The sequence below is a fragment of the Sinohyriopsis cumingii genome, chromosome 9 (genome assembly GCF_028554795.1).
Source record: "Sinohyriopsis cumingii isolate HCF-2022 chromosome 9, ASM2855479v2, whole genome shotgun sequence".
NCBI lineage: Eukaryota > Metazoa > Mollusca > Bivalvia > Unionida > Unionidae > Sinohyriopsis > Sinohyriopsis cumingii.
Genome location: NC_142969.1, coordinates 8401044 through 8473132, shown reverse-complemented (window position 1 = coordinate 8473132; position 72089 = coordinate 8401044). Strand labels below are relative to the sequence as shown.

The 72089-nt window shown below is 36.0% G+C and overlaps 1 protein-coding gene and 1 long non-coding RNA gene across 2 annotated transcripts; both read right to left on the bottom strand.

The window, feature by feature from the left end:
- Window positions 1-14798: 14798 nt before the first annotated feature.
- Window positions 14799-22887, bottom strand: LOC149791241 (uncharacterized). The gene is made up of 2 exons (XR_016423162.1): window positions 22800-22887; window positions 14799-17705 (listed from the first exon to the last, which is right to left on the bottom strand). It is a non-coding gene; the product is annotated as an uncharacterized LOC149791241 (long non-coding RNA).
- A 10691-nt stretch (window positions 22888-33578) lies between these two features.
- LOC149791240 (uncharacterized) lies at window positions 33579-70084 on the bottom strand. Its single transcript, XM_089969163.1, has 4 exons — window positions 70000-70084; window positions 36587-36655; window positions 36134-36218; window positions 33579-34028 (listed from the first exon to the last, which is right to left on the bottom strand). Exons 1-4 carry the CDS (start codon window positions 70043-70045, stop codon window positions 33728-33730), a joined length of 501 nt encoding a protein of 166 aa, XP_089825289.1. The 5' UTR covers window positions 70046-70084; the 3' UTR covers window positions 33579-33727.
- Window positions 70085-72089: the final 2005 nt, after the last annotated feature.

The following is a 72089-nucleotide window of genomic DNA, read 5'->3' as shown; positions in this document are numbered from 1 at the left end:
CATTCTAAGTACGCTTGTAGCTGTTGGACGCACTCTTTAGTAAAACATGCAACGGCTATCATATCTGAATCAGCTTGCTTCCGGGTCCTGGTAAGGCTCTGACCTCGACTTTTAGCATCCATAAAGTCCGGAAATGAGCTGAATTTCCATGGAAGCCTGAATTGAGGAGCAACCTGTACTATGTCTCCTTGTATAGCCCTGCCAAATGTTTCCCTGAGCCCAGTAAACAGCAGTACAGCCACTAGAACTGCCATGATTCGATCTAAAAGTACATAATACTCATTTAGCTTTTTTAAATATCGCAATTTAAGTTTAAAACATGGTGGATAGCTATTGACAAAAAATAAAGATAACGAAAGCATTAAAATATAATTGTTTTGTCTTCTTTTCAGACCATTATTATCGTTTCATTTCATAAAATACTTCGTAGTTCCTCTCTCTCTCTCTCTCTCTCTCTCTCTCGTTATTTATTGTTGATATACCATGTGCTCTAAAACTATTCTAACATTTTACGTTCAACAAGGTCATGTTAACTCTTGTACGAAAGTTGGTAAACGGAGACTATATTATTATGTTGTCATGTTTTGTTTCATGATGGAAAAGGGAGACCTTAATCAGACCTTTTAGTGGAAACTACTTTTGGCTGTCCCACAACGAAAGTGATTGGTGCATCGACCTTTGTCCAAAATTAAGTTCACTGTCTACCTGACTACCTACATTGTTTTTGTAAACAACATGATAAATAGCTAAAATTTCTCTATGAGTGTGGATTAAATATTCAGTTCATTATTAATTTGAACATGTTTATCTTGGTCTGTGTCAAGGACATTGGAATTCCCCCATGACAAAAGCCGGTCCTCCTGATGATTGCTATGTTCTTTGTTATAATTTTACTATTAGACTTATCGTGTTGGATTATATCATTGTGATACATCAAAATTCTGCTAGCACATCATCGCAATTATGGCTATTGACGCATGACAACGTTCGAGACTACAGGCACATAAAGTCATTCTGTATTGGAATATATTCGGAATATAACCTAAATTCAGTTGGAACTTATACATTGGGCTTGTGATAAACTATAAGGACTATTTCAGATTTAATTGACAATAATGTAACTTTTTTTTAAGTTCACTTATATTCTAGGGAATACAATTTTGTTTAATTTTACAAAAATGTTGGTTTTCGTTCTTTTCTGTTGCTTATTGTAAGACCATAGAGTCGTAAAAGAAACCAGGAATGTCTATGTATGTATGTATGTATGTATGTATGTTTAAACATTTGTTTATTTTGTCAGATATCTCAAGTTTTTAAAAGCAATTTTCGCAAATAATAGAGGTGCGCGGTATGACTGTTATAAAGTTTTACAGTGGCATGTTTCCGATGGTGCGTACCACAAATACATTCCACCGTACCAGCACGTTGGTAGTTTCCGACAGGAAGGATGTAACAAAATTCCCGAGGAATATTGTTACGACTTTAATAATCTTAACAGAGTGGTTTTTTTTATTTATAACATTATCAGAATAGTTAAACCAAACATTGGTTTATTTTACAAAATTGTATCTGTCACAAAATAATTTTGAATATTACACATATAAATATATTTATGATTCTTTAATCACATATTTGACACGTGTCATGTATAACAATGTGGTGACCACATGGAATGTTGTGAAACAAATGCGGGCTAAATCTAACTTTCAGACAAATTTCGGATTAAATGAAAACACCACCACCAGCACCACCAGCACCACCACCACCAACAGAAACAATAAGAAGAAACAAAACCAAAAAAACAAAAACAACGCATGCGATGTTTTATTTTTTTAGTTGCGTATGTATAAGACTTCGAATCATCCTATGATTATCAGGAGCGCACTGGCTCTCTTTAACAAATATCTTGCCCGGGTCTTGGAATCCACTCAAAATTTGCCCCACCAATTACATTAGTAGTGTAGCTAGAAAACTGTAGATTTCAGTGTGAATACTTATTATTTGTATAAACAGGCTCTCAGGTGTCCGCTGTAGTGTAAGCGTATTCATCCCATCTCTGCTATAGCTTTAAGATCGGAACTTATACAAACACTCAAGATAGTCAAAGCAAATTTATACACTAAAACTTACTGACTATTTAATCTTCGGGTGTGGGAGATGGGGTTGTCATTTTCGTTTGAGCAGAAATATGTTTTCTACAGCTATTGACATACAAAAATTAAGCAAAACGGTGTCAGGCCCTTGTTCCAGATCAATGAATTGTTGGTCCCTAATATCAATGCAGTATACCGTGGTACGTTCAGAAATACAAGTGTTCATGCCACCCAGCGCTACCAAATAATATGTATATATTATTTAAAATATACGGAACTACAAATAAAAATAAAAATAAAGAAACAGACACTCCCACCAAAAAAATACTCCACAAAAACAACAGCTTAAAGAAAGAAAACGGAAAAATACAAACATTTAAATATACTTACTTTTGACCCTCATTCCTCTAGTTTGATCAGTATATGCCGTGGCGTACGTTTGCCATGTCCGTAGTGCTTTTATAACATTGACGAAAAACTAGTACCGCAGTCTTTATGCATTGTGTCCCTGTTGTTACTAATGTGAAACAGATGATCATTAATCCTGGATACGGAAAATGGCACCCAAAGCTCTGAATACTATCAATTAATTATGGGATTTGTGAATCAAATGTCGGACGATGAATCCCGGAAATAAAATGTAAATAATTTACTAAGGTCAGATTTTCCATCTCGAGGTTGGAATAAAATGACAATATTAATAAAATCAGTACGAAAGAGTTATGCATGCCACCGAATCTTAGATCCAGTGGCCGATTTAAGGCAAATTTTTCATGTGTCAAAGAGGTTATTACTGGACCGCATATCTTCTACACTTAATATTTAGATTTGTATATTCATACACGGATTTAGATTCAGAATGAATGTATTTAAACGTGCGGAATGACATTCAATGACCAACATGTTACGAATACATCGTATACTACTATGATCATATTAATAGACCATGTATCACTGGAGAGAGAGAGAGAGAGAGAGAGAGAGAGAGAGAGATTTAAATATAAACTTTCATCCGTAGAAAGTGAATGCAAAAATTATCTTGTCAACTATTGATAGATTTTTATTTCAACAATAAATCATTATAAAATGATTTAAAAAACTACGAATAAAGATCGATTTATAAATCATTAAAGACATCACTAATATGTTAAATTTTGGGGTAGTTATAGACTAATTGCCCCATGCGAATTAGTACCAATAATCTTTCTGATGTTTTAAAAATAAGTGATCCGAACGAAAGCGTCTGTAAATTGAACAATTGTTTTAAATTAATTCTCCCAAAATCTCGTTCATTTACATAAACTTTCCACACGTTATTTACGTATCTCGTTCTACCCATCTGCTTGTCTGTTTGCATGTAATTTTAATTGGTACTTCCTCTGCTTCATGTCGAAACATATATCCAGGGATGAGATGTGTCTGATTAATGTGTGATAATCAAGGAGTGTACACCGGTCTTGATAAAAAGACTGAATGACTTCGCAGTTTATTGGGCCTACACTAATGGTTTATTAATTTGTTTGCCAGCGGTATATTTTGTTGAATTTTACACGCCCGCTCTTACCTAAAATGGAATAATAATTGATTTTAAAATCTAATGCAGGAAATAACAGTAGTTTGGAAGGTGTCTCTCTCTCTCTGGATTTTTTTCTGTTCACAAAAGCTGTAAAAGCAAAACGACACAGCTTCTGTTCAGGATTTGAATGGTTCCTTTATTTAACATAACCGAATCGGATATTGAAACATTTGTGTGTCTGACATATAGACAATAAAACAGTTCTAATCGAGCATTGAACACCAACGATATCTAGCAATGTCAGTTTTCAGACTACCTTGAGAAATCGCACGGCAACGCTAATATGCTTTATATGTTCGAAGGATGGTCAAAAGGGCAAAAGTTTACCTTGCACTAAGGGCGGAATTTTTAGCCTGAGTGGTTGTGGCTATACATTTAAGGGGCCAAGCACGGGTATCGGCACAGCCCAGCACAAAATTGCCCAGTGAGGCTCCTATTGAGAGGACAGTTCACATCCAAATTCAAGACGAAAATGACACTGCTGAGTTAATTTTCGTTATGGGCATTCGCCATGTTATTAAATCCGTCCCAGGCGCCCTTTACTTTCAATTTCTCACTTACGGTTATGGGGCTTTACTTACTGACCTACACGGTTCCCAAGGTACAAAGGGTTAATAAGGAATGGAGGTTGATGGTGCATGGCTCCCTAGGTACAAAGGGTGAATAAGGAATGGAGGTTGATGGTGCATGCCTCCCTAGGTACAAAGGGTGAATAAGGAATGGAGGTTGATGGTGCATGGCTCCCTAGGTACAAAGGGTGAATAAGGAATGGAGGTTGATGGTGCATGGCTCCCTAGGTACAAAGGGTGAATAAGGAATGGAGGTTGATGGTGCATGGAGGTGATGGAACTATGTCCACGAAATCAACAGTTGAATTATAAAAGCAATCTCTTTAAATAATTAGAATCTATATTCATACATTGAAACAATAGCCAAAAGTTTAATATTTTCAAATTACGTTGTACGCTTAGTAAGGGGTGGGTGGGTTGCGTGATGGTGTGTGAAAAGATATACTATATATGAAGAAAAATAAAACATCCCAAGGTTTGGTATGTAAAAGCTTTTCCAAAATACCTGACGCTACTCTAAAGACAGCTTTTCAAGTGCTCTTATATTTTCTCAAAATGAATATTCGTTTATGTTATTAGACTTTTAAATGATAAAATTATACATAAAAAAGTGTCAACTGCGATAAAGGAACGTATCAGTGTGTGGTTAACTTGTACTAACATAAATACAATCATAAACGAATGTAATTTTAATAAAATTGTTTCATATATCGCACAACGTCAGCAAAATGGCAATAATCGTGAGCATTAATGGATTAAATACAACAGTATTAATTCAAAAATTATGTCAGCTGATAAAAACGCTTCATTTATAAGATTGACACGGAATAATATCAACTAACTCCAATACAGCCATCGTTGTAATACAGCCCATAATCATTCCCTTCTTTAAAGTCTGCATTCTAATGTTTTAGGACATACGTATATGGTACTCCTGTACAAATAGAAAGTTAGAAACTGTTTAGTGATTCTGCGGAATTCAAATTATCTCATAAATAATTATTTTGAGACCAATACATACACCCAAATTAATTTATTGATAATGCTCATATGGCTGGCTTCACTAATGCCCCCTATCGCGTCACTTCCATTAGCATGTACCGCAAAGTCCTCCATCATGACTTGCATGTTATGAAATTGTCATTACATATCCTGTGTTCTGACAATTAAATGTTGAACCCAAGGCTTATGTTTACTTTAGAAAGCAATTTATTTATGTTGTACAAAGTGGAACTGCCTTTAGGTCACGATATCATGATCTATATATATTGTGAAGAGGGATTAAGTCCGTCGAAATTCAAACCAAGAAAGGATCCGGATAACTTGCACCAGAAGTCAAATGAAGGATATAATGAAAATGAATTCATCAAGAAGGTAGGCAGTTAATCGGTTCAACCTCCATGTAGTAACATCACCTAAACGTTATGTTGTTTCAGGATTAAATCTAACGATCTGTTGAAATCGGGACAAACATTGCTTTATTTTAACATTTTCATTTCAGTAACGAGCAGTTTTGTTTTAATTTTTTAATTTTTAATTTTTATATTTTCGTTTTGCTTTATTTGATATTTTAATTCAGGAATTTAAATATACGAGCCTTATTTTGAATTCTGAAACTTTACTTCCTTCGTCTTTTATTTAATAAATGACTGCTTTGTAAATCTAAGCTGTATTTAGAACGTAATCAACGTAAACATCATCTTTAAGAACTACTGCATCTGCTGTCAAATTTAAGAAATATGTTTATTATTTTTTTCTTCTGAAATTGTTCCTGGTTAATGAAGTTTTTGATGCTTTAATGTCCGTAAAACATGTATGCTTTATCAAGCTTTAATGTCCTTGCTATGATGGGAGTAATAAGAAAAAGCAAATTGAAATGGTCAGGTTTAATACTTTGTTCATCTTTTCATTATGATGTCACCAACCCTTTTACATTCCCGTATGAAATAAATATCTACTTCAATCTTATACAGCTCCAAGTAGAGTGCACGTAGATAAATAATTGTTGAGGCTGAGACATCAAGAAATTACGCTCATTCTCTGTCTTAGGTTTGTACATTTGCAAGTTATAATATGTTTCTCGCAGAAGAAACACATTGTCAGAAAAATAACTAAGACACGATCTATGAAACAGTTTATGTATCCGAAAAATAACCCCGCGATGATCTCTGACACATTTTAGTTGTCAGAAAAAAATTTAAAAGACGATCTCTGACACATTTTAATGGTCAGAAAAGTACATAATTGACGATATCTGACACATTTTAATTAGATAAGTACCTAAATGACGATATCTGACACATTTTAATTGTGAAAAGAATAGGTATGAGATGATATCTGACATGTTCTAACTCTGTGGATCTATAATTATATCTGAATGAATCTTAATTCACTCTTGATGGATGTGTGTTCTATTACTAAGTCTAGTACATACAAGAGTTTGGCATTGAACTGTGGAACCTTTCCAACATACTTGCTGATTAACTCTCATTTAGAAAACGTCAACTCTGATTCAGGACTCGAAGACAGTGTCTCAAATCGCCTGAACATCTCCAAAGCCACAAGGGCTTGATATTTATATGTAGCCATGAAAATGGTGTCTACAAAAAAGCAAAATCAAATCATAAGAAGGGTTTGAATTCAATTTTTCAAGATGGGAATACACTTCTTTTATTCCCCATATATGGCGTGTTCTCTTTTGGAAACCTTTATGCTTCATCCAAGAAAAAAATAGAAGAAAAAAAAAAAGAAAAAGAAAACAATACAAAATCCCCAACAAAAGCAGAACAAAACACCTAAATGTAGTATTTTCCATGTACGTTTTGTCGTCTTCAAAGGGTCAAAGGTGACGTAGTGTACAGATGTTCTATAACTTTGTATAGTAGTGCACTAGTGATTCGCGCCAAATTTATGCATCCGGAACATTCTCGTATTCATCAGGGAACGATTCTAAGACTGGAATATGCGTACCATTTGTGGAAAAATAATCTTTAAAGAATTTAGAAATGCTACTAAACTTTAGAATTATTTTAAAATATGAGTACCAGCACTATATAGACATAAGTTCGTTAAGAACATTATTAGCGCCAACATAGATGTAGACGGACATCTACAAAAGAAAAGTTGTAGGCTCATTTTCGATTTTTACCTTACGAAAATGCTCATCCGTGAGGGAGAATGGGTGGGCAGAGGGTCATGATTTGGTGGACAGACAATAAGACATACAGTACTTAATGTGCAACACGAAATATACCTTAGATTCGATAAATATGAACTTTTAACTGTCCATACAGGGAATTGTTTGGTTATTTTAGTGTCCTTTACAGACAGGTTTCAAAATAATTGATGAAACCAAGAATCAAAAGCGAACACCACATCACACTCCCCCATCCCCACCCGAAAAGACCACAAAAGACTGCAAAGCATCAAATGTTTCAAACATGAGTGGGGCCGCTTTTGCTAGTTGCGGATATTCAGAACATGCGAAAGGGAGATAACCAAAGTCAACGAAGGTGAACCCTATACTTTGCATACAACATGGGTTTACGAGGAAATATTCCACACATTTCGATATAAATTAGAGAGTGTATTGATCCCCTTTTTCACGCTATTAAACTTTCGAGCAATTAACTTATGTTTTACTCGCTTCTTTTCTGTGTTTCAGGTCTGTGACTCTTTGTATAACAGCGTTATTTCTTGCAATCTCATTCCTGGCTGTCGGCACCAGTCCTGTAGAGAATCCGACTACCGAGAAACAGGACATGACAAAACTGGCTGCCGTTTTCACAGAACTGTTATCCAACGGGGCATCGAGAGAAAACAACCGCTTGTTCGATGTATCCGAGGAAAAGGTTGAACGGCTATCAAACCAAGGGACGCTACTTCAATGGTACACTGAACCAAGCCTACCGAACATTCTTCGCTCCCTTAGGGTTAAACGGGAAACTGGTGCAACAATTCCAGTACTTTGCATGACACAAGAATGTATTCGGATATTACAAGATCTATTAGCCAAAGATTCTGGCATTTTAAGTGGAAGATGGGGATAGAAATTTGAGCGCTATATACGGGATTGTGCTAAAATCATTGTTTGTATATAAATGGGTATTTATTCAATATTAAGTGGTAATAACGAACACGCTTACAATCACATTCCTTGTGTTCTAGTGCACATACTTGTTGAGTAAATGTGAGTTCAAATTTATGTTCTAGTTTGTCTCTCTTATTGTGTGGATTTTGCAACTTTCTACTGGTTGACGAATACATTGCCTATCTATTCGTGCCGTCTTTTATCAGGCACCAGTTAATCTATCTCTCCTTTCATCCAAACTATGTATGTATGTATGTATGTATGTATGTATGTATGTATGTATGCATGCATGCATGCATGCACATACGTACGTATGTATGTATGTATGTATGTATGTATGTATGTATGTATGTATATATGGTATGTATGTATGTACGTATGTATGTATGTATGTATGTATGTATGTATGTATGTATGTATGTATGTATGTTGTAGTAGTTTCGGACTGTGATGACTATAAATTTGACCAGTTACTGAGTTCTATTCTAAACCATGATGGATTTTATAACTACAAGTTTTTGACAAAATTAAGTGAAGCGGAGGACTTCAAAATGTCTAAGTGGTGTGCGTATTCCTTACAAATATGAATATAACCTGGAGAGGCACAAATAATGCTAGAAATACAAAGAACAACCGTATATCTCGATTTGATGATACATTTGAAACATTCTGGCGGCGGTTATCTTACAAATGCAAAAATAAATAAATAAATAAATAAATAAATAAATAAATAAAATAAATAAATAAATAAATAAATAAATAAATAAATAAATAAATAAATAAATAAAATAAATAAATAAATAAATAAATAAATAAATAAATAAATAAATAAATAAATAATAAAAATAAATAAATAAATAAATAAATAAATAAATAAATAAATAAATAAAAATTAATGAGAAAAACAACTTCTCTTCGCAACGTCACCCCTTCATCAACCCCGAAATTAAACAAGTGAACAAACAGTCCTTAATTTCTTTGAGTTGTCTCAAAACAAGACAGAAAAATAAAGAAACTAAGGAAAACACATACCAGCAATGAAGATTTTATAAATCAGCAAACGTTAAATCCATCAACAGCTATTGTATGTGTATACTAATAGTGGTAGATGGGAATGGGCTGAATAATAATAATAATAATAATAATATGCTACTACTACGACTACAACTAATAATAATAATATTATCATTATTATTATTATTATTGGCGTTAATAATGTTCTTAACGAACTTATATCTCTATAGTGCTGGTACTCATATTTTAAAATAATTATAAAGTTTAGTAGCATTTCTAAATTGACATCAGATATACTTTATACTTATTGCCATCAGGTATACTTTATACTTATTGCCATCAGATATACTATGCAAAGTATGCCCGAAATTCAGCGAAACAATTGCAATCGGGTTATACCCGATACCGCAATAATAACAAACACACTTTGCTGGTTTAATTCAAGTGAAATAATGTATTTAAACATTTCTGAGATAAGTACAAACCATTTTTGGCGATGTTTAATCGGTATGTGTTATATGCATGATACAATATGTGTAAACTGTTTGATTTATAAATTTTACAAGCATGCAAAAGATGGTTACATTATTAACTTGAAATAGTATATATACATGGTTTAGACTGTAAATTTGATACATTATGGATGCAATGCTTGGTTTATAAATTTGATACATTATGGATGCAATGCTTGGTTTATAAATTTGATACATTATGGATGCAATGCTTGGTTTATAAATTTGATACATTATGGATGCAATGATTGGTTTATAAATTTGATACATTATGGATGCAATGCTTGGTTTTATAAATTTGATACATTATGGATGCAATGCTTGGTTTATAAATTTGATACATTATGGACGCAATGCTTGGTTTATAAATTTGATACATTATGGATGCAATGCTTGGTTTATAAATTTGATGCATTATGGACACAATGATTAGTGTATAAATTTATTACATTATGGATACATCATTTAGTTTGTAAACATGATATAGAATGGACAAAAATGTTTAATCTATGAGACTGACAGAGCATGGATAAATGATTGATTAACTAATTGGATATAACAAGCATGAAACGTTTGATTTCTGAACTTGAGAGATTACGGATTAAAGGTCTTGCTTTTTAGTAGGTATGGATAAAAGTCATGGATTATAATCTTGATAGAGAATCAATTGACAGAGTTTGGGGGAAATGTTTGGTTTATAAAGATGACAAGAATTCATAAAAGGTTTTATTTATTTATACATTTTGATGTATACGTTTACATTAAAGAATAAGAATAAAAGGTTTGGTTCATAAACTGGACAGCATGGATTATACAACGGACAGTGTACGGGCAAACAGTGTGTTTATAGATTGGACATAATATAACTAAACAGTATGGTATATAAACTGGACAGACTATGGGTTAACAGCATGGATTATACAACGGACAGTTTACGGGCAAACAGTGTGTTTAGAGATTGGACATAATGTAAGTAAACAGTATGGTATATAAACTGGACAGACTATGGGTTAACAGCATGGATTATACAACGGACAGTGTACGGGCAAACAGTGTGTTTATAGATTGGACATAATATAAGTAAACAGTATGGAATATAAACTGGACAGACTATGGGTTAACAGCATGGATTATACAATGGACAGTGTACGGGCAAACAGTGTGGTTATAGATTGGACATAATATAAGTAAACAGTATGGTATATAAACTGGACAGACTATGGGTTAACAGCATGGATTATACAACGGACAGTGTACGGGCCAACAGTGTGGTTATAGATTGGACATAATGTAAGTAAACAGTATGGTATATAAACTGGACAGACTATGGGTTAACAGCATGGATTATACAACGGACAGTGTACGGGCAAACAGTGTGTTTATAGATTGGGCATAATATAAGTAAACAGTATGGAATATAAACTGGACAGACTATGGGTTAACAGCATGGATTATACAACGGACAGTGTACGGGCAAACAGTGTGGTTATAGATTGGACATAATATAAGTAAACATTATGGTATATAAACTGGGAATAGTATAATGTTGAATAAACTGGCATATTATAGATATACAGTATGATTTATAAACTGGACAGTGTACGGGTAAACGGTTTGATTTATAAACTAATTTGTAAACAGCATAGTTTATAAACCGGACAGATTGTGGTTAAGCAGAATGTTTTATAAACTGGACAGAGTACGGTTAAACATGATACGGTTAAACAGGATGTTTTATAAACTGGATATACTACTGTTAAACTGGACGTTTTATAAACTGGAGAATTTGGATAAACGCTTTGATGTATAAACTTGATATAGTATTATTTACAAGTTCTCATTTTAAACATTATAGAGCACCAATGAAAGGTTTGGTTGATAAACTTGGAATACTATTGACATGTAAAATTGGCTGAATATTGATGCACGATTTGACTGAGTATTGATAATCGACTTGACTGATAAAACTGATAGGACATGGGTGAAATGTTTATCCTATAAACCTGATATAATATTAATAAAAGATTGGTTTTGTATATTTCATAGCACAGAGAGAAAATGTTTTGATTCATACACTCGATATAATAAAAGTTATAGTTTATTAAGTCAAAAGAATATGGATAACTTATGCGTGTTGATAAGCCTGCAATAATATAGGCAATGCTTTGATTTAGTAACTTGATACAGTAGGGATCAGATTTGGTACTGAGACTTGATAGAGTTTGGAGAAAGATTTGGGTCTGAAACTTGAAAGAGATCAAAGATTTGGTTTTAACACTCGATCGATCATGTAGGATATATGTTGTTTATAAATGTGATAGAAGATATGTATATATATATATATATATATATATATATATATATATATATATATATATATATATATAAGGTTGAAAATATGGAATTGCCGGAAAACTGTCATCGATAAAAATATGATAATATTATAGAGACTGCATTTAGTAATTGTTTCTTGTACATACATTTGACGACGTTCTTAGTTGAAAACAAAGCTACACTCTATATCATGGCCTCATGGGAGAATTAATATTGTCAAAGATTGACATTTTGGTGACTAATTTCATACGTATTTGTGTTGCTGTTGTTATGCCCTTATAGAACGAACCAAACTTAATCTTAGCAATTATTTTTACCAAGACGAACTTGGGAATTAAGAAACTCAGCACATAAAGCCATAAAACCAAACTGTCAATCAAGCATCTCATTACATATATATTACTCTTCTTCATTTTGTACCCATGTTTACAGGCTTTAATCCTCTGCATATCAACAAGGATTATCTTAATCCCAAAACACAAATTATTATATCTAATGTGCAGTACATTTACATGGCCGTTTTTGTCTATCGCGGCCAAAGGGGAGCAAGCCAGCTGTTTAGTAGGAATTTTTATCTGGTTATCACAGTTCTCTATCGACTTTCAAACCACAACAACACGATCTACGATCAGCATATTCACCCACAAGTCAGCAATGATAAAAATTTGAAGTGTGGGGGCCTACCATATTTCGCTACAAGTCAACACTGATAAAAAGTCGAAGTGTGGGGGATCGTAGTCAGATAAAGCTTTCCTATCATGTGCCACGCTAACTTAAGTACACTTATTCATTTATGTTATTAACGTACTACCGGTCGCCTTCATTGCTGATGTTAGTAATACTTGACGAAACAACCTAACCTATAGTGTTACTTCTCATGTAACAGTCCATATAATATGAAATAGGAAGTGAACACTTTATCCATTGTTTGTTAATCTCCTCCCCACTACAGGCAACTTGGAAAAAAAGTACGACCCATATGTCAAGTATTAGATATACATTCGTAAATTTGAAATTCTTCCGTTTCGCAGAAAAATCGTATCCTCAGTGCAATTTGAGACAAGATAGATCAACATTATCCATTTCTAAAGATTAATGTAAATCCTGCAAGTGATATTTTTTTCTTTTTTTTTCTTTTGGTGTATTTTTTGTGATTTTAAATTAGGAACACACAGAGAGAGAGAGAGAGAGAGAGAGAGAGAGAGAGAGTGTCTGTGTGTGTGTTTATGTTTGTGTGTTTGTGTGTGTGAGAGAGAGAGAGAGAGAGAGAGAGACAGCGAACATATTTCCCCACGCCTGCTCCGTAGTTCACATTCAAACTTTCCTCTCCATTCACATTTATTTTCATTTCATCCACCCAACACATACCCCATTGATTTCTAAGTCCGGTTGTAATATCCTGAAAAATATTTCCTGAATGTTAATATATAAAGATTTTTCCTCACTTAATGGATTTTTCGTCATGCATACTGATGCACAGACAAAAAGGAAAAAAAAAATTACGGATTTTTTTCAAGGTCGAGTTATTTTGCTAAACTAACCATTTCTTTCGAATCGTTTTACATAATCCTTAAAGCTTGGTTCCAAACAATCTGATGTATTTGAAAATAGTGCAAACTATAATGAATAATTACATACTATAATGAATAACTACACACTAGAATGAATAATTACACACTATAATGAATAATTACACACTAGAATGAATAATTACACACTATAATGAATAACTACACACTATAATGAATAATTACACACTATAATGAATAACTACACAATAGAATGAATAATTACACACTAGAATGAATAATTACACACTATAATCATACATACATACATAAATGTAGGTGTGTGCATGTGTGTGTGTGTGTGTGTGTATGTGTGTGTGTGTAATCAAACTATGTAGACCTGTAATGAAGTCAAAACCTTGTATCTAAAAAATATAGCCTAAGCCGTGAAAATGTGAAATGATGGTGTGAGACAACTTGCGTGTAATAATATGTAGCATAGACCTTTTGAGTGATGATGCGCTATATAATTATATCCACGCCTAGGTAAATAATTCTGCCGGTACGATTGCTCGATAAACATATATGAAGTCTCTCATATCTCAATACAAATTCTGAATGAATACTAAATTGATCACAGCGACCTAATTTTGAGGTAATCAATCCAGTATATGAGACCTGCACACAAGTCAAATGCTGTACACTCAAAGTTGTTCGGCACTCTGACTATATTCCCAAAGTAAAAATGGCGCTGAAGTGTGAAACTGCAGGTCACGGTGGCCTACTTTTAATATATGATATTCGTTTCTTCCAAGTTGAATCAGATTATTAAACAACAATTACTATACTCAAAGATTGAGATTGCTTGACACATTCGCCATGATTCATTGAAAATATTTTCTTTTTAAAACCGAGGAATGATAGGTGGTATGACAAATAGACAGACGGACAGACTTTAAGAATACGACGTTAGCACGAAATGTCCTTTCAACGTTTGTTGAGGGTCGTACAAAAACGGACGTGTCCTCTGAAAGCGAACCAAGCCTTAGCTATCGGGTTACATGATTTGAAAAGCTTGAACTGATATAAATAGCATGACACGTTGAATCTTTTACGTTTAATTATGAATTGTACAAAAATGAGTAAAGATTGTAGCGAAAACTGAAAAGAAATGGTGGCAAATTCCAATAAATTCACAAAAATAGAATGAATGTACAGTTTCTTAGCAAAGGCATTAAACAAAATCTTTAACATGCTGTCTGCCCATAACAAACTATAAAGACAAACTGTATCTTGTTGTCTGCCCATATCGAACCTTCAATGCCGACTGGAACCGGCTGTCCACCATTAAAAATCTTAAAGGCAAACTGTAGCAACTTAATTCCATAATTTTCCAGGAAAGCTCATTGAAATTCCATGCAACAACATTAAAGTGAGTGAAGTACAGTCTATTTAATACACTTTGGTAATTAAAAATTCTAGTCAATACAAAAAGCAATAAACAAACGTCGGTTTCAAGCGTTGGGTTAAAAGCTATTGAACAAAGTCAGGCCCACGCTCTTAAAGATACAGGGGTAAAATTCAAATTTTATCCGTCAAACAAAACGTTAAACACACACTCTGACCATGTCTCCACACCTTAAACTCAAGCTTTAGCCTAAAACGTTTCACTATAATGTGCAACACTAGCTTTAACATCTAGTAAAACAAGGATTTGATAAGTCCAGTCACGTGTTAAATAATAAACATAAGTGAAATTTTAAGTGAATTGTTTTTTTTTTCTACAAGCAATGGATAAAACCTTCAACACATCATTAAACTTATTCCCATCAATTTCAGATACAAAGATCCAAGTATGTATTAATAGGGCCAAACACAAGGTATATACACGTCAAATTTAAATTCCTTAATGTATGCCAAAACTCCTAAACACAAGCGTTTATACTGTTGTCGATACATAACAAACCTTAAATACAAACATTGACAACATAATTACCTCCATACATATCGCAAATGTCATTAAATTGTGGTAAACTTTATTAAACTAAACTCCATGCACACGATAATGAGCATATGGCAGTGAAATTCAAATAAATATTCCTTCATTAGATACATAATGAAAACCTTCAACATAAACATTCACATGTAGGCCCGACGACACATGGAACATGGTTTAAGTTACTTCGTGTACGCAGATTAAAACTTGTCACATATATATTTCGTATGCAGTTTAATGAAGTGCCTAAACAGTAGTAGGTGCAGGTTTTGTTTTTCAATACCTCATCACCTAAATTGTAACATTATGTTTATATACATATGTCCCTCTCCCAGGGACAGTGACCCGCGGATTGCAAAACCATATCTGTTACACATTATATCAATGCACAAAGTTTATTAAAATAATATTTAAAATGCAGCTATGATTCTAACTGTGTTATATATTTGCCATCAGTCTCCTCCAAAGAATATTAGGTCAGGGGTCCAACAGTTATACCTCTAATCACAGATGTCGACAAGACGTGGACCTTGTGTACCAATGTTCGTGCATTCTACCTAGTGGATTAGGAGGTGTGGTTATGACAGGTGGATATGCGAACAGACATACGAATCGACACACAGATCTGATTACATTATTCCCAGGCTAAAATGAAGATAATGATTCTGAAGGAAAACAATTCAACTTATAAATTCACAGTTATATAATAATGTTATAAAATATGACATATCTATCAATGTCACTTTAGAATTGCAGTTTGCCGTTAAAAAGTAAAAGAAGAGGATTTAAAACGTCCTGATAACATTAGATAACATCCAATCAAGTAATGTACAGGGATGTAATCTTAAATAAAACAAATGTATGTGTATGCATGATACAAATTTGAGATATATGCATTACATTGCCCATATTAACATGAAGACCTGACGAGATGGGTAATTACCTTTGACCCTTTACATTTTGCCTTAAACACGCTTTGAACCATTTGCTGGTTTATTTTTTTTTTAATATAAAATTAAGAGATTATGAAGGGCCATTTTTTTCCCTTGTAGAAGTTAAATGTATTCAGATGTGGGGCTCAAACATTAGATGTTGACATAACCAGCAACAAGTACTTTTATCAGTACATTTTTCACAAATATAATTCTTTTACATAAACGTTTTCATTAAGTATAAACAACATGTAGGCAAATGTTTTTATATGTGCAAAACCATGCCTGAAAAAAAACATCACAAATTGCAGTCACGAGACTAAATCAGCTAAACGAAATAACACACTGAGTAAACAACAATTACTTCAGCTATTAAGTACATTTGATGATATTTGTCTTTCATTTCTAAACATCCATTCTATGTCGATATTGACCTGAAACTAAAAGATGAGTTGGATATGCAAAGTCGCAGAGGAACTGACGTTTTTTGGGATTCTCAGGTAAACTCTTCTTCACCCATTGGCATACTAATTGTGCCGTTTGAGGAGCTTCGGATTACGAAAACACGAAGTCTAAAGTCTAAGGGTATTCCGATTGTAGTCAAGGCTTCATTTGAGACTCGATAAGAAGTATTTGTTTTTATTTACAGATATGTAAATAAAAGCCACATAAAGTTAAACGTCTCTGTATGATACCATTGTTATAATAATGATACCGATTTCTTTTTAGACTTTGTAGTAACTTTTTGTTCAACCTCGTACAGTCATTCTTTCATTGAGTCAAAGCCACCTGCCGCCATACACTCCCATTCCGTTCCGTTGAAGCTGTTGTTCGTATTGCTGAAGAAGTCTTAAGCATTCTTGCGTTTGGCAGTAGGCTGTAACCGATCGTTTGAGTGAATTAGGCCTAGGTTTTGACAAGAGGTGATCCCAAAAAGATGGTCTTCTTTCGTCACTAGACAGGACAAATATATTCTTCAGTCTCTGGTCCATTTCTCCTCGGCTTGTTAGCATGTTTGCTTGTGCATACACAATTGCAACTAATATAAATACTGAGATGAGATTCATGTTTGGTTTTTAATCTGAAAGAAAGAAAAATATTAAAATTGTAATGAATGTCCCGAATTTTACAATAATATAAATGATATTATATATGAATATGAAAATGAACCTACACTTATATTTAGGGATCTTTACTTTGTTTAAGATCTAGAATTAGATTCGTATAATTATACAAATGTTAATAACCCTAATGTTTGGAATCCATCATTAATTATAAAAGAAACATTTGGTCCCGTTGATCCATTTAGAACAGAAATGAAGAAATAAAGAGATATACATGGCGAAGAAAATGTCATTTAAATAAGCTAAATTAGATTTCTTTCCAATGTCTGAATCTCTTATGCCAAATGTTGGTAAAGTGTCCAATGAATCATATTATAGGCCTGACCATGCCATGATCATATTGCATTTGAATTAAAATAATTTCATAAGATGTAAATGGTTGTGAAGATTTAATAACAGTTGACTGCTTGATGAAAACATATTAATGATATCAAAAATGGCATGAAAAAATAAAATTATAATATGTTTCATCTGAGTATGGGGGCAATATTGCCAATAGGTCGAATTCAGATCTACGTATGCTTCATATAAAAGGAAGTATAACTTAAAACAGGAAAGCGAACTTGTACGGAAAATTCAGTCCTTGGAAAATGCTCCATTGGTACTTGCAATTTAAAAATATTGGAGTCTAAACAAAGCTTGAAAACATGAAAAAAGAAAAGCTTGATGGCAGTATTATAAGATCCAGAGTAAAGTGGGTAGAAGAGGCATAGAAATCAACAAAATACCTTTGCCGTGTAGAAAATGTAAATATGTGGATAAAGCAATTTCAAAAGTAATTCAAGATGAAAATGAAATTACCATATGCTAACTTTTTCTCCGTTAACTTTATAATGTCAGTCGTGCAATATGTTTCCATGTTGCAAACGCTTTAGCGTTTGCTTTATTAGATTTGTTTGTGGATGAATTAAACAATCTGTTTCGTCCATTTGAAAGTAGAGATGATAAAATTAACGATGTGGACGAGTTCACGCAGTCACAAATGAAACTTTCAAACATGCAAACGGATTAATGCTATTTTCCCAAGATCGTGCAGTATTGTTCAGAAGAAAAACTCGTTCATATTTTCCCATACAAATGCAGTAACCTATCATTATTACTAGTCTGTCGGACATCCCAGGTAAAGAGTATTATAATAGTCTATGCAATGGGGTAGACATCGAAGTCCATCTAAAAAAAATATGCAATTCCCATGCTAAAGCAAGAGCACTCTTTAAGGTTAAAAGGCATTGTTAGTACTTGATTTTTTAAAAGTATGAACAATAACAAAAGCCCATGATCAGATTACTAAGAGCTGAATGTTTTAAAAGTCTTTTAGATTGACATTGCAAAATTTGTAGTTAGAACAATTATCGAATCACATGAAACTGGATCATTCTTAACAGATTTAAACAAGGCATACTGTAAAGGAGGATAAACCAAACTGATTTAAACAAGGCATACAATAAAGGAGGGTAAGCCAAACTGATTTAAACAAGGCATACTATAAAGGAGGATAAGCCAAACTGATTTAAACAAGGCATACTATAAAGGAGGATAAGCCAAACTTACTTAAACAAGGCATACTATAAAGGAGGATGAGCCAAACCGATTTGAACAAGGCATACTATAAAGGAGGATACGCCAAACTGATTTAAACAAGGCATACTATAAAGGAGGATGAGCCAAACCGATTTGAACAAGGCATACTATAAAGGAGGATAAGCCAAACCGATTTAAACAAGGCATACTATAAACGAGATAAGCCAAACCGATTTAAACAAGGCATACTATAAAGGAGGATAAGCCAAACTGATTTAAACAAGGCATGCAATAAAGGAGGATACGACAATCTGATTTAAACAAGGCATGCTATAAGGGAGGATACGCCAAACTGATTTAAACAAGGCATACTATAAAGGAGGATGAGCCAAACCGATTTAAACAAGGCATACTATAAACGAGATAAGCCAAACCGATTTAAACAAGGTATACAGTAAAGGAGGATGAGCCAAACCGATTTGAACAAGGCATACTATAAAGGAGGATAAGCCAAACTGATTTAAACAAGGCATACTATAAAGGAGGATGAGCCAAACCGATTTAAACAAGGCATACTATAAAGGATGATGAGCCAAAGCGATTTAAACAAGGCATGCTATAAAGGAGGATAAGCCAAACTGATTTAAACTAGGCATACAATAAAGGAGGATACGACAATATGATTTAAACAAGGCATACTATAAAGGAGGATAAGCCAAACTGTAGTTGAGGATCTGGCGCCCAGTATTTCTATTTAATGTTGTATACAAATTGGCATCATGATGTATTGCCAAAAATTAAGTCAGTATTGAATACTGAATGGGTTTTGTTAAAAGGAAGATATATTGACGAAAATGCAAAGATCGTATAGTATATTATGAGTATTAAAGAAGAGTTACAAATTGTGGGAATACTATTATCAATCGATTTAAAAAAAACGCATTAGATTCTATTTCCTGGAAATTGTTTATTACGTTCTGACTTTCTTTGATGTTTGGGCCTAGTACTAGTATTAGGCACTGGGCTTAAACTTTTCTTGTAATATCGCATCGACAATTTTACAAATTGGCGTTCCTTATGAGTTTTTCAGGATTCCCAGGAGTTGTAGACTGGATGTTTCAATTTCCCCATATCTCTTATTATTATGTGGAGAAATATGGTCTGTGCTATTAAATAATAACAAAAATATAAAAGGTATCAAGTTAAAGGGAACACAATATTTACTGTCGCGGTTTGAAGATGATCCTACTTTAAGTTTTAAAGGCTCGTTGGAAACTTTGAATTCTCTATTGAAACATTAATCGTCTTCGCAAGGGTTTTAGGACAGAAACTTAACATTGAAGAAACAAGTGCGGTTTGGATATGAAACAAGAAGCACAATGTGTGACTGAATTTGCATCATTGGACACCAAGTTTTCGGTAGATTTGGATAGAAAGGGAAAGATGAATTATGAAAAAAAACCTAGAAATATTTCAATTTTTTTTTCAAACATTGGGAAACCAGACCCATAACACCATTTGGCATAATAACAGTTCTGTAAACTTTATTCATCTCATTACTAAATCCTCCGCAAAATTTTGTCGGGAATTAAATGAGTTACTTTTCAACTTGACAAGGATGCCAAAAGTAGACAAAGTTACAAGAGCGGTTATGCAGTTCACTTATAAGGGTGAACAATATAATAGTTTTCTATAAGAACTGTTTGAACATAATGCAATCTATATTGGTGATTTGCTTACAGATCAGGGAGCTATTATTGATTCTGATAGTTTGAAAGCTAAATATGGTCTTATCACGAAATTTCTTACATTTCAAGGTATAATTCGATGTGTCAAGTTCCTATGTAACACATCACGGTTAGATATAATGACACCGGATACACCGTTTATCCCTTTCCAGTGAAAATTGTATTTCATAATAATAACGTGTTTAAAGACCTTATTTTAAACCAATTAGGAAAAGAAAATGCAAAGAAACTTTCAATTTGAATATGGGTATGTTGCCTATCATATATACTTAAGCTTTAACAGTAGCAAGAAATTCAAAATTAGAATAGTTTCACAGAATGTTACCAAAAATTAATTTTTGAATATAATAAACTTGTCTGATACTGATAAAAATACATTTTATAAAACTTTACCGGAATCAAAACCGCATGCGTTTTGGAATGTAAAGCTATAAACAGACTGTGGAATGATGTGCCTCACTAGATTTGGAATTAAATAAACATAGATATTGCGCCAAGCGCAAAGACTATGATATTGGGTATTACACATGCAGAAGGGATATATGAATAACCTATGTATTTTTGTTTTCTATTAGCCAAATGTCACATCTATGTCAAATGAAAAGGTTGTGCCTGGATTAGACGGGCTCAAGGATTTTCATAAAGACCATTATAGTTTGGAAAATATACTACAATCAAATCTAATAAGAAAGAAACATTTATGTTTATTTTGGAACAGTGTGGCAACTAACAAAAACTGTGCTGTAATTCAAACGCACATTTTATAGCATGATTTATATTATGGTGTATAATGTGTTTACAATATATAACGTCATTTGATGTTTGATCAACTGATATCATCCAAAAAGTCAAAATAAATATTTTCTAGAGCATTAAAAATCAAACCAATTCTAGTCATGTAAAATATTGATTAAAAGAAGTCTCTTGTCACAACATTCCACGGATACTTTGTCATAAGAGGAACGGTGAAATGAAGTACCAATGACAGAATGACCTATATTATAAGTCCATATCTGCCATTGGAAGTGTATTGAAAAAATTTGTATTACATGTTTAATCCCACATGAGAGCGGTTTCAAAGTATTAGATACGAACTTCCCATTGCCGATGTTTTATGGTAATCAATGTCACTAGTTTACATCCAAGGTAGTACATTCTTTCCGACGATTCATAGACTCCATTATTATAATTTAATGTCATGTAGGTAGTTTAGTTTGGAAAAGGTTGTTACATATACTCAGTTATTATGACGTAATATCACGTACGTAATTTGACCTGGATGAAGTTGTTATTATACTCAATTTTTATAACTTAATAACATATGAGTAGTTAGGGCTGGGTAAAGTTGTTTGAGTTTTATTCCCATTGAAATTCTGATGACATATGGTGACGAACCGTACGTTGTAAGTATCCAGAGTTCGATCCTCAAAGTCGTTTGATATGGTATCAAGATGAAATATGTGTACAAAAAATGCTCTAGCGTGTACGTTCGTTTCTTTGAAATGTCGCACTAAAGTTATGTATTAAAGTAATTTAAGGCAGGAGTTGTGATTTTATATTAGACATTATATTTATTTCTTGAACAAGAAGGCAATGACATGCATGTCGAGGTCAAAAGACAAAGCATTGCTGAAAATATGTAAGCAAACCTTTAATAAGCTATCGCCGATGACGCATTCAGAAAAGTATTGGCTAAGTATGGCTCCCCACTAAAGTGGACTCGGCAAAAATAACATATTAACGTTAAGTATCCCGTTTTTCACTGTTTTCGTTGTTACTTACCTTTGTTTGTCAAATTTGCAGGAACCAGTCTATCTCTCTAAGGTTATCGGGCGTACTGAAACGGACCGTGTCAGAACGTGTCTTTATCTGTATGTAGTCAAAGATTACAGCTCCCATGTATTCGTGTTGCTGGGATCATGTGACGTTAGGTACCTCCCACGCTACCAGGTGATTTATTAAATAACATCAACAAGACAGTCTGTATAAAGCAGGTAGATTGAATTCAATATCAATCTATTCCACTTCAATAAAGGGCAAACCCACGTATAATAACTTTAATTTAAAACGTTTGTTCCTTTGATTCAGGCCTTTATGCGTGTCATCAACAAAGCTGTAAATTGCAAGAAGTATGGACAGAGGTATTATAAAGGACCTCACGTATATATATATATATCATTGTAACCTTTACAAGAGTGCATACTAATCTCAGATGTTCATTGGTTTACGTGAGGGAAAAGTACACACAAACTCAACGCTGTTATATAGTGATTTTCCATAGTGTCGCTTCTTTGTTTGCCACAGTGAAAAAGCAATATACCTTTTCCACTGTGGCTCTTCTTTGATTTCCATTGTAGAAAGGTGGTTTACGGATCTGTTGTTGATCGTACATTACTTCAGAGTTTATACTTTCTACGTTTTCATCAGCTCTGTTTCGTGGAATGATCTGTTGTTCTTAATTGATGTATTTTGCTAAAAGTCCTGATCGAATATTTTCGAATATTTTGTCCTGTTAATTTTCATTAATTTCGTACTGTTTTCTTTTTATAAATACGTTTTTTCTTACAACTATCATACTTATCGAATACTTTAAGTTTCCTTCACCCCGCAACTAACTCCAAACACGGCATGAGTAGACATGAGCTGTTGCCGTTGGAAATTATGTGTATATAAATCAATCAATCAATCAATCAATCAGTCAATCAAATAGCCAATCTATCTATCTATCTATCTATCTATCTATCTATCTATCGTTCTATCTACTTATAGAGAGAACACTAGCAAGCAGGTTTGAAGATGATTGCTGCCTGTGTTTGAATCTTATCGGGAAACGATTTAAAAATCTCTAACTTGTAAGATGATGTTCTTTCCAAATACAGTGGAGCCTCGTTAATCCGGACTCCGTTTATCCGGAAACCTCGCTATCCGGACATAATTCAACGGGAACGGAATTCCTAAACGTTAATTTGCTCCGTTAATCAAGAAATCCGCGTTCCGGATCCGGAAATCAAAATCGGGGACCAAAGTGTAAAATTACATTAAAACTTGTCTCGATAATCCGGAAATAATCTGTCCAAAAATAAGAAAATTCGAAAAATCGTATGTGAAAATACAATCAGAAGAATAATACATAAAACACAGTAGTGAAGCCCTTGAGAATCTATGGCCACTATCAATAACTAAGTAGCGTGACCATATTGTAACCAGCGATTGTATAAACAATGTCTGTTTTAGCTAGTCGCCGATGGGGGGGGGGGTTGTTAATAATTAAATAAACACACTGGGATCAGATAGATCCGCCAAAGAATCCAGGCAAACAAAGGTTACAGACTTCTTCACGAAACTGACATAATAAATGTATGTACAGTACATACTTGTACATGAACATAGAGTGATGTGTTCGATGTGTTAATTGTCTAAACTTCTATTTACTGTATATGTACGTACAAGCACATGTTATAATAATGTGAAATGAACACAAATTAATAAATGTATTCATTAATTTATTTCAACCATTATTGAATATGCAGTACATTACATTTAAAGCTTGCATACACATGTACATATATACGGTGTGATGATATCGTAAAATAAAAAATGTGCATGATTCAATTATCCGGAAAACTCGTTAATCCGGACATATTCGCTGGGAACGAATGTGTCCGGATTAACGAGGCTCCACTGTATATGATTTCACTCTATAGTACCATGATGTCATGATACTCCATTTTCGGCACATGGAAACCAGCTACATACCACAATGACTCGGAGATCATCTGCAATAAAGAATGGAACCTTGTAGAGTCATAATCCTCGTAGCGTAGCGGACAAACTCTGTGTAAGATAGTATTTTCCTCTCACTCTCTCTCTCTTATCAAATATAGTATTATAGCACAATATGCATATATTATGTTAGGAAATGGGAACGAGACTTGTTAGTTTCTATTTTTAGTTTCTCATATTGATCAAATGAAACAAGCAAACAATCGTTGTGAAAATTCAGTAATGTATGTCGACTTCAGTGACGAAAGTACAATTAACCCAATTCCAGCCTCTGAGCAGTTGAATGCTCTGCATTAATGACTATAAAAATAATGAACAAAACTAGGCTATTTGCATAAAGTTGCTCATTACTATTATTATTATTATTTTTCACGATTTATCCAGCTACTGCATGTTGGATTTGCTTTTTTGAATTATCTTTGCCGTTCAACCTCTCTCTCTCTCTGCTACTCCAGTGTCGCTACACGGAGACCGTTTTCCTATGTGGTTAATTGGGATGAAAAAGTTATTATGGCCCACTAGCTTGCATGTATACTACTACCTTTTCTTAATTGGTCTGTTCAGCGTAACAGAATACAGCGTCTTTCGAGGAAACTAAATCACAAACATGAGTGAAAGAGTAAAATCTTCCTTCCGTCGTGTCTTAAGTTTGAAATGTGTTTGCTTTTACGGAGAAAATCGCCATGCAAGGCATAATACATCCTTCTCAACTTGGAATCTATTTTCGGGATAAAATATTTGTTTTGACTACAATATTTTGTAAAATCTCCATGCATTGCATGACAGATAATTACTAACTTTTATGAATCTCAATGTATTGTATGATATATAGTGACATAGATTCTAGGAATCGGCTTTCTCCATACTAACGGCATTGATATAGGGATCCTATGTTTCCATGGACTGTTCCAGGAATAAGAGTCTGTCATTGCGAATGTCTTGTAAACACTTTGTATATACTACTTCTATCTACCATCAAAGTATTTCTTTCATGCTAAATTCAACCTAAAAGAAAAACCAAAATAAAATGTTTAACAAGGAGGATGTCTCACAAACTTGAAGGGAAGAATCAAACATGGCCATCGTGAAGAACCGAACTTTCTTTTTAACTAATATCTTTAGCAACGTGTTTGTTTTTTGAAGACAAATTGACAAGGTGTTGTATAGGTCACACTTCGCAGCTATTTACCTAATCCCGAATCTCTCTCTCTCTGTCTGTATATATATATATATATATATATATATATATATATATATATATATATATATATATATATATATATATATACTAATTGGGCATTTCAATATTTCTTAAAAAAAAAGGAAACTGTCAAATAGAGAATACATTTCCATCCTTTGAGGCAGTGATATTTTAAGATTAAAGAAACTCTTTAGCGACTTTCTTGCCAACGTTTTCGAAACATAAGTTTTTGTGTTTTTCTCTGTCTTTATTGTTTCACAATTCTGGAGAAAAGTGAAGTACACCGTTGTTGTGGGGAATCCACGTTGCTGTGGTGAATCCACGTTGTTGTGGGGAATCGACGTTCATTTTGACAAAGTGTACATGTATTAAAGATAAACGTGTCGTTATCAAGCTTGATGGTAATCTTAAGAAAATTAGTCTACTTGCCATGTTTGATCAAAATCTGTACTGAAATAAATACATCTATGGTGATCTCATACACAGGTGCCAGATAAATGCCATTGATACATACAAATGGCATTGATAGATACAAATGACATTGATACATACAAATGCCATTGGTACCTACTGACGGGGTTCTAATGAAGAGGGAATAGTCAGGGGTTCTAATGAAGAGGGAATAGTCAGGGGTTCTAATGAAGAGGGAATAGTCAGGGGTTCTAATGAAGAGGGAATAGTCAGGGGTTCTAATGAAGAGGGAATAGTCAGGGGTTCTAATGAAGAGGGAATAGCTACCAATGCTCAAACTCAGGACATATTAAGGTGATTAGTGTGTAAATTTACAAATTTTCACAATTTCTCATTATTTATTAGAATATTTTCTATTTCATTGTGCTGTTGCTAATCCATGGTCCATACATGGTGCTTAATTGATGTTAACCCTTTCTGCTTTAGATGCTTTCCATGTCCTTTGTTTGTCTAAATTGCACATCCATATATACCTTCTTTATTCTATAGTTTGCGTTGCCTCGAATTCCTTGTTTCCTTTTCTACGTGTTTGAAATGTGTGAAGTGCGAAAAGAAAGTTTGCATGCTGCCTTCTGGAAAAAGCAACAACACCGTGATGAAGCTTTGCAATAACAATATAATGCTCTGCTGTCATTTTCCAGAACAATCACACTGAATTTTATTTTCATAATAATTATTTGCCCAAGGGCGTACTATATGCGTATGTCAGCAAGAGACTCATCACTAAATCCTACTTTCAGTTTGAATGTGGAAGGTAAAAAAGTACTTCCATTTAGATATTTCACTATAGACATAGACTATTACACTTTTCTGTACTGTTGGACATTGCCCTAATAATGTTGTTTTCATGATTTTTCATTAGTTTCAGAGTTCCATTAATCTCTGTCTGGTACCTTCTATTCAGGTCTATGATTAATGTACCCTGCATTTTATTCATCTCTAACTTTGAATTTTCAGATTCCCAGGCAAGAGACTAGTGAACGTATACCAGGAAGGTTTTTACATTTACTATGATTGAGTTATAAATGTTGGGTACCAACTTGACAATCAGAGTATGTTTTAACATTTTCCGTCCCTTTGTAAAACTAAAGCTGCACGTTAACTTGAATTCTCAAAATCAACATTGATGGTTCTACATTACGAGTTTGATGGAGTTACTATTTCTTAAGCTCCATCACATTCTATCGTTTCTTTGCAATAGTTATATCAATTATGCATTAGAAAAGTATATTATTGGTCACGACTTGAATGACGTCACGTGAATAAGATTACAAATCTGTGTATGCACAGACTGACTTGAAGCTGAAAACTTTTTTGTTTATTTGTTTGGTTTTGAGTTTGCACCACCTAAATATAACGTATGTATCCATACACCTGTATTTCCAAAAAAATTGACTAATGCTCCAGCCATGGGCACAGTACCTATAATTTATCCCATCGTTTTGTCCTATGTCAGTTCGGGTAGCTCCTAAATTTCCTTGGAAAACAACTTGGAATGTCATACCCAGAAGGCGAGAGTGTTTAAAGTTTCTTGCCCCTATAGGGATCTGCGATAAGTCCAAATAAAGATCCTTACTAATTGTAACTGAGATCTTACCTTGGTCAGCTGTTTGTACTTCATCTAACACGGTATACGGTTTTGACTAATATTGAAACTTTACGCCTACAGACAGTTCCCTCCACCCCAGCTCTCACATTTATTCCTTTTCAAATTTCTATCATAATGTTCAATCACACTGCCGTACATTCCCCTGAACTTTTAATTGCACATGTTGGAATTTTTATCAGCTTGTACTATACGGTACGCACTCTCCTCCCCAGATCTGAATGCAAATATTACTTCCATTCAATCCATTGGAGACTACTATACTATCTGATTGCTGCTGTGAAATTTCATATACAAGTTATACAGTTATGCACAATATGATGATGTGATATTTCATATACAAGTTATACAGTTATGCATAACATGATGATGTGATATTTCATATACAAGTTATACAGTTATGCATAATATGATGATGTGATATTTCATATACAAGTTATACAGTTATGCATAATATGATGATGTGATATTTCATATACAAGTTATACAGTTATGCATACAATGATGATGTAATATTTCATATACAAGTTATACAGTTATGCATACAATGATGATGTGATATTTCATATACAATTTGTACAGTTATGCATAATATGATCCTGTCTTAATTATGAATGGCTATTTCGTCATCCGTTAATTTAAATCTGCTGCTTACAATATTGATAACTCAGTAGATTTCTTATTATCTCCCTTGGAACACAAATTATCTCCCTTGGACCAGCAATAACTTATTGCCATTGCGCACTGTATTGTGTGCTTAAAGTGCCTAAAGTGAAATTTAAGGCACAAAGGTAGTAACGTGTTACTTGTAGATAATTAAAAAGCCATCGAAAATGTTTCTTTTTCATGTTAATAAGCATACATCTAAAATAAGAGTATTTCGGATCATTACATCCGATTTCCATCACCTTTACCTTGATTATGTCACACATAACATCATATTTTTCTTACAGTTGTTTTGTATAGAAAGGTTGTTCATCATACCCATTCTTTCTTTATAGCTCCGTGTTTGATGTCCACCTCCAAATCTTTTATATTGATTGGCTGAGTAACATGATTGGCTAAATAACATTATTGACTGAATAACATGATTGGCTGAAAAACATGATTGACCGAATAACATGATTGGCTGGATAAGATATTTGACAGAATAGCATCATGCTAGCACATTATAACTCATCTGGCAACAGCGGGGAAATGTCGTTGTTGTCGCAAAATGTTTTGTCTGGTGTTACATTAGATGGTTTCCTGATAAGTTAATACATGATGTTGAATTGATTTGCAATTGTCATGAGGTATATTTCCTTTTTTGATGTAATTGAATATTTTGGTTTGTAAACCTTTGGACCAGTTCCTTTTGTCGGACACTGCTACATATTAAGACACGAGCCTGCTTCTGTTACCCTTTAGTCATATGTTTGAGACACCGCTGCTTTTTTTTACATGCTAGGACACATTAACCGGCATAACATTTCGGTTTGATTCTGCTTGTGGAATTCATATCCAGTTATTCTCTAAATGTCCTCAATTGGAACCAGCCTGAGGATGGCCAAATCCTTCAGTTTACACTTGACAATGTGTGACAGCTATGAGACACAAGGTTTCAGAAAGGTAGACAGGTTATTGAATCTGATGTGATAATTTAAATGTAAAAATAATATTAAAAAAAATAAAAAAAAATAAATGTATTCATTTTGCAAGACATTGGTACTCTGGTGAGATCTAATACATTTATCATGAAATTCCGGCAATGGATAATATTTTAGTTTCTCATCCATGCGACAGAGAAATCTACTTATTTTGCTAACCTTACTTTTCCTGTCTCAGTCTAGTCATCTCAGACCAGTCGTCTCAGTCAAGGTGTCCACGAGCTCAGAACTATTTTTTAAAAAGAAACCCTTGTTGTCTTCTGCTGTGCCTGACGTAGTTGTACTAAAATCAAACAACAACAACAGTAACAAATATATAACAGAAACATAGTAACTTAAGCGAAATCTATGTTTGAGAACACATCATACAAAAACATTTCGAGAGAGTCAAATAAAAATGCATATGATGTCGAGCTTTTTGGTAGTATGCTTGTTCGTTCCACACAGTATGGTCAATTTTATCATATATCCAGTCCAAGCTCAGTACAATTTTAAATCAACGTCATTAAATGAAGCGAAAGCTACCTAACTAGTTTTAAATACTTCTTGTGTAACAAAGTATATACTGTTAGCTACATTTAATGACGCTGACCTGAAAACGACTGTTCTACAGATAGGATAAAATTCTCAGTGCTGTGTGAAATGAACTATGTCAGAAAACACTGCTCCATGCACATAGACTATAGACCTATACACTTCATAGCCTTCCAACTCTCTTAACAACTACGGAAAAATTAGTAACAGCCAGAAAAGTGTTATTTAAAACATGCTTTTTTCTAATTTTGTTAGGCATCTCCATTTTGCCCTGGTTGAATAAAAAAAAAAATAAATACAATATTTAATGACAAATAATGCACTTACCAGCCAGAAGGAATCATTTATCCGCCAATACCTTAATTCATAGGCAAATTTCACTGTAGCACTTGCCATATTTCCAGGACAGAAAAATAAATATTCAAAGAATCCGTGAACTTGAAAGTTTAGCACATGGTTATCCGCTAGAATCCGGTTTTGGAGAGTTTATTTATACACTGGGGTAATTTTACAATCAATATTAAGGACAACACAAGTATGTCACATACAGTTTCACCTCCTCCAAAGAAAAGACTATTAATATACGATAGTGACACAGATCTCTAATTACCTATGAATAATCTAAAGAAACGTGTTACTCTTCGTTACAGCTTGTACTAAGTATAACTACAGTTGAGCTGAGTAGCCAATATCGTTTTATTATTTACAATATAACTTTTCAAAATTGGAACTGATGAAAATAAAACAGTATCTTGTAATCAATATTAATTATTTATTGTCAATTTCATATAACATCCATATATTAAATGTGATAATACCTCATTACTATGCGACGTTTTATGTTGTTATTTTTTTTTCCTTAAGCGTATAAACTGTGTACTTCGGACGCAACTGTCACACCACAGCCCTCATTAACATATTTATATTAATGCGCCGCATGTAAACATTGGACGTGAACCCTAGTGCAGAATACTTTTTACTTTAAAGGAAAATATTGGGTGAGAAAAATAATCTACGTTGCGGTTTGGGCCGAGACAAGGAAATCACAGTCGCGGGTTTATATTATATGTCTCCCCACGAGGCCAAGCCTCGTGGGGAGACATATAATATAAACACGCGACTGTGATTTCCTTGTCTCGGCCCAAACCCCAACATAGATTCTGTATGTATTACATGTAAAGATGAAACAGCATGGAATAAGAGCAAAAATGACCATGCATGTGTATATTCCAGTTCAATACACACCTAAAGAATAAGACAAAATAAAAAGTATTTATATATTTTATTAAGCGTTTGTACTCTGGCGTACGTATCATGGTCGGTTAGAAATTCATAACAATCTACTAATATCGATTGTTTTTGTTTTTATGAAAGTATTTCAAACTTACCACATAATATAGGCATCAATTATAACAAAAGAAAATTATGATTGTCTTATCTATATCTTTAATCAACAATTAATTAACACATTTTGAGACCTTGAACCTTACAGCTTATGGTTGTATTTCTGATGTCGCACTCAATCAAATACGTTAAAGGTATTAGATGAAAATTTGATGTTATGAATGCAAAATCTTTCCCTAAAAACTAACATGGAGCTTAAGTATTACTACCAAGTTAATTACATGAATTAGTTTCCTTAAAACATGACTCATAGACATGTACTCCAAACTGTAAGTAAAAGGGAAGTCCTAGCTGGTGACTTCAGGTGTAAGAGTACATGGGTGATATGCTAAAACGGAACAGCGCAGAGTATAATTCGCATGATCTCATAGACGTGATGTCCAATATAATACCAGTTATATCTTGGTTAAGGCGATTTTACCACGGTAAACTATTTATTTTGGAAAACAATTACCATTATGTTGTATCTGATATGAGTTGGTTAATTGTGTACATTTGCTAGACAGGGATCCAACGTTCAGTTATATCCTATGATGGTCGGTTATCGCCCTTTGTTGATGTACCCTCCCCTTTCACCATCCAATCCCATGAAGGAAAGATTCAACTCTGTTACAAGCCGTTGAATACCAGTACAGTACTAGATGTTTAGTTGTGTAAACCAGAAGCAATTCATTCACTGCATTCGCTTCCCGTTGTCCTCGTTTCGTATATATAAAAAGCACAGTGTGAAAAACATGCAAAGTGAACCATGTATAATTCAATACTATCAGACAAAGACAACTTTTACATTAAAATATTTATCAAATTTAAATTAAGGTACGTAGAATGCTAGAACGTTGTTTTATTGTAATGAATTATTTTTTTTTTTTTTTTTTTGTTGCACAAGGAACATTGCAACAAGTAAATCATTGATAAATGCTGCATAATGTTACAAACTCATATATTCATTTATACGAAGTGCATAAAAGTATATCATTTATGTGTACCTAAATCAAGTACAGTTACCAAAATTACTCGTAAACTGATTTTTGAAAATAGTTTTTGTTTAACAACTTACACAGACCGACCACGAGGATGGGTTCACCATTTGTTTAGATATATTACAAAATATGTCCCTTCTTCATGCTTTTCAAGTGATAAACAGAAGCGGTATCATATTAAAGGATGTCTACTGTCGACATGGTTGCAAGCTAATAAGCAAAAGGCGAGGTGATACATTGAATTGAACTATATAATCAAATTCAGTTGCCTATTTGACTTGAGTGTTCATGTGTCTATGGTAGATGTATGGTACGGTACACTTTGGAGAGTAATATATCTGCATGTATTTAATTTTCCTGATATCATTTACTTCACAAAGAAATAATGTTTTATTATTATTTACATACTCTTCATAGAAACCATACATTCACTCACACCTTATCATATATTTTACTGAATTGACAGCACATACACTTCATACAAATCATATCTTCACTTATATCTTATCATATATTATATCGAACTGACAGTAAATACTCTTATTAGAAACCACACCTTCACCAATATCTTATCATTATTATTACCGACTGACAGTAAATACCTATACAGAAACTTTGCCTTCAACTATACCGTATCATATTTTATACGGAATTGACAGTCTTTTACAAAATTCTGTACATACTCAGGATAGAAACCATATCTTGACAAATACCTTATCATATATAGCAAAGACAGCCTGGTGTAGTTTGACGCAAACGCGTGTTCATGTATTTTTTCTTTACGATCAGGTCATTCGGACTATTCTGATCACTACGGCAACATTTGCATATGATATATGTCGGCTAGTGATCTATAGAAAACAACTCAAACATTTTGTGCAAGGAAAGTTTGTTCGCAAGAAAGAAATTTGAATATATTTGGACCACCCAGGCTTTCAGTATGATTTAATTCACCGCAGAACTGACCAAGAATTTGCAAATGAAAACGATAGTTCCATGCATTCGCAACTTCTAGCTTCTAGTTTCGTAAAATAACCAAGGTGACCGGATTGGCAGCTCTGCATCATTCCTTTTCTTTGGACTCACACTGTTGTAGGTAGATTGTCATAGATTGTTCCCTGTAAATGTAACGCCTGCGTATCATCGTCAGTGTTGAAATTGGCTTTGTCATAAAGGTCCCCTGTGCCAGAAGGTGGAACATTATTTTCTTGTAAATGGTCATACTCATAGGATATATGACCTTGAAAATTTACTTTGTGTTGGTTTAGTGTTGCTTCCATGCATTCACGGTAGGTTTGGTTTCCATTCGGTTGATACCGGTTTCTGTTTTCTATAAGAGGTTGTTCCATGACTTCCATGGGGATACTTTGTTTCTGTATGTTCCTGTAAATTTAATTTGCATAATAATGACGTCTAATTTTTAATATGTTAATTAATTCATGCATGTGTTGTTAAATCATTTATTTCCGAATGTGTATTGATATTCATTTACATGAATAAATGTATTACTGTACGATAACCAGCAACACAATTTTTTTTCTGAACATTTGGAAATAGTGCATTTGTGTCTTAATCAATTTGCTGATATTATTTAATTATATACCTTAGCATAGTAATATTGTTCAGTTATGCGTTCGGCTTTCATGTCCATATGCAAATTCAACTGTTTTCCTCTCTATTCATGCGCCAAGAAACATAAACGTTTATCCCCTAGTTCGTCATTTATTTGGATAGTTATGATGTGATATAGGGATACATCTTAGAAACCATGCAACAGTATGACCTGAAGAATGCGGAAAAGGACGTTTATTATCCACTTTTCAAAACTATAAGTCACAGATAGCTCGGTAACAATGACGAGGCCCCAATTAAACACGTATTAGTCTGTTAATGTTTACACACGACGCTGTTGAATCATTCTAAAATTGAGTATTTAGCTCAAACTAAACTAAATGGTCTTCTTATCTCTTGTTCGATCTGATACAGAATGTAAACAGTACATATCGAATATTTTATTTTCCTATGTAAATATACTGCATTTATCTCATCGTGTTATAAATAACTTGACATTTTAAGGGCAGGTTAAAACTAGGACATGCAATAACTAATTTACTATCAACTACGTACTTATGGTAACAATGTTAGAGATGATTAGCTTATAATTAGTCATGGGCATGAATAACATGTCACTGACGACTATGGTTTTACTTTATCCACAATCTGAGGGCCGACAGCTAGGACTTGTGGTACCATTGTCACGAACATTAAATTAGTAACATACTATTGACCCGAATACTAAAATAATAACATACAATTGTCACGAATATTGTCACGAATACTAAAATAATAACATACTATTGTCACGAATACTAAAATAATAACATACTATTGTCACGAATATTAAAATAATAACATACTTTTGATACGAATACTAAAATAATAACATACTATTGTCACGAATATTAAAATATTAACATACTCTTGTCACAAATATTAAAGTAACATACTATTGTCACCAATACTAAAATAATGGCATACTATTATCACGAATACTAAAATAAGAACATACTATTGTCACGAATATTGTTACAAAAATTATAATAATAACATACTATTGTCACGAATTTTAAAATAATAACATACTATTGTTGCTACGATTATCAAGAATATTACAATAATAACATACTATTGTCACGAAGACTAAAATAATAACATACTATTGTCACAAATATTAAAATAATAACATACTATTGTCACGAAAACTAAAATAATAACGTACTATTGTCACGAATACTGTCACGAATACTAAAATAATAACATACTATTGTCACGAATATTGTCACAAATATTAAAATAATAATATACTATTGTCACGAATACTAAAATAATAACATACTTTTGTCACGAATACTAAAATAATAACATACTATTGTCAAGAATACTAAAATAATGAACATACTATTGTCACGAATATTGTCACGAATACTAAAATATTAACCTAATATTGTCACGAATATTGTCACAAATATTAAAATAATATACTATTGTCACGAATACTAAAATAATAACACTATTTTCACGAATACTAAAATAATAACATGCTATTTTCACGAATACTAAAATAATAACATGCTATTGTCACAAATATTAAAATAATAACATACTTTTGATACGAATATTAAAATAAGAACATACTTTTATCACAAATATTAAAATAATAGCATGCTATTGTTACGGATATTAAACTAACATAATATTGTCACGAATATTAAAAAACATACTATGGTCAGGAATATTATAATAATAACATGCAATTGGTGTTTAAATAACAACAATAATTATTTTTACCAATCAAAACGACATATATGAAGAATATATGGAAATACTTGAATTACATTTCTTCAAGTACAACAGTGTATGAACGTGACGTTCAAATCATGGGTTTCAAAATATTTGTAAGGTCTAAAGAAATTATTCGGCAGAATTACCTTCTACGACATTTAAGGTACAGAGCAGTAAATAATGCTATCGATACCAATATTAGCGACACTGTAGACAGGACCACCATCAGCACTGGAAAAAAAAAGGATTGGGGGTGAGATAAATGATAGTGTCTGTTTATAGGTCATACGCCAGCGTTTTGTCCTTGCATTATTCACAACCGTAAGCTTAAACCATTTCTCTTGAATTTATCATCAGCTGTGAATGAACAAATATAACCGAACCACAACCACTCTCCATCTTTTTCCGTAATAATTTACATTGTTTTACATGCCTAAATCATAATATCGCTTGAAACGATGGTATTGTAAGGAAGAGAATATAACCTAAAAATGGCACAATTGTAACCACGTGGTCTTTTCAGTCAGGGTAACTTTACGATATCAGGAAGGCTGATTTATTAACTGGTCCGATTTTTCTATAGAGACACCTGAACTCACTTGAATATTTATTCTTTTCAGTCTCATCCTCCTGGATAGGGTTTGTAGTAAGCAGCTTTGGATTGACGTCTGTATGGAAATAAAGAGAAATCTACATATTTTATATAACAGTAAAGTTAATGCAGAGAAGGGATATATCTATCATTTACCCACGGACAGAATACACAAACGGTGTTTCATTATTTTAACTCACTGACAGAATACACAGTTGGTGTTCCTGCATATTTAAAATTCATTCTCAGCCTTTTTGTATTTTAATCACAAAGACATATTCGCAATTGGTGTTCCTATACATATTCTCATTGACAGAACATCAATTTGTGTTCCTGTGTACGTACTCACTGAATGAATGTACTATTGGCATTCCTGTATATTGCAGCTTTCTGATATCGCAAAGCCATGCTTATCACCATACAGAGTCAATATACATATATATAGTCAAGCTAAAATATGCATGTACATTTGTGAGTTGTTTGAGAGATCAAGTGCTATCCTCAAGATCATGTTGCACGAATATTCCACAGTTTGTACCAAAGAGAACAGTGACGGGGTCGAACGTATTTGATTCAACATTATGCCAATACAAGGCATGCTGCAGGGATCAGAACATTGCCCAGGATAAATCGTTCCGTTTCCGGCAGAATTTTGTAAAAGACGTGTATGATATGTTGCAAAAGACGTGTATGATATGTTTAAAAGACGTGTATGATATGTTGAAGAAGGGAGTGTTACAAAATATAAGGTCTTACGTCTGGAATTTGAAGGGTAAAATTAAGACAGTTAGACCGTGCTGTTATTGCCTGTACAGCTAGAACAACTTTATACCATTACAAAATGAGCCGCAATGAGACGTTTCTCTGATAAATCTTGACCATCCACTAGTGGTATCAAAAAAGGTGTTGGTAAATGCAACAGGAACGGTTTCATCCTACTGAGAAAATGCAATGCCAAACTGCTAAAAGACGTCATGGATGCACCGACGCTAAAACACTGGCCTTTCGTTAACTACGACATCGTCGGAAGAAGAGAATACCAGGATGTCCGAGTGACAAAGGCTATGATAATTACAGAATGTTGGACTCATAATATTCAAATCCAATAACCGGATTCAGCCGAGCAGACTACAACAAGGTCAAAAATCGCCAAAACGCATAATGTCGCCAACTTGAAACGGAAGAATGTGAAACAAACATTTGTTGAAGAACTTTGCAGCCAAGTGGATACAATCGAAACAAATTTTGATAATGTTGAGGCACATTGGGGGTTATCGAGGTACGCTGTGTACTCAACTGCATCCGAAACCCTCGGTAAAAACCACACGTAAAAGTCAAGATTAGTTTTAATGAGAACGATGACGCCATACAGATACATCTGAATGAATACTAACTTCTACAAAAGGCCCCTATAGACGACATCACTTCATCATCTGAGAATGCAGCCTTCAACAACATCAGGAATAGTATACTAATGCAAACTCAGAAAGCTACGAAACTTATCATTGAGCAATAAGGCACATGTGATTCAGTCCTACAGAAGACAAATATTTATATGGTGCTTTAAAGGCAATCTAAGGGCCGCAGGCATCACGAACATCTATAACATTGAGCGCTGGCAAATCCACACAGTTCACTGACAAAGAAGAGATTCTTCAATGTAGGGTATAAATCTCCCACAATATCCTCGATCAAGAGTCATCTATCCGCGAGGAGGCAATTGCAGTAGACTGCCCCATTTAAAAATCAACATATAAGTCGATCATCCATAGCTAACCGAATTGGTGAAAATTATAAATCTGCTGTCAAATCTCAACGCACCTGAAGCAGATGCTATACCAGCAAAATTCTATAAAGGCTGGGACGTACACATGGAACAGAAACTGACAACTAACATCGTCCGATCAATGCAGACACAGAAAGCGATATCACTCGTGTACAAGGATGCATCCATCTTCCACTTGTACAAACAAAAGGCAAGAAGCAATCCTTCGGAAGTCATTGGACACCTCCTTGCTGCCAATACCTGCTGTATCGTCTTGCGCATCACGATGATCAAGGGCTCCTGAAAGAGAGTCAGTTTGCTTCAAGAAAAGGAGACGGATTGCAGAGTTGATGTTTCCAGCTAGTCAACTCTAGGAGAAATACCATGAACAGAACTCAACCACTACACATCATTAATTGACCAGACAAAAGCCTTTGATAGAATCAGCCGTGTTGACCGTTTGGAACATCACCGCAACATTTTTTTTCAGATAAATTTAAGGCAATAGTTTAGCGATTCCAAGAGGGCAAGGAAGCTCATGTTGTGGATGACGGTGAGTCATCTGAACGATTTACAGTCAATAATGAAAATCAAGCAAGGCTGTGTGTTTGCCCCATCCCTCTTCAATATGGTGTTATCTGCGATGCTTACTAATGCCTTCCCTGACTATGATACTGGGGTCGATATCAAATACCGACTGATTTCAACCTGAGACGACTTCATGCGAAAACAATGTGTCAGGATGTGACTGTTCATGACCTCCTATTTGGTGCCGACTGTTTCCTGAATGCCAAACTGAGTCTGACACACAACACATGATACACCATTTCTCTTCAGCTAGTGACAAAGTCGGTCTCACAATCAATGACAAGATGACAAAAGTGATGCACCAATCTGCAACAGGAAAGCCAAACGTAGAACATACCATCAATGCAACTGGTTAAGCCCGCGTTGTTGATTGACGTATCACTGCATCACACTCTTGCGCGACGTCGCGACGTTCATAGTCTTCAGCTTGTGTTGTGAAATGTTTAGTCTTCAAATCAGTGTCAAGAGGAGAGAATGATGCACCAACCTTCTCCAGGAAAGCATTACATGGAGAGCACCATTACAGTAAATGGTCAAACTCTCATGGCATCGGACATGTTCACCTACCTCTGCAGCAAGCTCTCAGATGCAGTCCACAACGATATTGAAACGAATGTCAGAGTTGCTAAAGCATTTGTAGCCTTTGGCAAAACATGTGAAAAGCTAAACAAAACCCCACACAAAGCTAACAAACAGCAAAATAGATTGAAACTTGAAAGAGCTTCTTCTCAATCGCAATTCACGTGTGTTCAGTTGTTTCCTTGACTGCAAGAAATATAACTTTATACCGGAGCCGTTTGTATATATTACGTTGGAATCGTATCACATCTTAGAACATAATTCACAGGGGGTGTGATAATATGTTGTATGATAATAACCATGAGTAGGCAAACGTATTCAGACAATAAGTACCTTCATAATCTAAACGATTATGAAAGAAGAGATTTTAAATGTGTCCTGTAGGTTCACATATATACATATGATATAGATATCAAAACCATTAAAACCAAGGACAGTGTATTTACCTATATTCTAATAATCTTTTCGTCGCTCTATGCTGCACCTATACATGCTGTCACGAAATTGTGTATACTTAATTTGTATGCATTATGCCTGAGCTGCAGTATGATAAGGATTCGTTTCAGCATACAGCGTTATCCGGGATTGGGTTACTTATGTCTTAAATTGTTTCAAAATACTGAATTATTTTACTCGATGCTGTACGAGTAAAGTGCTTGCAATGACAAAACCTATAAACGTTATCTTTCTAGCACCATAGACAGGGTACTTCTTCCAAATCTGTTCTCATGTAGCTGTGGTGACTATGGATTTGGAAATGGAAGTGATTTTGGAGGCGTTCTAGGCTGTAGAGCTGATGAAAATCTCATAACGCGGTGGATGTTTGAATAGCCTGTGTGTTGTGGACGGAGATGCCATTGCCGTGGAGGAAGGTAGTGGTTGTCTCGTGTTGAAGGAATAAGGTTTCTGGATCACCAGGACTGCAGTGAACGGTGGGGGGTGGGGGGTTCTTGTTCGGCAGACAGGGATAGGCAGTCCACTTTGATCATCTGACAGTTCATAATTTGATACCAATAGTGATGGATGCAACACCGTACGTTTATGTGTGTGACACGTTTTATAGAGAGCATTACTGAATACGTAAAGAGCATTATTGACAGTAATAATAGTGTCATTAGCACGTTAATATTCATATTAATAGAAAAAGCATATAGAACACCATTTATCAAAATCTGTGGACATTTCAAGGAATTGTGATTTTTGCCATTTAAATCCTAGAATTTGCTATAAGTTGTTTCATAAATGTCACTCGAAGAACTCAAAGCTTGGCAATACATATAGGCCCATATTATTTATGATATTAATGGCTACATACGTTAAAATGCATTGCATGTAAAAGGAGAATATAATATTCTTACGTTCTGCAATAAAACGTGTCTTGAAATATGTCTCACCCTGTGTACATGGATATTGACGAAAGTGAGCATTGGGACACACGAGGGCAACATCATCTCGTGTATAGGCTAAAATATATAAATGGTACACAAGGCAATATAAACCAAAAGTAAGAAACTATTTTGTTAATACATAAGGCTCATCCTGATCTAAAATGAATGGAGGTGTTTTCACTTTGCTAAGAAAGTCGTTAAACGTAGTTAACATTGAAATATATAAGACAGATCTGATATTCTCAACAACATACTGAAAACCGTTGTCGCCACCTTTGCTTTAGATTGTGTTGCAGTAGAGGTCCTCTTTGTGGTTGATACTTTAGGTCTTGTAACAGTAGAATAAATCTTGATGATTGTTGTTGTCAATCTTGTTACGGTAATGGGCATCTTGGTGGTTGATACTACATATCTTGTTTTATTAGTGGTTTTCTTGGTGGTTGGTGCTTGAACTCTTGTTACATTAGTTGTTATATTGGTGATGGATCCTTTATATCTTGTTACATTAGTTGCCATTGTGGTGTTGGATCCTTTAGTAGATGTCACCTTGATGGTTGTTACGTTAGATCTTGTTAGGAAAGAAGTCACATTGGTAGTTAATACTTTAGAATATGATTTCCCTGTTTTGTTTTTGGTGTCCTCTGTCGAATTGCTAACTTTCTTAGCAGTGGCTGAAACGGACATAAATACATACATATATACATACATATGTGTGTATATATATATATATATATATATATATATATATATATATATATATATATATATATATATATATATATATATATTGTAGCAAAATGAAAATATGATGTAGTGTTTTCTGCTCGTATGTAATGTTCATGAAAATGATATGTGTTATATTATTTAGTAGGATTTTTGTAATCAGAGGGCTACAAGGAATTTGTTGACATATTTGGCAGATATAAATAATCTAAAAATCAGCCTTTTGAAGGTTTGTTACCTGCAATACTTCACATAGCCTTAACATATACTGTACATATAAGTAGCATGTACTGTAAATAGCCATAACATATACTGTACATAGAGGTAGCATATACTGTAAATAGTCTTAACATATACTGTACATATAAGTAGCATGTACTGTAAATAGCCGTAACATATACTGTACATAGAGGTAGCATATACTGTAAATAGCCTTAACATATACTGTACATATAAGTAGCATGTACTGTAAATAGCCGTAACATATACTGCACATAGCGTTAACGCTATTAAAAGAATCATCTAGTAGCATGCCATTAGGCTAACAGAAATTAAATGTCACAATCTGAAAAGGAAGACTGGATTCAACTCTGTTATATATTGATTGCCATTGATGGAATTCTGTAATTAGGTTTCACAACAAGACAATCAAGTTTTATGTGATATTATCATCGATCTCTTAAAGCGGAAACCTTAGTTGCGAAAATTATCTCTGAATACAAGCCACCGTGGTCACATACATTCATTTTTCCAAGCAGATGTATGAAATTGCAAACCGTGTGTATCCGTAAACTTGCTTTGAGTACTGGGTTCTAAAAGACTGGTGACATTTCGTATTGCTGTAATCTCCTTTATTTGTTAATGTATATATATGTCTCCCGCGGTAAGGTATAGTTTCGTCATATCTTAGTGCAATTTCGTTTGATACTGCAGTATTGGTGATTTAATTCGATACTTGATAAAGCTAGCTTAGTCAGTTGAATCAGCTGGTATATATATATATATATATATATATATATATATATATATATATATATATATATATATATATATATATATATATATATATATAAAGAATACAAATCCTATGGCTAATAACAATCCTTTCAAGTGCACAGATCCAGGAAGGAATCACGTGTGTCAGGGATTGATTAATATAAATGCAATAAACTGACATGGAACAGTGCGAAACAAGTATCTAGCTAGCCTGAGCGCTTTCGACTCTTTAATGAGCCTTTTTCAAATGCAAATACAAAACATAGATAAGAAAAACGAATAAAACAAAAAAAGAAAACCGGTTATGTTTGCGAAACTTTACATGGCTGTTTCTACAGGAATTCAACCTTTCAACTCTAATAAGTATCAACTAGTTTATTTTAGCTTGTTGCTGATACTGGAAAATATTTGTATTGACCTATAAATTTATGAGCCATAACGACATCTGTTATTTTATTTAAATTTATGTAAGCACTCTATAGCAAAAACTAATTTAACAGTTACTAACTCAGTGGTCAATATCTCTAGGTTAGAACTTAGAAATATAACTTTTATCGAAAGTTTTGAGTTTTTGTCCCCGTCCAAAGACATATGACAAAGGAAAGCTGAAAAAGGACACCAACTGTTCAGCCGCCAATTAAGACTCAAGGCCCATTTACACTTGCAGCCAATAAATAAATCAGAGAAAAATAGAAGCTGCGACCAACCCATATTCAGATAGGAAAAGTAATGTGGCCCAACCAAAAAGTTAAATTCCAAATCTAGAAGTCTTTAGCCACTCAGTTAAAAACGACACTTCCAGAAACTTCCACCTTACTAACAGATACTCACATTGACAAAGGAAGAAACAGATGCCATACACTCACTGAAAAGCAGAACAGACATCATAATTAAGCCTGAAGATACGGGTTTCTGCTGTGGTCATAATGAATATGGAAGGCTACGTCAGTGAAGCAAGTAGGCAACTAAGTGACGGTAGGTTCTACAAAAACTAGACCATGATCCAACACTGGAATATGCAAAAACCATCACTAATATTATTGACGACGCGTATCAAATAGAGCACATTGAAAAACAAACGAGAAACTACTTAAACCTAGAAAACCCAATGGCAGGAATATTTTATCTTCTACCTAAAATCCGCAAACAAGAAAAACCCGGGCAGACATATAATCCCCGCCAACGGGCATCCCACAGAAAGGATATCAGAATATTTGGATCATTTTATGACACCACATGTCCACAACTTACCATCATATCTTCTGGACACGACAGATTACCTCATAAAAAGTAAAGCAAGCGAACCATTACTGCCAGATACATTGATTGGTTCCTTAGATGTCACATCTTTGTGTTCTAACATACCGCACAACGAAGGGATACAGGCGTGTAGAGAAGCATTGGAAACTAGAACTGTAGACAATCCACTCACACAATTCCTAGTCCAACTCCTGCAGCTTATCCTAAAACTCAGTAACTTTGAATTTAATGAAGAAAACTACCTCCAAATTAATGGAACCGAAATGGGTACAAAAATGTCCCCTTCGTATGCTAATACTTCTATGGAAAAACTGGAGAGTCATCTTTTAGAATCAATTGAACTTGCACCATGCCAGTGGGTACGCTTTATCAATGATAAAGAAATGAAATGGCAACACGAAAGAGAAAGTCTGGATGATTTCAGATCAAAGGCAAACAACTCCAATCCCTCAATAAAATTCACGGCGGAAATCTCCAACTCAAACCACGTCTTCTCGCCACAACAACCAGACTGGTAGAAAACTCCATCGAGACATCTACTCCAAACCAACCGACAAACACCAGTATCTCCTCCCAAGGAGCTGTCATCCTTAACACTGCAATAGGAACATCCCATATAGCCAGGCACTGAGAATACGCAGAATTTGCTCAGACGATGAAACATTCCTAAAGACGTCTGAAGAGCTATCTAAGCATATAATTTACCGAGGCTACGACACAGACCTGATTACGGAGGCGACGCAAAGCGCCAAACAAACAAACAAACCGCAATGACCTACTTAAATATGGTTAGATGGAAAAGGCTGATGGATATCATTTATCCTGACCTACAATCCAGATAACCCCAAATGGCTATTCTTCAACATGCAAGAAAGATGTGATATTATTTCCAAGATACTGTGAACAGATGATGCCATTGTTGCTTGAGATGATGTTGTTACTGTAGAAATCAGCTTGCTAGTTGATTCTTTCATCAAACTTGTGCGTTTTGCGTCCACTGTAGCTTTTATCATGTTATTTCCAGTCACTGAAAATCAGTCTCGGTTTTACAAGCAAATTTGAAATGCATATTCAGCCTAGGATTGCATGTGAAATGTGAAATATACACGCATATATATGTACCTAGTACACACACACATAGACATACAAACATAAACAGACACACACAAACACACGTAAATAAATAAATAAATATATATATATATATATATATATATATATATATATATATATATATATATATATATATATATATATATATATATATATATATATATACACTTTAGTTATGGCACATTGTTCTCAACTTTGCAACAAATATTTCATATGACAATAATAAAGTATTGTATTCTCTTAGTTAGTAGGCAGCTCTTTACCTTGTTCTATGATGTGCAAAGCATTTAGAAATTAGCGTTTAAAATGTTTCAGGGTTGGAATACGTTCTTCTTCTATTAACCGAACTTGTAAGTCTGTTAGCACTGAAAATTTGGACAATATATCTATATACTTACAGATTGTAGACCACTCACGATTCAAATATATATTTGAGAAGGAAGAAAATCAGTGACAAAGTGTGCATGTTTTCTGAGAGAAATGCATCCTAATTACAGAATCAGACGAACGGCAGCCAAGAGAAACATCGTTGAATTCCATCTTTTTTCTCTCAGGTCTTTTGTTTTAATTTCTAGTAGCGTTGGACAACGACAATGTTCTGTACAGTGGCATGTATGGTGATAGTTTAGGCCATGTACAGTAATAGGCATGGTGATATATTTCAGGCTTTGTGCAATGTCAATTGTGGTGATATTTTGGGATATTACGGTGCCAATCATGGTGATATTTCAGGTTATATACAGTGTCATGCATGTTGATATTACAGGCTTTGTACAGTGTCAAGTATGGTGATATTTCGCGCTATGTAAAGTGTCATGCATGGTGATATTTCAGGTTATATACAGTGTCAAGCATGGTGATATTTCAGGTTATGTACAGTGTCATGCATGGTGATATTTCATGTTATATACATGGTCAAGCATGGTGATATTTCGGGCTATGTACGGTGCCTAGCCTGGTAATATTTCAAGTTATATACAATGTCAAGCATAGTGATATTTCGGGCTATGTACAGTGTCATGCATGGTGATATTTCAGGCTATGTACTGTGTCATGCATGGTGATATTTTGGGCTATGTACGGTGCCAAGCATGGTGATATTTCAGGTTATGTACAGTGTCATTCATGGTGATATTTCAGGCTTTGTACAGTGTCATGCATGGTGATATTTCAGGCTATATACAGTGTCATGCATGGTGATATTTCAAGTTATATACAGTGTCAAGCATGGTGATATTTCGGGCTATGTACGGTGCCAAGCATGGTGATATTTCACGTTATATACAGTGTCATGCACGGTGACATTTCAGGCTTTGTACAGTGTCAAGCATGGTGATATTTCAGGCTACATACAGTGTCAAACTTGGTGATATTTCTGGCTATGTACAGTGTCATGCATGGTTACATTTCGGGCTATGTACAGTGCCAAGCATGGTGATATTTCAGGTTATGTACAGTGTCATGCATGGTGATATTTCAGGCTTTGTACAGTGTCATGCATGGTGATATTTCAGGCTAAATACAGTGTCAAAAATGGTGATATTTCGGGCTATGTACAGTGTCAAGCATCGTGCTATTTCAGGCTATGTACAGTGTCATGCATGGTGATATTTCGGGCTATGTACAGTGTCATGCATGGTGATATTTCAGGTTATATACAGTTCCAAGCATGGTGATATTTCGGGCTATGTACGGTGCCAAACATGGTGATATTTCAGGTTATATACAGTGTCAAACATGGTGATATTTCGGCCTATGTACGGTGCCAAGCATGGTGATATTTCAGGTCATATACAGTGTCAAGTATGGTGATATTTCAGGCTATGTACAGTGCCAAACATGGTGATATGTCAGGCTTTGTACAGTGCCATGCATGGTGATATTTCAGGCTGATGCAGCCATTCTCAAGCTTTAACACACAATAGACCATTTATTTTCCTGTTATAAATCCGATACAATGTGGTCCGTATCTGTTTGATAATGTGAAATCCGTGTTTGAAAACGGAACTACGTGGAAATGAATAAGCTAGTTGTATAAATTTTATAGTCTGATTAAAAGCATATCTGAGATACTCTCATCTAGAGGCGTATAGTAATAAGATGTAGAGATAATTTTATATAGTATATGTTTAAGGCGTATTTTTGTAACAGGACATGAAACAAAGATTTACAAAGCAAAATGCTTACTGATAAATCATTCCCATATGAAGCATGAAAAGTACATATGTGTAAAATTAGAGTCCCATGAATATGATGTCCTGTGTTTGATAGGAAGAAACGTACGTTTGATGCTATCGTGTTTTAAACCTTTTAGGATTGCATTTTTATTGTAGTAAGGTCTTTGAAACAACTCACTATGGACTTAAGCAATACGTTTCTCATAATTCTACCCCTCGGTTTTGGTGTTAAATTTGGGAACTAAAGTAGGATACCCATTACTATAAACGTTTGGATCGAAGGCTCGTCACAGAACCGTAGTAAAATTACATCCATGGCTCACCATGGCAAATCTCCAAGTGGCTGATTAGGTAATCATTTTCTACCACCACCACCCTCCAGATTATAACTTTATATATCTAACACAGATAATGAATGCGTCACCTCCTCTGCATGACTGCTTTCGTAACATTCGGTCAAAGGATATTCAAAAAATGTCATCTATCTATCTATCTACCTATATATATATATATATATATATATATATATATATATATATATATATATATATATATATATATATATATATATATAATAGGAATCTGGAATGATTGTGTAGATAGATAAGAATTAATTACAAGGTCGTCATTCTGCTACACACGAGTGCATGTAACACCGATTAATTAGCATCATTGCTTTGGTGATGTGTGCTTAGTCGTGAGGGAATATGGGATCGTGTATACAGGCAAGGCGATGTGTGTCGTTTACTCTCGGACCTAGTTCCGAATCTCCGTTGAGTGCGAATTAAAAGTTCTTTAACCTGCATGATAGTATTATGTGTATTAAATATTACTTCTACCTACTATTATCAAGCATTCTTTTATAGCATCCAGGGATAGAACTTTCCGTTCTGTCTGGTGTATATTTATAATTCTCTCTCTCTCTCTCTCTGCCTGTTTTGTCGACGGTCACAATATATGCAGCTTATTTATGAAGATTTGTGAATTCCACCAGTGAGATGGAGTCCGTAGAATTAAGGAACAAAGGAGATGCAGGCCGATAGACGTGTAATACAGGCTAAATCTGTGGCAATTCAAATTTGGACGCAGTTCATACACTATTCGATTTTCAATATGCATCTTTTAAAATCAACCGATATCATCAAATCTTTTTTATTTAAAAATCTCGCCGTTTTTCATCAGTTTGAAGAGTCTATTCTGCAACCAAATTATGGATATATGTATGCCTGTAGGAATGTATGCATACCATAAAACGTTGTAAATAAGACATATTGTCCATATGTATTTAGTTTTGCTCTTTAGATCATCTGTTGAAAAAAACATACCTTACAATTATTGAAGATTATACTATTAAAAATGAGATGGACTTAGACTGGAAATCTCATCTTTATTACGACACGATTGAACAATACGTTTTTCACACATACACACACACACACAGACATATATATATATATATATATATATATATATATATATATATATATATATATATATATATATATATATATATATATATATATTTAGGTATATTTGATTTTTGTTAATTTTATGCCAGAAAGTATGCATTACAGTATTAAATGTATTCTCGTGCTTGGTTTACATTTGAGGTCAAAACATTATGGAACTATACTGAATAGTCTTACTTTCAAGTGGAATCTAATTGAGTCCCATTCGCCAGGAATAAAATACCAAAATCTTCTCCAAATTAGAGAACAATATATATTTCCTTGGTGCATTTCAAGAGAACACTTATATCTTCATATTCCTATTTGTGCATAACGTAGATGTGATAAGGCTAGTTCTCTGCTCAACACTTTTTTAATTAAAAACAGAAGCAAAAATTGTTTTGCAAAATGCTAAAGACAATAAAGTTTAAGTAACATGTATACAATTAGATCACAGAATCAATATGTATGCAAATTAAAACTTGTTTAAGAGCATTAGGTGCTGAAATGTATAATATTGTATAGTATAAATCGATATTGCTTTGGTTATTATGATATAATTTGAAATCTGAAACAAGAGGGTATACAGAACTCATCGAATAAACTGTATTCTGATCGGGCTTATTTACGGTTGTCTTATCATTGACCGTAATATAGTATTGATCATTCGTGGATTGATTATAAGAGTATACTGATAGTTGTGTACTGATATCTTCAGAACAGTGATAATGGGATATGTGACGAATGTGTTATTTATTTTTTATTGTGCATATTATACTCTGAATCATTATAATATGATTATGTTATATCCAATAAGTGTTTTGAGCCCTTCATAATGAAGAGTGTTATTTATTATGTCTCGTATTACTGTGGTTGATTTTGATATCAAACACAATTATTTATGCTGTAACAGCTTCTTCGAGGGGAGTGGCGAGATATCTAAATTATTATTTTAGTTTCGTCTCCTAAAGTGTTTATTATTTTATCCAATATTGAATTATCATCAATCATTGTTGACCGTATAACTACTATATTCATCATAATGTAATTATTTAAGCACTAAATTAATCAAACGGTTGGGGTTTACTTGTCCTGTACCTCAACAACCACATACTTGAAAATCAGGTGATACGAATTCGTACAAACAATTTAATTCGTGTTTTTAATCATCATCACAATTAATCATTGCAATTACAAATACTTAGTCATGGCGAACGTACAATTTTAAAATTTATCCCAAGGGTGCCTATTTGTCAAGCTTACGTTATGAACAAAATATGTCCTGAAGTTATCTTATTTCCAGCAATACCCAATGTGCCACCAGTTGTAACGGCGTCATTTTTAGATAACAGTTTTATCATTTTACTCTCGATAATTGGTAGTAATGTTGTCAACATAACGTTTAGTAGCAGAGACTTGGGGGTTTGTTGTCTCAGCCAGATTTGAATTGTGTTTTTATTCCTGTCAATATTACTATAAAATCTATTGCAGAGCTACGACCAATTTCAATACATCTGCCTATAGGCTCTTAATTTATTTGGATCCGTAAACTATCAGATGTCGTGAACTTCACAAGGCTTATATGATCAATGAATGTACTTATAAGTTAGTTTTCTTTTCTGGACTTGAACTAATAAGTCTCCGATCGTTCCCTCACCAGTTTATTTCAAAGAAATGTAATTTAATGTTTGTATAGTATCATCTAAATTTAGTAATTCTTCATTAATTATTTGAAATTGATTGTCGATGTAAACGGTTATATGAATTTTGATATCAACATTTTGTTTTTGTTACTGCATTTCTTCCACTAACAGATTATCCTAATATTTGACTCTTGCTATCATTTATTTTTAGGTTTTGTAACATTTGCAATGTTACAGAATGTAGATCTACCATATGGTCAAAGTCTTTATCCAATTCCTGTTTAGTGGCACTAATTCCTTTCTTGTTATGTATTTTGTAGAAGCTAATTCTGTATCATTAGTATCAGTCTATAGTATACAATCTTCCTTACTAGTATACCATATAATTATATACTATTATGTGGAAACAAATATTGTATACTCACAAAGTAAAATTATCAGACATTTGTAAGGAAAATAAAAATCTTAGCATAGTGTAATCTACAGTGAATATAGTAACGATACATTACAAAGAAATGCTTCATGTTTCGTAATAAAAGATACCGTATTTTAAATAATTAGTATAAGTTAGTATTGTAGTTTACTCCATATTATCTAATATTGTTGTAATATTTCAAAATGTTTGCTTCGGTACTGTAAAGAGATTTGATTAATTTTGGAATAGGTATAAATACTTAAACATTTTCTTTTCCTTGGAAATTAGTTCGGATAACATCAACACGTCTTGGAAATTAGTTTGGATAACATCAACACGTCTTGGAAATGAGTTCGGATGACATCAACATGTCTTGGAATTAGTTTGGATAACATCAACATGAGTAGTAAGGTGGGGCGCATTAGAGACAATGGGACTTACCATTAAAAACAGGGTCCCGCCCTTTGGGAACTATGTAAATTTAACATGATGAAAACTGGCCCGGCCCTTTGGGGACAATGGGAATTAACATGGGAATCTATTTTGGGTTAGTCTAGGGACAAGGGAAATTTAACATGGGAGAAAAAAGCAATTCTAGGGACAAAGGGAATTTAACATGGGATTTTTTTTGTTTTTTAAAAAAAATAAAAAATAAAAAAGGGTAGGCAATTGAAAGTCTATCTCTTTTCGAGAGATTGGAGTGGCCCTGAAAAGGGCCTTTGGGTTTATGTTAATATGCCCTTAACATAAAGGGCATCTGCAACATCTTCTTCGTCTTAGGCTTCGTCTAATGGTAGGTCCATAGACTAACACTCTTTTGAGGCATCCTTGCCTCTCCACGTAAATCCTACGTATCCATTGGCTGGTGTCGGTCCTATGGACAACTGTCCACTTGGATCGGACATACATCGGTATGTCCGTCCTGAACATCATCGAAGACACAACAGTAGAAGATTGAACGTCGGTCCACATGTTGAGGCGCCGAGAACAGGTGAATCAATGCAGTGAACTGCGCTTATTTATAGGTAGAGGAAGGATTGAAACGGATTGAGTTCATTGACCAATCCAAACACGCGTTACAAAATTCAGTCAGCCCACGTCCAATCGGAAGAGAGCAGTCTGATACGTCACGTGGTCTATACAGATTCGCTAGAGCCTGTGCGCAGTCAATTGATGCGACAGTTTTTCTACATGACGGAAACTCAAAAAACGATAAATTGGGGTGCACCAGCAGTGGAGACCACCCAAGGGAACCCGGACTTACTTTCAGAAGAGGTAAATTGGGAATTTGTGGATTTTCTTACCTCGCAAGAATTTGTTCCGGAACCTTCGCCACCTTCTCCTTCGTTACCACACTTTGAGAATTTTAGACAGAGACAGAAAGAAGAATTGGAGAAATTTATACAACAGCAAAAGGAAGCGGAACAAGCTTTTCTCCTACAGCAACAACAGCAAGAAGAAGAGGTAAGAAAAAAACAGCAACAAGAAGAAGCAGCAGCAGAGAAACAAGGGTGTGAAAATCAAACGGTCACGGTACTGTTAGACATTTTAGCCGAGTTAAGAAGTCTGAAACAAATGTATCAGACTTCTTTATTACGACCGAAGAGAATACGACCTTCCCGAGCTAAACACTCCAACCTTGTGACTAAGCCTACCGTTCCACCCTTAGTGATTTCAACCAAATCATCATCATCATCAACAGTACTCAGTCCAGAAGTAGGCCTTGGCCGTGGCAAAGGCTTAAGACAGTTAAAGTTGATTGCTTAAACTCACCCCTACACCAAAAAAGGCCCTTTTCAGGGCCACCCACGTCTCTCGAAAGAGATAGACTTTCAATTGCCAACATCCATTCAAACTAAGAAAAACAACCCGTTTTACCTCTATAGTACGTGTGTATGAGTGTGTGAGTTTACGTTCTCATTTTAAAATCAAAACTCAAAGACACTTACCATTTAATACCTAATTTATTCTTTTATAAATATTAACAATCCAATTCACATTTCACAACATAGCACTTTAAAAGTTCATACACTTCTTCTGTCTCATTATTTAGTCTCTCTGTTTTTTAAATTTCTTCACCGTCACGTTCTTTTCCTCCTCTTCCTCCTCACCTTCTTCCCTTCTTCTTTTCTTCTCCTGTTTCTTTTTCTTTACCTGGCTGCTTTCTTCCTCTGAAGAATCCCTCTCTTCTTCTGAAGAATCCCTCTTTTCTTCTGACTCCTCTTGTTTCTTTTTTGGGCAATCTGGAGACCAATGTCCTTTTTCTTGACAATAATAACAGGTATCTTGACTTTTATCTTTTCTAGCCCCTTTTTTTCTTTTTTGACAGTCTGGACACTCTGAAGACCAATGCCCTTTCTTCTGACAGATATAGCAAGCATCTTGACTTTTATCTCGCAAGGAAGGAGAGTAGTCCGTCGGCTGGTATGAAGAGAATTTTCTAATGACCCCTCGCAAAGCTCTGATGAAATGTTCGATTTGTGTAGTCTTTTCCATCGTTGTGCTCGGTTTGAGAGTGAAATGAATAGTGAAAGGACAAGACACACACCCTTTTATATACGCTAGTCTGCCATGACTTTAAATTAGTCTGCGGTGTTTAAACTTTAGTCATTTGACGTTTTGCACTCAAGATGAAACGATCCAATTCATTTGAGAAGAAAGAAGAAGAAAGTAAGAGGCAGAAACGTGATCTATCGCCTCGTACCAGGGCTGAAATCTTGGCACACATTCATGCCAGTGATTTTGAAGAGGACATGAGTGAACCAGAATCCGAACCCTCTAAACAAAGTTCGTCACCCTTAGTCAACCCTGAAAAGTACTGTTCCATTCAAGAGACGGAAAAGCGTCCCTCTAGAAAATTTAGAACCACGGTTTACAAATACACGGTGAAGTTTAAAGATTTCAAGTCCGAAGTACCATTGGAGAAAGCAGAAGGGTTCATCACCGACATGTGGGATTCTTTGCTCACCACACTCAAGCGACAATGTCAACCCAAAGAAGACGATCGCTTGAGACTTTCCATACAACACGACGGCTTGAAATCCCCTGTTTGGATCGAGTTTAGCAGCCCTGCAGAATTGACCGCTTCCAAAGTCATGGACAAGATTCAACACGTACAACAATCCAATGACCAGTTTGACATCACCGATGGAAAAGCCACATTGGACATGACCCACGTCTCTCCTCCTCAAGGGACCGGACAACGCAAAAAGGTGTTATTGGTGAACGGCCTTCGTAGCACCAAAACGAGCCTCGTCCAAATTTACAATTCTCAAGGCCAGATGTGTTTAGCCAGGACTATCGTGGTGGGACGAACCTATGCCGACAAAAACGACACGGCAGAATGGAAAAGAGCATGGGATAACATTCGAAAATCGAACCGAGCCAAACAACGAAACGAAGCAGAACTCCTGTTAGAACAAGCCGGACTGTCCAAAGACACACCCTGCGGTATTCCTGTGATGCAAAAATTGCAAGATGTCCTAGCTCCACGCTACACCTTGAAAGTGCACCCTCAAGAAGTGCGCGGACCTCTGTTGTTTCGAGGCCAAGGCTTTAAGGATGGAAAATACATTCACCTCTATCATCACGATGACCATTTCGATACCATTACCACTATCACCGGATTCCTGAGATATGCTTATTATTGCGAGAAATGTGACTATGGTTATAATAATCGAGAGCAACACAAACATTGCGGATCGAAATGCTCAGGATGTTTGGCCTCTCCACCCTGTCCGAGCGAAGGGCAAGAACCAGTGCATTGTTCTGCTTGTCTGCGCACGTTTGTCAGCCCTGCCTGTTACCAACAACATTTGAAGACGCAAGGTTCACAGAAGAAATGTGCTTGTCAACTGCTGCGATTGTGCCCTACGTGTCGACAAGGCATACTTACCAATAATGCCAAGGCACACGTATGTCGAGGAAAGAAAAAATGTCACATTTGTCACCACATCGTGGACTTGGAACAGGAATGCTATGTGCAAAAATACCAACCCCAACCAGAGAAAGAAGATGGACACAAGAATAAAGGCAATTTCGTCTTTTTCTATTTCGAATGCATGCAAGAGACCGGCATTCACATTCCTAATTTCTGCGTGGCTGATCGAGCGTGCGAGGAGTGCATTCAAGAACCTATCTTGAGTTACTGCCCTCACTGCAGCAAGATTCCTGGAGGGCGTGAAAAAATCTTTCGAGGACCGAACACACTAGCCGATTTCGCTCGATGGGTCTTACACCCCATCGACAAGACGTGGAGCCAAGAGGACATCGAACGTTACGGAGATTGTCATCGTCATGCCACGGTGATGGCTCACAATTTCTCCGGATACAATGGACAGTTTCTTTTGAGGTACTATACGGAACATGGCATTCAACGTCCTAAAGTCACTTTGAACGGAGCCAAAATCATTTTCATGTAAGTGCGACAAGTGCAGTTTAAAGATTCGATGAGTTACTTGGCCATGCCTTTGAGTCGAATGCCTAAAATGTTTGGAATGACAGAAATGGCTAAAGGTTATTTTCCTCACTTTTTCAATACGGAAGCCAATCAACATGCCGTTCTACCATTTGCCCGAGGCTCACTATTACGACCCCGACAACATGCGTACCGAACAACAAGAAAATTTCTACGCTTGGTACCAGGCTCACGCCTCAGACCCTTTCGACTTTCAGGAAGAAATGTTAAAGTATTGTCGTTCCGACGTGGACATTTTACGGCGTTGCTGTGGAAAATTTCAAGAACTGTTCATGGAACACGGAGGGGTCGATCCTTTGAAAGAAGCTTGCACCACTGCCAAAGCGTGTTCCTTAGTCTACCGACAACGATTCATGCCTGAAAACACCTTGGCTGTCATCAGTCCTCAAACGACCAACTATGTCAAACGTCAATACTTGGTCAAAACCCTACGCTGGTTACATTACTTGTGCGACAAGGAAGACAAATGGATTCAGCATGCCCGCAACGGAGGGGGCGAAAAGACCATCGGAACGCATTCGGTCGATGACTGGGACTTAGAAAATCCCAAGATCGTGTGCGAGTTTAACGGTTGCTTATTTCACGGATGCCCCGTCTGTTACCCTGACCGCGGCACTAAAAATCAGTTTTTACAACGAACCATGGAAGACTTGTACCAGGCCACTTGCCAGCGACGCCTAAAGTTAGAACAGGAAGGATATCAAGTGGTGAAAATGTGGGAACACGAGTACGATCACCGTTTGAAAACCGATCCCGAGTTTAAACGCCTCGTGGAAAGCTACCAGTTCATGGACCCCCTGAACCCGAGGGATAGTTTGTACGGAGGAAGAACCAATGCCACCTGTTTGCTGTACCAAGCCGATGAAGAGAAAGGAGAAGAAATCAAATACTTGGACGTGTGTTCGCTGTATCCCTACGTGTGCAAATATTGTCGCTTTTTCCTGCAGGGCACCCACAATTGTTCACCGAACACATCGACCTGAAAAACATTCGACAATACGAAGGCTTGATGAAGTGCAAAGTTTTGTCTCCCACGAACCTATATCATCCCGTCTTACCTCACCATTGCCAAGGCAAACTGATGTTTCCTTTGTGCCGTACTTGTGCCGAAACGTGCAACCAAGATCAACCTTGTCAGCACACCCAGGAAGAACGGGCCTTGACGGGGACGTGGGTCAGCGTAGAATTGTTCAAAGCTATGGACATGGGATACCAACTGTTAGAAGTGTACGAAATTTGTCACTTTCCCAAGACACAACAATATCACAAGGGTGACCCCACGCAGAAAGGCATTTTCGCAGACTACGTGGATGCCTTTTTGAAACTGAAGCAAGAAGCCAGTGGCTATCCGTCCTGGTGTCACACTCCCGAAGACCAAAAGACATTCAAAGAGAAATACTATGAACAAGAAGGCATCCCTTTAGATCACATCGAGAAAAACGAAGGCAGGCGATCGTTTGCCAAAGTGATGTTAAATTGCTTGTGGGGCAAAATGGCACAACGACCGTATTTACCCAAGACGAAATATTTGACCGAACCTTCCCGCTATTTCCAGATGATTCACGACAAAACCAAATTCATGAAACACGTGGACGTCGTTCGCGAGAATTTGATCTTGGTCAATTACGAAGAAGATCTGGACTTTGTACAAGACGACCCCTTTTGGAAATGTCATCATTGCGGCTTACGTGACAGCTCATGCTCGCTTAAAATTGTACGAAGCTTTAGAACTGTTAGGGGAACGTGTCCTGTACTTTGACACGGACAGTTGCATTTACATCGATCACCCGAGTCAATATCACCCTGACATCGAAGGAGACCGTTTAGGAGCCTGGGCAGACGAGCACCCCGACGAAAAGATTCTAAGTTACGTCAGTGGTGGTCCTAAAAATTACGGCTACGAATACGGGGACAAACAAGGAGAAGTGCACACGAAGTGTAAAGTGAAAGGATTGACTCTGAATTATCGTACCAGTCGAGTGGTGAACTTTGGCGTATTGAAAGAAGCCTTGCAGTCTAGAGAAGATGAACACTCTAAAGTGATCACCTATCAACCCAACAAGTTATAAGGTTTACCCACTCACCACATCGTCAGTCGACCCTTGGAAAAAGTCTATCAAATCGTGTACCAGAAGCGAGTGCGACTTCCCAATCATTTCACCTTACCGTATGGACATGTCGGTATTGGTCTGTATATAAAAAGGAACCCTAGGCAAGATCGATAGTTCATTGTGACTACCAAGACCAAGCGAACAAGATGAATACCTTCAGAGAAACACAAAACAAGTTCAGAAAGGCACAGTTCAAGTTTGGGGCTTCTGAAGTGGAATGCGATTGTGAGCCTTGCGATGGGAACGATGCTGTACGTTGTGACTTTAGCGATGCCGTAAAGCATCATGGTAACTTTGTTCTCACTACCCCTATCATGGAAAGTGATGCTGTGCGTGTCAAACCTGAGTGATGCGAAAGCGATGCCGCTCGTCCTCTTGGACACTTTACGGGGTTTCGCTTTAAAGGTGAATGTCCACCTTCACGTCTACCTCCCTACGGATGTCATCCAGCCCTGAGCAAACTCCTGTCCATGTCACCCCACCCTCATCGAAACGAACCTTTGAAAGACGAATATTCGTTTCCTGTGCGTTTGTTGGAATACTGCGTCTTTGAAAATCGTCTTCAATCGTTCAAAGGAATATGGCCTAAGTATCTGGGAGGACCGACCACCGAAGAATTAGCCAGAGCCGGATTTTTCTACTTGGGCGAAGGGGATAAAGTCAAGTGCTTCAGTTGCGTTGCGTCACTTCACCACTGGGAACCACAAGATTCGGTCTACCTAAAACATGCTCGTTGGTCACCGAATTGTCATTACTTACCCTTAGTGGGACCGAGACATTAAAGTAACTTACCATGTCGTGGAAGAAGAAGAAGAAACCAAATTGGTTAGGAGTCAAATGTTGGACATCACCAAGACTAGTATTTAAACTTCATTTCAAAAACGATATTGAATCATTACCTAAAGAACTGCAAGAGAAGATTTACAAAGAAGTTTGGCAGGGGCTTGCCAGAGTGAAATCTCAATGGGTGACTGTAGAACTTTTGTGCCAAGAAATTCACAAGAGGAAAGTGAAAAAAAGTCAATCAATGTGTTAGATTTCTCTGGATCAAGGGTGCATTCATCCTATTATATTACTCTAAACCGTTTACATCAAAAGATTTCGATGAGATTCTTGGACGTTACCCTGAGTGGCAGTGGTCAGAAATTACTCACTATGTGGATTACGTTTGCTCTAGGAGAAGATTGTGAATTGTGCTGACTGACCTATTCATGGATGCTTTGCTAGAGAACATTCGTGCTTTGCCTGTGGAGTTGAGAGAACGCATTTACCGAGAACTGGTCAAAATACAAGTCAAACGTAAAGAACAATTGCATCCGTTACGTCACCGGTGTTTGAACCACTGGTACCTGAATGCCATACAAGGACTGATTCAGTTGAAAGAGTTCCATTGGACATACATTAATCAGCGACCCTCTGGTTTTAAAAAGGATTGGTTTCCTATTGATGATTCTATCTACTACATTGTAAACTTACTGCATCGAATTCCAGAGGAAGAGTTAACGAATTACCAACATCTTTTACACAATCTCAACTTAGTGAAAGAGGAAACTTCTGAACGAATTGTAATGTGTAAATTAGTGATTAAACGATTTAAATTCGACACTGAAGTAAAACCATGTCTGTGCAAACGGTACATTTTTTGTGTCAGAAAAAGGATTTAGTATGACCTATTCATGGATACTTTACAAGAGAACATTTGTGCTTTGCCTGTGGACTTGAGAGAACGCATTTACCGAGAGCTGGTCAAAATACAAGTCAAACGTAAAGAACAGTTGCATCCGTTACGTCACCAGATGTTTAACCACTGGTACCTGAATGGTATAAAAGAACTGATTCGTCAGAAATTGTTTCAGTGGTCAGACCTTGTTCAACACTTTGAGTTAGTGAATGAAAGAAATATTCATCATTATGGTTACTTCGAGATTCATCTAGTGCATCGCATTGAGGAAGACAAGTTAAAGGATTACCAACATATTTTACGTGGAATCTACTTAGAGGAAGAGGAAACTTCTAATCGAACTCTGAAGTTTAGGTTACAGTATGCAAGATTTAGATTCTCCACTGGAGAACGAAGATGTCTGGCTAGAAAGTACGTGTATTGCTTCCGAAACAAAGAGAGTATAAAAACAGGAATCCATTCCACGACTTTTATCACATGTGATTGAACAGATTCCGTGGAAGGAACTCAATGAAAATATTCAAACCGTGGATCATTACCATCAATTATTACAAAAACTGTATCCATTCAATTTGGGACGACGCATAGTGTGTGTCTTAGTGACTTGTTTTCTGGGATTTCGTTTGCCAGCCGATTCCTTGTGGACTCTTTACGAACAGTACTTACCACCCCAATGTCCTTAAATGATCACGAAAGACTCCTTTTGCTCAAAGCCTTGCGTTTTCATCTGGATACTTCTCGACCTTTACGGGAAAAAAGATTCGTCAACTTTTAGCTACCGAAGACGTGTATGACGATGTGTGTGCAGCTTGTGACTTACATCCTCATTGGACAGATGTCCGTGACTGGAAAAAAGGGGGTTTTGAAGCTTGCACCCAAGAGGTGGTTCAAAAGAAAATCCCCATTCGTCAAAAAAAGATGTTGGTCCAACGTGGAGGAATTTTACCCCTGTTGCTAGGCCCATTGGTGAAAGGAGTCTTGGGAACCATGTTGGGAGGACTGGTGGGAGCAAGATAAAAAGGCAATCTGAAGTCCCAAGATCTCAGAATCGACCCATGACATCCCATGGAAGGACGAAAACTAGTTTTAGTGCCTTACAAACGATGGATGGAATACCATCGTTGGCAAGAACAACGCACCCCGCATTTACATCCCAATGCCAATTTGAGCGAGATGTCCCAGTTACAACATGAGTTGCAGTCCTTGATGGATCGCCAAGATTTGTCCGAAACAGAAAAATCGCAAAAGTACGGTCAACTCTTGCAACGACTGCAACTCTTTCACCAGAAAGCTTTAGCCGTTACAACTCTACCCGCTCTGAAAGATTTTAAGACCTTGATGAAAAGTCCAGCACCATCATCACTACCACCACCACCACTACTGCCATCCCCAATGGTCACCAGAGATGCTACCCCACGAAGACCTGAAGAGGAAGAGATGGGAGGAGTGTTTCAAACACCGTCAGCAGCTCCCATGTCTAGTAAGATTGCAGCATCCTTGTTGACCCCGTCCCCCACACCCCAACGAGGAGAAATGAAAGCTTGGGTTAAAAAGATGATGAACACTCCTCCTTCGACAGAAGTGAAAAAGAAAGAAGGGAAACCAGAAGTGAAAAAAGAAAAGAAGACCAAAGCCATTCCATTGCCACCTCCACCACCACTACCTTCGACTTCTACTCCCGTAGCCCATCGGACACGTAAATCCATTTCCAAACCACCATTTCGTCCCACCCAAAGTAGCATCCTCGAAGAGTGGGTGCCTTATTAACAAAACAAAATAATAATGGAAAAAGTATTAGCTAGCATTTACTACAATCCCTCCCATCCTGCAGGTTACGCAGGAGTTCAAAAATTGTATCGTGCTGTCAAAACTCGACTGAAAAGTCTCGGTTTACCTCAAGTGCAACGATGGTTACAAGAACAAGCGACCGACACTTACACAAACCCATTCGACGCAAGTTTTCCGGAAGTCGCACCCGAGTGGAAGGCATCGATCATCAATGGCAAGCCGATTTAGCCGATGTCTCTCATTTGGCCAGCTACAATCGCGGCTACAAATACTTGTTTTGTGTCATCGACGTCTTTTCCAAATTTGCCTGGGTCGTACCCTTGACTTCCAAATCGAGCCGTGAGTTAGAGCGAGCCCTGCAACGGGTGTTGAAACAAAGTGGTCGTCACCCTCTTCGATTGCAAACGGGCAAAGGCACCGAATTTCTGAACCAAGCTTTCCAAAATGTATTAAAGGAACGTGACATTCATTTTTTTACCACCGAGAATCCCGAAACCAAAGCCAGCATCGTGGAACGTTTTCAACGCACTTTGAAAGAACGCATGTGGAAATATTTTACGCATCACCACACTCTGAAGTACATCGACATCTTACCGCACCTAGTGCAAGCGTACAACCAATCCTACCATCGAAGCATTGGAAGTGCCCCGCAAGAGGTGACTCCCGACAACGAAGTACTGGTGTTTGAGCACCTGTTTGGTACGTCCCCGACGAGGGCTGTCCCCAAGAAAAGTGGAGTGTTGGCCGTAGGAGATTGGGTACGCATTGGCAAAACCAAACGCACTTTCGACAAAGGTTACTTACCTAACTGGACTACCGAATTGTTTCGTGTCACTGGACGAGTGCATGGCCGTCATCCTGCCGTCTATAAATTGGAAGACATGAACTAAGGAGTGCTCAAAGGAACGTTTTATTTGCCCGAATTACAACGTGTCACCAAAAAAGAAGACGACTTGTACGACATCGAAAGCATTCTCGAACGCAGAACCCGTAAAGTAGGCAAACGACGTTTCAAAGAAATCAAAGTACGTTGGAAAGGATATCCACCCAGTTTCGATTCTTGGATCGACGCTTCGCAAGTCATCGACTATAAAAAGAAGTGACCATCATGCCCTTTCACACAGACGCAGCTACGACGACCACTCCTTGACCCAGTTCTTCTCTGCAAGATTTATAAAAACAACCCTTGTGGGTGTGGTGTGGAGAACGTGTGCCTAAAACACAAATCGTCTTTTACTGCCAGATCTTCGTCGTGTATTGTGTCATTGGGGCAGCTATTGCCAATTCGAGTTTGCAAAAAGGAGACAAACAATTGTGGACCATTTTATTAAGCAGTTGCATCGGCTACCTGCTACCCAATCCCTCCCGGGAACAATGGGAACCTTGTGTCCAGTGCCTATGTCAGTCACCACTCCAATAACAACCACAACAACAACCCCATTTTAGGCGGAGACACGCCTTTTACGTCCAGTAACCCCTCGGACAGCCACAGAACTCTGGAATTATGAACAATAACAACCAGTTTTACTTAACCTTACCCAGTGACAGTTCTATGGAGGTGTTTCCCAAGAACACGTTGTGCTGTTACACGGCCAAATTACCTCAGGCCATCCAATTAGATCAAGAAGCCCATTGGGAAGTGGCTTTAGTGGAAATCATTCACCCGACCCAAGTCCTGAATGTCCTTCCTAATCAAAATTTTTTTACGGTGGAAGTTCATGACGAACCATTGCAAAAGTACTTGAATATGAGCACAAAAGCTACGATGACAAAACTCAAAAGTGGTCCTACGACTTGTTCGTTCCCCCAGGCTATTATTTTAGTGGTCAACATTTGGTCAGCACCGTTACCTCCAGATTTAATGTCGTGTTTCTTAAAGCTTTGGAAAGTGTCAAAAAAAGTGTCACCATGGAATACCACAAAGCAGCTCGTCGCTTCTTGATGAAATGTGATGGGGGTAAAATCATGTCTATTTTATTTTGTCCTGAATTGTTTGACATGTTGGGTGGGGACATGAATAGGAGAATGACCATGATCAAGAAAAACGAATTACCAGTCATTTCCGACAACGATTCTTTTAGCAAGTTATTTCGTTCCCCTGGTAGAAATGAACCAAGGACTGAATTTGATTTTTGTGTACTCCGATGTGGTGGAGTACAACGTGGTCGGACACACCTCTGTACCGTTACTGCGTGTCATTCCTTTCAAAGTGGATTCTGCCACGGCCGCTGACGAGGAAGGTGGAAACACTTACCACGTCCACCGCGAATTTGTACATCCTCACTATTTGCCTGTCAGCAAGTCGTATTTGGATACGGTCAACATTGCTATAAAAGGAGATGTGGGACAAAATATTCCATTCACCAAAGGAAAAGTCACGGTGAAACTCCATTTTCGAAAACGGTTCTCTCACGAGTTGTAAGTCATTTATCCACTCTACCGAGGGGTTGCTCGACAGCGAGGACACGGTTTAAGAGATATGTTAAAATCGGCCTTTCGTTCGGTGGCCCCGGTGTTGAAACCGATGGTGACACGCGGATTGCACGCCTTGAAAGATGCGGCACTGACACAAGGCAAAGAATTTCTCCAAAATGTCATCATTGACAAACAAAACCCCAAAGAAGCTTTCTTGAGTGCAGGCAAAAATGTCTTGCTGCAAACGGGTAGAAACCTTTTAGGCCGACGAGAAACACCTATAAATGCTTTGTACGCTACCGAGTCAGGCATTCCTACTTCCCTGACACCACAGCAAGGACAAGGTAGACAGAGACGACGAAGAAAACACCCTTTCACCAGACTTCACACTTCTAAAGCTAGAAAGACAAAGAAAAGAAGAACCGTTCGAGACTTAGACGTTTTCGATTATTAAAGTATTGAGACACAGAGAAAAATGATGCAGCGAGAGTCTTGCGCCTGTTCCAAGTCGGAACTGGATCTGTTTGCCATGCCACCCACCATGATGACGATGCAAGAATCCCAATGGGTGGAATTTCATCCCGTCTCCTCTTTGACGGATTCCGCTCCTATCGAGTTTGAAATCAAAGGACAACCCGAAGATTACATCGATCTGAATAGCAGTTACTTGTACTTGAAAGTGAAAGTGATCAAAGCGGCGGACAACACCAATCCTGGAGCCAATGATAGAGTAGCTCAACAATTTCATGCATTCCTTGTTCAGGGAAGTGGACTTGTACTTGAATAACAAACTGGTCAGCACCAGCATGGATACTTACCCTTATCGTGCCTACCTGGAAAATCTCTTGACGTACGGAAAAGAAGCCAAGAATACTCATCTGGATGCTTTCGTGGTATGGAAACCTGACACAGAGCTTGATACCACGTTTAACGATACAGCCCTGACAGCAGATGACAATCCTCACAATGTGGGGTTTAACACACGTAGAAATAAAATTCTGCAAGGGCGAAGTTTAGAACTGATGGATCGTTTGCATTTGGACATGTGACTGCAAGAAAAGTATTTGCTAAACGGCGTGGATATCCGCTTGAGACTGAATCGTAGCACTGCTGCTTTCCATTTGATGGCTCATGCTAACGAGTACAAAACTGTCATCCAAGACGCCAGGCTCTACGTACGACGTGTGGAAGTATTACCCAAAGTGGGAAACGACGTCAGTCACACGTTGAGCAGAACGACCGCTAAGTATCCGATACGACGCGTGGAAGTGAAAACGTTCACCATTCCTGCTGGAGAGCGATCCATGATCGAAGATCATCTGTTCCAAGGACAGTTACCCAAACGTTTGATCGTTGGTATCGTCAGGAATTCAGCTTTCAATGGACTTCACAACGAAAATCCTTTGAGTTTGACACTTTGGCGTGTCCAAGATTGAAGTCAGTCGCGACGGCAAGGCCTTGTGTACCAGACCCTTTGAGCCTAACTCTAGTGCCGCGAAGAATTACTTGAGAGCGTACTTGTCCTTGTACGAAGCTACCGGACATTTAGGAACCAACACCAGTCACGGTATTACGTACGACGATTATGCAGGAGGCTATGCTTTGTGGGCTTTTGATTTCACTCCCGACCAAGGCAGCGACGAGGGACATTTCCACCCTATAAAATCCGGCCAGATTCGTGTGGAACTTCAGTTTGGAATCCGAGACCCTGATGTAACGGTGAACGTCATCCTGTATGCATAATTCGATAATACCATAGAAATCAACAGTTTGAGAGAAGTCATTCTAGACTATTAGAAACCATGGAAGACTGTTATCCCTTTTTACAAAGTGGAGAAACTTTGGAGATGGAATGTAAGGAGACCGTGAAAGGAAAAGAAGAAACCCAAGACAAAGACGAAGAAGTTATCATGATGAAGTCGACATGGCCAGAAAAAGAAGCCCATTTAGTCTCCTGTTTTGCCAAACACTTGGTCGAAAAAATGACGGAATTGATCAAGAAAGATTGCTATGGATGTCAAAACGATCATCCCAGTCAAATTCAACACGATAACTGCCTGATGCTGAGTCAAGAAGAAAAACTGGACGAGTATCTGGACGAAACATGGAGTCTCATCTCGGACGAAGTCGTGTTGCATCAGTGGTATAAAGACTTACGTGAACATTCTTGTCCACCATTAACCACTCAAGAGATTCATCGTATCGAAGCTGTCCTTAATCAGAGTGGGGAGACGAAGCTAAACGCCTTTTGCTTGTCAGACATTTTCAAGCAAAAAGTCAGGATCGAATTGATCACTTATTATTACCTGTGAAGAAGAAGAAAAAAAACCCACTCAAATCAATGGATACCTGGGAACTTTATTACCTTTTGAACCACAGTTCGTACACGGCTTCTTGGAATCCTGTCGTCTGTGCTAAAGATGAACTACCTCATCGCAAACCTCAAGACCATCAAGTTTATGTGATCAACATGGACGACAGTCATCTCTCAGGAACCCACTGGGTAGCCGTCTACTTTCCTCATGAAGGATGTGTGGAATATTTTGATTCGTATGGATTGCCCCTTTTGGAAGACGATGTCATTGACTTTATGAGAAGAAATGCTCAGACCACCCGATTCAATAATGTGAAATTACAAGGCACAGATTCCTTGGTGTGTGGACAATATTGTGTGTATTTTCTGCATCATCGCAGCCTGGGCTATTCCTTAGAACATTTAGTGACTCATTTTGATCCTCGTTCTTCTTCTAGAAACGATGTGAAAGTAGATAAATGGTTTTGTGACCATTATGCTTATCTTTTGTCTTAAGCTAGGAAACGTAGTGTCCATCAATGGCCTAATAACTTCCAACAGTGGAAATCACAATTTCATTCACAACGTTGTCAGCCTTGTCCAAAATAATGTGTTAGTTGAAAAAAATGTTTGATGTTATATTGTTGGATTATTGTTAAAAATGTTATAGTTGTTTGTTAGTTTTAAGTGATTTTGAATAAAAAAATGTTGTGTTTTGAAGAAAAAATGTCTTTGTGGTTTGTTTTGCTATAGGAATCTTGATTCATGCTCTTTGACTTCTTGCTATCCCTCTCATGACACTCATTGAACGTTGCGGCTCGAAAACCGTGGAAGGATGTTTTCCTTCACGTCCGCGACTTTAAAGCCGGGGTATCCTCCAGTCTAACCATCCATTGTCGACTCATCCTCCTACGAAGATGTGCTCCAGACTAGCTAAGCTAAACGAAGCCTACGTGAATTTGCATAGGGTCGGACACCGTCTGATACCGAAGCCAGAAGAGATAGAGAATGTGAGAATGTTAAAAGTCACTGAAGACCTAATAGAAGAGCTCTTCAGAGAAGAAGTGAACAGGGAGAAAGAAGAATGGACAGAGAAGTACAGACTTCAGAAACAGTAGAGAGAGCAGCAACAACAACAACAACAACATCAGCAGCAACCTGAACCTGACAGAGGCTTTGTCGATCGTCCTATCGACGCCAAAGAGTTCTTCTTCTCTTTCCGAAGAAGCAGACCTATCGTCAGAAAGTCTATCGTCAGAGGACGTCACATTCTTAGAATATAAAAGATCGCCCTAGCTTCAACTTCGCACACAAAAAACAGTCCTTTTCAGGGCTGCCTCAATCTCTAGAAAAGAAATAACAAACGATTTGCCAATGTGTGTATGTAGAGTAGTGTGAATATAAAAACTAACTCTTTTCTGGTGTGAATGTATGTGTTTGTGTTTGTAAGTACTCACGTAAGTTTGTGTGGATAGTAGATAATGATAATGTTTTTTTTTTTGATGTTTAACGTGTGGGAATAGTAGATTTGGGGTTTGTTTATTGCTGCTCCGCGTATGTGGATAGTATATTATTTTTAATGAAAATTTTTAAAATGGTAATGGGTAGTAAAAAAGTGAGTGAGTGTTTCTTTTAGGCCCGCGAGTTGTTTGGTTATGATCTAGGTAAGATAAATTTTGGTCAATCAATCAATCAATCAAATTTTGTTTTAGGGGATGTTTTCCTTCACGTCCGCGCTTTTAGTATAAATTGAAAATTGCTTAGCAGTTTAGCTACCCTTGTTGATTGATCAACACTAGAGAATGAGCAAAAGGCTAGCGAAACTGTTGGAACTTCATGTGCACCTGGAATATGCCAGGCTCATACTAAATGAACTATGAACTGGCCGCGGAGGCCATCATCGAAGAGGGAAGGATGAAAGAGGAGGAGAGAAGAAAAAAAGAAGAGGAGGAAAAGGAGAGAGGAATGGCTGTACCACAGCCACAAGAAGGAAATTTCAGAATCCCAGAGACAGAAGATTGGGATTCTGAAGCCACTCATTCCGCCTCTGCTCTCCCCCAAAAAAGAGTGAAAGGAGATTGGAGTAGGAGATGTGTGTGTGGTGCCAGGCCTGGAAGGTGCCATCATTAACCAGGTGCCATGGAGTTCAAAACAAACAGCCCTTTTCAGGGCTACCCAAACCTTTAGAAAAGAAATAGTAATCTATTTGCCAATGTGTGTATGTAGAGTAGTGTGAATATAAACACTGACTCTTTTTTCCTAGTGTGAGTGTATGTGTTTGTGTTTGTAAGCACTTACGTACGTTTGTGTGGATAGTAGATAATGATAATGTTTTTTGATTTTTGACGTGTGGGAATAGTAGATTTGGGGTTTGTTTATTGCTGCTTCGCGTATGTAGATAGTGGATAATATGAGATGAGAAAAGTAGGGGATGTTTTCCATCACGTTCGCGCGTTGTTTGGTTATGATCTAGGTAAGATAACTTTTGTTTTAGGGGGATTTTTTCCATCACGTCCGCGCTTTAACTATAGGAACCCACAATGTTCGTCATTCGCACCATTCTACGGAATAACGGAAAGAAAATGGTAGCTGTATCTGACCTGTTCAACAACTTAAAGGAAACATACTACTGGATGATAGATAGTGAATATGTAGTGGAAAGAATTGAAAGAGAATGGAGGATAAGAAACAGTCTGGACTTTGCTAACAAACTAAAAGTATCCAGGGAGAAGATAGAGGAGTTAATAGAAGAAGAAGTGAAGAAGTTGAGAGGGTTCATTAATCCTGCATATGTCAAAATTGGAGTGTTAAAAGAGGCCTTGGATAATGTTGTAGACGTAAGGTGCTTTTTGGATGGAATGGTGAAATGGTTAGATTGGCCCTTTGTCAAAAGAGGTCTGGAAAAGCTGAAGAAAGCTGAAGAATTAATAAGAAAAGTAATGGTGGAAGAAGTAAAGAAGATAAAGGAGACATGGAGTAAAGAAAGAAAGGATGAGGAAAACAAAAAGAACAGGCAGGGTTTGAGAGGCTGAATCAGAATTGGATAAAAGTTCTGGAAAAGTTTAGAGCTCTAGGTCATCCTGACTGGATGCCAGAAAAGGAGAAAAAGAAGACAGGAATAGTGGCAAAAGTGAGAAGATGGTTGAAGAAGTGGAGGTGTTAGAAGAAGAAAAAGAAACCCAAAGGCCCTTTTCAGGGCCACTCCAATCTCTCGAAAAGAGATAGACTTTCAATTGCCTACCCTTTTTTTATTTTAAAAAAAAAACAAAAAAAAAATCCCATGTTAAATTCCCCTTGTCCCTAGAATTGCTTTTTTCTCCCATGTTAAATTTCCCTTGTCCCTAGACTAACCCAAAATAGATTCCCATGTTAATTCCCATTGTCCCCAAAGAGCCGGGCCAGTTTCCCCCATGTTAAATTTACATAGTTCCCAAAGGGCCGGGACCCTGTTTTTAATGGTAAGTCCCATTGTCCCTAATGAGCCCCACCATACTACTAACATGTCTTGGAAATTAGTTTGGATAACATAAAGCGCATAATGGAATAGCTTTATGTTATTGCTTTATGTTCAATATAATATGTATTATAATTACGTAATATTTGCCATAATGAAATCTTCAATTCACTGATTCATTGGCCAACGTGAAATATTTTGTTTTATATTGTCACCACTCTTTGGTCTTAAACAAAGTAACAGGAAAAAGCGAAAACCAAGACTTTTTATAAAATTCAACAAATAATTAATTTTCATAAATACAATGTGCAAAATGTATAGAGAAGTTGTATTGTGATTTAAATCAAAAATAGTTCTTAAACGTATATCACAAGTCCAAAATGTATGAAGTTCCAATCGAATTCCAGTGGCATTCCATATACATTATAATAGTGAATGCGTTGATGTGCCAGTAGTCTCGAAGGTACTACTTTGCCAATGGTCTGGATTGTGGCGATGTCCTAACAGTAGTTTGATGCATCAAAGTAATATATTCCTCAGTGACTTTGTCTGATATCACTATCATTCCAAGAGAATGTTTAGTCCAAGAATATTTTTGATCGTTTTTTAATTCCAATAAATTAGAATTTTAATAAATAACTACATTAAATATTTAATAAATGTCGATAATTAATGACACCATTACCTTGATTATACATTAAGTTTAACAACAAAAAAAGAGAAGTACGTAACTTACAATCATTAGAAAAATCCAGTAAATAATACGAACTAGAGATACTTTCTGTCAAGAATTGAATCATATTGCCTAAATCGAATACATGTTAATCTGCTAAACAATCGTGGAATTATTTATTAGGAAATATATACACAATTGTTAAAAATTAATCAGGACACAATACCTAATTACTGTATGTGAATGTTTGTCTTGTACATTTATTAATGTTTTCCGTTGGATCTGTTTAGGACGGTACATACATACATACATACATACATACATACATACATACATACATACATACATACATACATACATACATACATACATACATTTATTGATATTTACGATTAATAAGTATAAATTAGTATAATTATGTATGAATACATACCATTGAAAAGAAGACCTATGATGATAAATACCATGTTCCACGTCATATTGATGTTATGAACAAAATCTTATTTCCATATCAAAACTGGACTATTATTCAGAGTCAGAAAAGGAAACGAAATATACTTATGTCAGTTCTTCCCATGTGACAATCGGAAATCAACGGATATACATTTATGAGCAAATGACATATATTTCCCGATATGGATTATTGAAACGTGTATGACATTCATTCTGGCACACTTATATTTGCCTTTAGTGCTAACGAGTCTTAGTAGTGGTAGTAGTAGTAGTACTTGTTGTTGTTGTTGTAGCAGTAGTTGAAATAGTATGGTCAAATTAAAATATTTCACTGACAAAGATGAAATAGACTAAGTTAATTAATGGAATTATGTTGAGATTATATATGAGATTATTATAAATATCAAAATGTATTGAGTCAAAAATGGAATATCTGTACCTGTAGCACTATTCTTTTATTATACTTTACTAAATAGGAGACGCAGTCTTTTAAAACTATACTTGGATATTTGTGGCGATGATTTCGGTGTTCATTAATATACATCTAGACCGGTAGTTTACTTTTTAGTTATCACTATTTATTCTAAATGCAAAAACAATCCACAAGTATCGCACTATAATTCACCAAAATGAGTTGTATTCTTCTATGTCATGGTATCGACTTTAGTGAGATTCGTTTTAGATTAATGATGATTGAAATCAGAAACTGGTGATCGTTCAATTATCCAGTGAATATGTATCTTTTTGAAACTGGGAAGTGAATTAAATCGTTCTGCACACATTGACGCTCTTCAGCCATTCTACTCATACTTCCACACACTTTGTCTGAATGGTGGATAGAAGTAGCGAATATGGTAATAACATAAATCACCAGAACATGACTCCTAAGTGATCTCTGTTAGATCTGTTATTAGGACAGGGGACATTTGATTTTGATCATATTGCGAAATAAACAATCATTTATGTGGCACAACATACATTAACTGAGATATCATAAAATAACGCATGTCCAAGGCATTTGGGACGTTTTTCTGTATGATTCATACGGATTAACCTTTTTGAGAACACCAAAAATAATCAGATATCTTGTTTATCAGTTTGGCTTGACTAAAACTCCAAGAAGAAAGGAGAATAACATTCTTTTCTCTACACATGAAACACCTTAAGTACGCATGTATGACATTTTTGATACATGGAAGATTGATTCCTTATATTTATCTTGTACTTTATAGCAGGTAACGCAACGATTGTAAATGATTTAGCCGTTGAAGGGAGTACGAATATATAGTATCATTGCAAAGTAATCAACATGTTGAATCATATACCTTAAAGGAGAAATACAAATAATTGGTTTCCGGGTGTTTCCTGTAAACTAGAGGCGCATGCCATTTCTAACAGTGCCTATAATGAGGAGCCTTCTCTTGGGTCAAGCATATCATTTCAAACTGTGTATTCAACAAGTTAAAACTGGTAAATCATGTAATAATAAATCGTGTTTAGTATAAAATTCGAACTTATTTTCAAAGTCAAAATAAATTATTTCACCTGTAGTGTTTAGTAGTATAAAATCTAAGATTGACTTTCTTCAAATCCATTAAGCAAGTTCAGTTTTATATATTATTTTTTGCGTTCGAAATAGTTTGCACAACATAATAGCACCAAACAAAATATGATTCATTTGTCAACTCACCGTAACAAATATTTATATTTGGCGATGTTAGCTCTTTTCCAGGTGTATCACCCTTTGTATCACGATTTTAATGAAAGTTTGTGCCCCCCCATGCTAATAATTGGTGGTGACAGTGTTCACAAAAGAATTATCCAAGCACAAAAAACATTTAGTAGCATAATCGTCGGCGTTTATTTTCTGAGCCTGATTTGCAGTATTGATAGTTTTGCATGTCAACATTACCATATAATATTGCGGAAACACCTTTCCTTACAAATTTCTCCTCATCTATCTTCATTATATAAACCATCTGATGTTGTGAACATTTGTCTTCGTTTCTGAGTTAGAATGCATACGCAATGGCAGAATCAATGTTGGAGCACTTAACGTTTTTGTTCTGG

Coding starts and splice junctions, on each gene's coding strand:
- LOC149791240 (XM_089969163.1), bottom strand. CDS start 70,045: ATGACGTGGAACATGGTATTTATCATCATAGGTCTTCTTTTCAATG. Junction 36,219..36,586: donor TGAAAAGAATAAATATTCAA/GTGAGTTCAGGT, acceptor TTTTTTTTCCAG/TGCTGATGGTGGTCCTGTCT. Junction 34,029..36,133: donor TACCTTAAATGTCGTAGAAG/GTAATTCTGCCG, acceptor TTAAATTTACAG/GAACATACAGAAACAAAGTA.